This window comes from Amblyomma maculatum, chromosome 1 (genome assembly GCF_055883805.1).
Source record: "Amblyomma maculatum isolate TAMU_Amacu chromosome 1, ASM5588380v1, whole genome shotgun sequence".
NCBI lineage: Eukaryota > Metazoa > Arthropoda > Arachnida > Ixodida > Ixodidae > Amblyomma > Amblyomma maculatum.
In genome coordinates, this window is record NC_139344.1 from 460,802,406 (window position 1) to 460,874,494 (window position 72,089).

At 45.7% G+C, this 72,089-nt stretch overlaps 1 protein-coding gene across 1 annotated transcript; it reads left to right on the forward strand.

Moving 5' to 3' along the window:
• The first annotated feature begins 3,674 nt into the window (after window positions 1–3,674).
• LOC146209783 (uncharacterized) lies at window positions 3,675–45,011 on the forward strand. The gene is made up of 5 exons (XM_084581140.1): window positions 3,675–3,710; window positions 22,826–22,965; window positions 24,658–24,725; window positions 33,692–33,772; window positions 43,434–45,011. The coding sequence occupies exons 1-5, from the start codon at window positions 3,675–3,677 to the stop codon at window positions 43,568–43,570; spliced, it is 462 nt and encodes a 153-aa protein (XP_084437266.1). The 3' UTR covers window positions 43,571–45,011.
• The last annotated feature ends 27,078 nt before the right edge of the window (window positions 45,012–72,089 follow it).

Here is a 72,089-nt window from a genome sequence, read left to right on the forward strand (position 1 = left end):
TCTTCAACGGCTTGTACTTATGGGGGTCGAGTCCCATCTCGGTACTTATTCGCCGAAGTCGCTTTTCGAGCTCGGGGTCCATAATTTCCGCACCGCAGCAACGGTATGAGATGTTAGCGAACGTCTAGAAATTCAGAATCGAGATCGCAGAGAGCGGTCTTCCGGGCGTTGCGGAGGGAAACTCTCTCGTGCACCCTGCTCGAACCTTGAAACCTTCGTGTTTAGGCTCCTCTGGCGTTTGACTTTATGATGCCCCTTCGTGAAAGATAACGATCGATTCCAAAGAAAAAAAAGGAGGGGGATGAGGAGAAGGGGACTGCGTAGTTGTGCGCTGTGGTGTAGTTTGTCAGCCGCGGTTCGGCGTCAGCTGACTGGGGAAACGGCGAACGCGCGCGCTGACAGGAAGTAAAGAAACTGTTCGGTGCCCGATTATTATCGCAGCATGACTCCAGCCCTGTAGCCTTTTTTGTTTACGCCGTGTGGTGTTTGTACAGAAGTGTAAAAGAACATGAGTAACACTGTAATACCTAAACTTCTGGACACCATTAACAAGGTATAGCTAGACGGCTAGACGAGACCTGGAAATCAGCCATTTTGATCCCAATTCCAAAAAAAGGGAAGCCGCCGACGGATCTCGGCAACTTTCGGCCGATTTCTCTAACATTGGCACTGTGCACGTTTACAGAAAAAATATTAGCCGCACAATTGTCCTGGTGGCTGGAGCAACACGGTTCCTACCACCTCGCACAAATTGGCTTCCGTCTATCCGTAGGCACTGAAGATGTGCTGGCTGTTTTGGCCTCGCAAGTTCTGTCGTCAACCCGCAGCCACAATGTGCGCACCATCTCTCAATGGATGTCGAAAAGGCGAATGAAAACATTAGACATGACGTCATTTTTAATTGTATTGACACGCTGCATTTTCCTCTTAGGGTAAGCAGTTTCGTGAAATCCTTACTTGAAAACAGATTTGAAATACACCTTAATGGCGATTCCATGGGATCATTTGTCCCTGTTCGCGGTGTACCGCAGGGCTCGGTACCGTCGCCAACGCTCTTTCACATTGCCTTCATCCCCATTGCATGGCGCTTACATAATATCCCTGAGTCGACGTTTTTATCTATGCTGATGATATTACGGTGTGGAGTACACACCATGACATCTTTACTCTAGCGTAGCCTTGCAGTGAGCCTTGGATATTACTGCCAACTATGTTGAATCATAGCCTCCTTTATACACTCTGTGCCTGGCAACTCCGCGCTCCGCGGCCGTCGCCGCCGCTCCTCCTCTATTGACAAGTTACGTCGCTGGCTGCCGAGAGATGGCGACAGCGACGTAGGGTCACCCTCGCCAGGGGAGTGCCGGTGCGCCGTGTTGCAAAGCGGTCCGGATAGCCGCGCGCTGCCGCTTTATCGCTGTTTAGTGGACTATTTTGCAGTGCGCAAGGTCATGCTTCTACTTTTCTCTGCCTTTGGGTGCTGCAGGAATACAGCATTGCGCCGAGTGTTAAGTGCCAGCTTTGCTTGATCCTTCCGGCGATCGCTGCGTAGTGTTCAGCTGCTTTGAGGTTTTTGTAAAAAATAGTGACAGCACCAAACAATGTGTTTATGAAGCGTCAATACTGCAATAGTAATGTTACATGTGCACCTGTGTTTCTGGACTGCAATGCTATCTGCTTCCCTGCCTAGCTCGTCTGCGTAGTGTGTTAGATGTACTCCTGCGAAGTTTTTTTTTTTCAGTATATGCTAATTAGAAATTTTGTGAAGAAATATAAACACAAGATTTACCTAATGTGAAGATGGCTACTTTAAAGTGAGTTAAACCGAATGGTGCAAGACCTATATTAGTTTTCCTTTTAAACTAAATCGCAGTCCCTCTCTAGCATCGGAAACCGAAAACCGCAGTAAGGCCTGCGAAAAATGATGACAGCACCAAAAGTGTGTTTATTACGCGTCAGTAAGGTAATATTAATATTAAATATGCACGTGTATTTTCTGGGCTGCGATGCTAACTTCCTCCCTGGTTAGCTCGTCTGTGTGGTATGTTACATGTACTCCAGCGCAGTATATTTTCTTTCGCTAACTACGCAATTCTGTGAAAAATAAAAACGCGAGCTTTACCTATTGTGACAATTATTTTGGAGTGATCGAAACAGAAAGATGCAACGCGTATATTTGTCTTTCCTGGTTTCTCAAGTAAAAAAAAAGCGTTTGTACGACGCGCTGAATCATTGAAAGTAACAGCTGATACCAAAATTGTTCTCCTTACAGATTTCAATGGCATAGCGATGCTGTTGTTCCAATCATATGTAAATCAAGCTGGCTTCTGAAGTGCTATAAGTGACAGACGTCACTGTGAATATTTTCCCCTAATTGTGGCAACTATTCATCACACGACTTTTACATGGTACTCTTGTAGTCCAGTTGCTGTTGTGAAATGTGCAAATAAATGCTAGTGTCTTTGTTCTTAAAGTTTGCTTTATTGCAGCGTGGACTAGCATTGTAATTTTTCTATCACAATTGGCGCTAGCGGAGCAGTCATGCAGCTTTTCGAGCCATGCGCAATTTCTTGAAACTGCCTGACATAAAATGTCATATAGCGTTCGTGTTATTGCCTAACAAGTGTATTGATCAGTTGTTATGCTTAGTGGAAGCCGGAATTACAAATTAATATGCCGAATATGCACGATTCAAGCTTAGGAACAGTTACCCCGCTAGCGAATAACAGCGCTCCCGCCCCGAGCCGACGTTCGTACCCGTGCGCCTCGACCCCTACGTCAGTTGCGCCCTCAGCAAGGGGAGCGGCAGCGCCGCAAAACTTTTCCGACGGCGCCTCTCTGTTGTTCACGAGGTGGGTTGACAGGCACAGAGTATAAAGGAGGTTATGGTTGAATCTGTAGGCCTAGAGCAAAACTATGTACACGTCGGTCGCCAACCGCTGGGGTCGCCGTAAACTCGCCTCGACGCTGATCCGTCTCTAGCTATCTAGAATCTCCCTTCACGAATGTGACACATTGAAAAATTTTGGGATTATCGATTCATCAATCGGGAACGGGAACCGTCTGGCTTTCTCAGGCTAAAAAGCAGGCGATGCAGAGCTTGAGCCTAATAAAACGTATTGCTCCTACATCCGGTGACGCTGGCTCCCACGTCACACGGCATTTGGTGATAGTAGTTCTGCAGCCACGCCTCATTTATCAAGCACATTTCCAGCACTTGACAAGAGCTCAATGAGATAATCTAGAGTTGTCTTTCTTTGAAGGAAGTGTGTTAAAGGGGGCCAAGGTAGTCATTCCATAGTCGATGAGGGCGGCAATGCTTCAACGTCTACACGACGGCTATTTGGGCTTTAATAAAAGTAAAGCAAAGGCTGTATCTCCTGCATTATTTTGCAAAATTCATTTCACAATTTGGGCGCCTTTTTACGCAAGTCTATTAAATAATGGAAATCCGGGGCTTGAAGTAACGCTGCTGAACATGTGCTTGGATGCAAGCGCAGCAAGTTGATGAGCGGAGTATTAAGAATCATAGTCGCGCAAACTTCCCCTATAACACCGTAACGAGCAAAGCTAGCACTCAGCTTGTCAATAACACCACGAGCTGTAGTGTCGCTAAGTTGTTTAACTTCTGGGAATTTGGAGAGGGCACCGTACAAGCACAGGTAAGAACTACCGCCATGCTGGAGGATATGAACGCCAACTCTGTGCCAAGGGTACGTTAGCGCGACAATGATTCTTAATTCTACTCTCATCAACTTGCTGCGCTTGCATCCAAGCAAATGTTCAACCGCGTTACTTCAAGCCCCGGATTTGAATAATCTAATAGACTTGCGGGAAAAGGCGCCCAAATTGTAAAATGGATTTTGCAAACAAAATGCAGGAGATACAGCAGGGCCTCTGGATGGGACTGCTTTCCTACCGTTCGACTTCATTGGAGGACAGCAGAAAGCAGGTCAGCTCATGCAAGGCAGAAGACTGCGCACATTAATTCCTGACTTTAGCCGACACCCGAATACAAGCGTTTTAAAGCGCATGCTAGCGCTAAATCTCTAGAATAAGTAGAAGTAGACGTGGTTAGGATTCGTGACAAGCAGTGGACTCGCAAAGCGCGAATAGTGGGGTTTGTTGCACCGTGTTCATAGCGGGTACTTACCGCAGATAGCAAACTGCTCCACCGCAGCAGAAGACACTTAAATGGGATGCTGAAACCCTTTGAGCACAGCGTAGCCGAAAGGGATGAGTCCGACAATGATCGCGAGACCGGCGACGAGCAGATGCCCAGTCCATGACTCATTGAGGCGGAGACGCAAACTACAGATGCCCAGTCAATGCCAAAAGTAAGGCAATCCTTTAAAAACAGTAGCTAAACAAATAATCTCCACAACGACCAGAACGTCAACCAAGTAAATCGCTGACTCTTCAAAGTACTGACAAACCGGGGAAGATTTATAAGATACGCATGCGCATTGCCTACCAGCCACATTCCACGCCGAACGCTTCAGAAGACGCCAAAACGTGCATGTATCGACTAGCCGCTATAAAAGAGCACAGCAGGACCGGGTTAATTGTAATAATGTGGGAGAGGCCTTCGCCCTGCAGTGGGTTTAGTCAAGCTGAGTATTGTTACGACCGTGCATCATCCGCACTTGCGCGCTCTATTGTTCGCCTGTGGGCATGGATAAGTGCTGTGGATATGTGGTGTTGGTACAATGGCTCTAAGTGAGCCTGTTTCCAGGAATCCTGTTTTGTAAGCCTGTTTTGCTTTGTGGACACCCTGCAAATGCCAAATTGACCCTGTCAAGAGAACGTCTAGAAAAACACAAAGAAATGTCCCCCTGCGGGAAATAGCCGGAAGTGCTTTCTTTATTTTGTTCACCCTTCCAGTCGAGAAGCGCCATCGTCCAGTGAGGAATGCGTACTATCTAAAGGAGACGACAGAGTGACATGTCCGCTGACTTGCAGGACAAGAAAGGAGCATGACGCATACGGCCATTAGATGATTTCCCGGGAATGCAGGAAAGATTTGCAATTGCCGGAAAGGGACAATGCTGGAAGCGTATGCGGCGCGCACGTGCACTTGGGTTTCTGAGAAGTAAATCCACTTGCCGGAACCAGCCTATCGATTCTTGGCTGAAGAATAGAAATGTACCTCCTCGCCGTTCCCAAGATTTTCCCGCCAACAAGTGACCATGCTCAACGAAACAATGCCGGGCCAGTCAGTGCTTCAGACCATCAGTGCAGTGATGTGTTCGATTGGATACCGATATCTGAGGGGCGTGCCCTGGATTTGGTTGGTCAGCATCTTCAGAGAGGGGCTGGACATAGGGGGTTTTAGGGACGCTGCAGAGCACGAAATGTCGCTCTGAGCCCTGGGTAAACGGCTCATCCAGTCGCTTCTCGCTATGAACTCTTAACGCTTGTCATTTTGCTGATGTATCCTTCTTTTTCGTGTAAATAATCATGTAAATAAGTTTTCTCAAAGTGCCATTAAACCTGCTTGTATATATTTTACCAACTTCGAAGATTCAGTCCTTCTTCAACCCCGAGTCTCTGCACGCTACCAAGTGAAGGCCGGGTCGACTTAGCCCCAGCGTCACGACAACTGGTGGCAGCGGTGGGATCTGGATCTACAAGCTACAACATCTGGTGATTGGAGGTGGATCAGAATCTACGAGCCACAACATCTGGTGATCGGAGGTGGCATCTCAAGCAACAAGCAGGAGCAACAATCGGCCAACAAGAGGGCAGCTCGGAACATCGATCGCATGTGTGGGTGAGTGCTTGGCTTTTCTTCTGATGTGGACCAGGTTCTAGAACAGGGTTAGATTTTAGAACTGGTAAAGAGAGTGTGGAAACGCCTTTAGGTTTGGTAGTTTGCACTGTTGTTTTGGAAGTAGCCGACACTCGGAGCGATCATGGACCTACAAAAGCTGCAGAAACCGGAACTGTTGCAATTGTGTGAGGAATTGGGAATTGATACAAGTGGTTTGGCACGAAAACCCTTGATTATAAAGGCAATCACTGATCTGGGAACCGATGATGAGAAGCTCAGTGAAGCATGGAACCTCATCGGTCAAAAAAAGGAGCAGCTCAGACAGCAGAAAGAGCGGGAAAAAGAGGAAAAGGAGCGCGAACGTGAGAGGGAAAAAGAGGAAAAGAAGCTAGACATTGAGCTCCGGAAATTAGAACTAGAGTTGAGCAAGAGTTCGGGCGATTGTCCCCAGCTAGCGGTACCTCGTCTCAACAAGGAGGCAGATTTCAAGATGTCAAAGTACATGCAGCCATATGTGATATCAGGGGATATCAGTCTGTATCTGGCTAACTTTGAGCGAACCTGCGAAAAACTGTCCTTCCAGCGAGACACTTGGTCTCAGAGATTATTGACGGTTCTGCCCTGCGAGGCAGCGGAGGTTGTCGCGCGGCTAAGCAAGGAGGACGCGGACAACTACGAGAAGGTCAAAGCTTGCCTTCTGAGAAAGTATAGGCTTAGCGCCGAGGCGTTCAGACAACGTTTTCGGAAAGCTACTAAGTCCAGGGACGAGAGTTACCCTGAATTCCTGTACAATTTAAGAGTCAATTTGGGCGAGTGGCTAAAGAGCACAGATTCCTACAGTGATAGGGACGCTGTAGTCGAGGGAATTCTTTTGGAGCAGTTTTATAACTGCCTCCCAGAAAAAGAAAGAAATTGGTTACAGGACCGAGGCGACATTAAGTCGGCAACTGAAGCTGCCGAACTCATTGAGGAGTATGCTTCGCGCCGACAATTCAGCAACCCAGCAGTGGATAGGCTCCGCAATCCCAAGTTGAGTGGGAATAACCGTCAGAAAAGGCACTTTGCTAGATTTGAAAACGAAGAAAGGAAGGCTTCTTCAGGCAAACGCCCTAGAAAGGACGGCAGTGAGAAAAGTGGGGAAGTGACCAACGCGAAGAACACAAACAACAAGCTTGGGGCTAGGAAGCCGCTCACATGCTTTAGGTGTAATGAGCAGGGTCACATTGCCGTCAACTGCCGGAAAGAAAAGATTGCTTTCTCGTATGTCAGTGACTGCGATGAAAATATGCAGCTTTTGGAACCCTACCTGCATGACCTAGTAGTCAACGGGAAGCCCTGCAAGGTACTGCGCGATTCGGCCGCAACGATGGATGTTGTCCATCCGGCGTATGTGTCGCCTTCCGACTATACAGGACAGTGTGCATGAATCCGCCAGGTAGTGGAGGAACAGAGTGTGTGCTTGCCAATCGCGAACGTGGTCATCGAGGGCCCTTTCGGCGAGTTAACAACCGAGGCTGCCGTTTCAGGAAAGCTTCCTAAAAGCTATCCGTATTTGTTTTCCAACAAATCGGACATGCTACTGCGAAAGAGGGGCATCCTGTTCGGAGACAGAGTTGTGCAAGCCTTAACACGTTCAAAGGCGCGAGAACTAGCTACACTGCTCATACCAGAAAATTCCACAGCGGAGGAAACGGCAGTTAAAACAGTGGTCGATGCGGAAGATAGCGGGTCAGAAAACTTTGAGAGAGAGGCATCTCAGATAAGTCAACTGGAAAGTGAGCTTGATGAGACGCGGAATGAGGACGTTTTTGAGAGTAACCTCTTGCCGCCAGTGTCTAGTAATCTCACGAGACTTTTAAGTGGAACCCGAGAGGACTTAGCTATGGAGCAAGCCGTGGTAAATCTAACGTTAAACCTTCCCGAGGAGATGGGGGACAACTTGATTTGCCTCAGCGGAAAAGGAAGCAACGCTCAGGAGCTTCTCAAAAAGACGGAGCAGAGAGGAGAACTAAAGAAATCTCAGCTGTCCGATCTGGGCGAGATAATAACAGAGTTTGAGGCCTGCTTCGTGGACAGGCCAGGCAGGACTGATTTGACTGAGCACGATATTGAGCTGACTTCAGACGTGCCAGTGCGATCAAGGTGCTACCGATTTTCTCCAAGGCAAAGACAAATTCTGGATAGGGAAGTAACTCGCATGATGGAATTGGGAGTAATAAAACCCTCGGAAAGCGATTATGCTTCGCCTATGATCTTAGTAGAAGCTCCAGGTAAAGACCCTAGGCCTGTGGTAGACTACCGAAAGCTAAATTCTCTCACCAGGGATCAAGTGTCTCCCATTCCGAATATTGAGGAGAGAGTAGAACAGGTCAGTAGAGCGGCATATGTGACTACGCTGGACCTTACTCGAGGATACTGGCAAGTACCGCTCACTGAACGCGCCAGCAGATACGCGGCCTTCGTCACTCCGACGGGCAGCTAGCAGCCAACAATGATGAGTTTCGGGCTCAAAATTGCTCCATTTTGTTTTTCCCGACTCATGGATAGGGTTTTAAAGGGGTGTGAAACATTCGTGGTGCCTTATTTAGATGACATTGCGGTTTTTTCCGACTCATGGGCGGACCATATGGTACATCTAAGAGCTGTACTGAGCCTTTTGCGTCAAGCTGGACTAACCGTAAATATGGTACATCTAAGAGCTGTACTGAGCCTTTTGCGTCAAGCTGGACTAACCGTAAAGGCCGAGAAATGTTGCCTGGCAAGGGCGACCGTGGACTACTTGGGTCACAATGTACGCCAAGGTTTCAGGAATCCCAGCGAGATTAAGATTTCTGCGGTAGCAGACTACCCGCGGCCGAGCACGAAGACGGAAATTCGAGCATTCCTGGGTCTGACTGGGTACTACAATCACTACATCCCTAACTATTCAGCTTTGGCTAGCCCTCTGACCGACGCTCTCCGCAAGACAGAACCGACAAACGTAGTCTGGGACGAACAAAAGGAAGCCTCCTTCGTAAACCTGAAGGCTGTGCTGATTAGCCGTCCGGCATTGCGAGCTCCAGACTATGGCCGAGAATTCACGGTCCAGTGTGATGCCAGTGATCGAGGGCTAGGTGCTGTTCTCTGCCAGAGAGATGACGACGGTAATGAGCACCCCGTGCTCTACCTGAGCAGAAAACTGAGTTCTAGAGAGAGAGCTTATTGCGCGTCTGAGAAAGAGTGCGCTTGCATTGTACGGGCCATTCAAAAATTGCAGTGCTATCTTGGAGGGGCCAAATTCACCGTAGAGACGGACCATTGTCCCCTGGCTTGGCTGCAAACTGCGACATCGAAGAACAGTCGCCTTCTTAGTTGGAGCTTGATTTTACAGCAGTACAATTTTGAAATAAGATACAAAAAAGGGAAGCTAAATGGGAATGCGGACGCGCTTAGCCGCTCTTTCTAAGCGGTCCGAGATGTTCCTCACCATGTATCCAAATTGATAATCAGGTTTTTTTTTTTTTTTTTTCCGTGCGCTTGTATATGTGTGACTATGTAAAGCAGCACGTTTGGTTTTCTAGGAATACGTGGGTCCTGAACGTCTTGAGAGTGGGCTTTTCTCGAACAACAATGGCAGTTTTCTTTTAACCTGGTCTCTTCAGACGGGAGCCGAGTGCTTGCTTCGACATGTGGTTGAGTTTTAGAGACAGCTCAAGCAAATCGGCCTACGACAATCAAGACAACGCGACAAGCAACAGCGAGCTTCAAGCGTTCATGTGCAGGCCATTAAGTCGTCTCTTCATGCAGCAGCTGCGACTGCTGCCCTCCGAGACCCTTCTGGCGGGGGAGGAGGCTGTTATGACCGTGCATCATCCGCACTTGAGCGCTCTATTGTTCGCCTGTGGGCATGGATAAGTGCTGTCGATATGTGGTGTTGGTACAATGGCTCTAAGTGAGCCTATTTCCAGGAATCCTGTTTTGTAAGCCTGTTTTGCTTTGTGGACACCCTGCAAATGCCAAATTGACCCTGTCAAGAGAACGTCTAGAAAAACACAAAGAAATGTCCCCCTGCGGGAAATAGCCGGAAGTGCTTTCTTTATTTTGTTCACCCTTCCAGTCGAGAAGCGCCATCGTCCAGTGAGGAATGCGTACTATCTAAAGGAGACGACAGAGTGACATGTCCGCTGACTTGCAGGACAAGAAAGGAGCATGACGCATACGGCCATTAGATGATTTCCCGAGAATGCAGGAAAGATTTGCAATTGCCGGAAAGGGACAATGCTGGAAGCGTATGCGGCGCGCACGTGCACTTGGGTTTCTGAGAAGTAAATCCACTTGCCGGAACCAGCCTATCGATTCTTGGCTGAAGAATAGAAATGTACCTCCTCGCCGTTCCCAAGCTTTTCCCGCCAACAAGTGACCAGGCTCAACGAAACAATGCCGGGCCAGTCAGTGCTTCAGACCATCAGTGCAGTGATGTGTTCAATTGGATGCCGATATCTGAGGGGCGTGCCCTGGATTTGGTTGGTCAGCATCTTCAGAGAGGGGCTGGACATAGGGGGTTTTAAGGACGCTGCAGAGCACGAAATGTCGCTCTGAGCCCTGGGTAAACGGCTCATCCAGTCGCTTCTCGCTATGAACTCTTAACGCTTGTCATTTTGCTGATGTATCCTTCTTTTTCGTGTAAATAATCATGTAAATAAGTTTTCTCAAAGTGCCATTAAACCTTCTTGTATATATTTTACCAACTTCGAAGATTCAGTCCTTCTTCAACCCCGAGTCTCTGCACGCTACCAAGTGAAGGCCGGGTCGACTTAGCCCCAGCGTCACGACAGTATGATGATGAGCTTTTCTCAATCAACGCTCAATATTTTCTCACCTATCTTTACTGCAACAGAACGCACTGTACTGAATTTGTGGACTGGGTCGCCTGAAAGAGTGTATCATGCGAATTTCCATACTGAGATTATACGCTTAATGCCATCGCCCTTCTAGCAGCAACGCATCAGCCCTAAGGTCCTAAGTCCCAGCATGACAAGAAGTTCCCGTTACACGATATCAGAGGAGATTTCACTTTTTCAACGCACCGGGAAAGGCGCCCCTCGTAGCACAGGTGAAGGCACTACGTAGCGAGAAACCTTAGATGCGGCTTAGAGCTTGGAAAATTCTCTGAATTACACACCCATTACACGGATTCACACAAGATACGGTAGACCTAGACTGTCAGGTTCTTTTAAGGCGTTAGATTAGCACGCATGTGAGGGTGTGCTGCATGTATAATTAAATAAATAATCCCTGGCAGGCGAGGAGGAACATAACTTTTGAAGATGCGCCCGTGCAGAACGACCAGAACGTCAACCAAGTAAATCGCTGACTTTTCAAAGTACTGACAAACCGGGGAAGATTTATAAGATACGCATGCGCATTGCCTACCAGCCACATTCCACACCGAACGCTTCCGAAGACGCCAAAACGTGCATGTATCGACTAGCCGCTATAAAAGAGCACAGCAGGACCGGGTTAATTGTACGAATGCGGGAGAGGCCTTCGCCCTGCAGTGGGTGAAACTGCTGCTGCAATGCCACACACGTCATACAGAAGTATGAATGTGGGAGAGAGTGTGGGAGAGGCCTTCGCCCTGCAGTGGGTGAAACTGCTGCTGCAATGCCACACACGTCATACAGAAGTATTTGTAAATGAATGAATAAATACTTCTCTCGCATGTATAGAAGAACTGCCTGGGGCCATCTAGTGCAAAAAATGTGAAGAAGAAATGTCGCGTAAACCTGGATCTGAATTCTTGCTAGCCATTTCTTGTTTGTCTTCATTTTTTTCTTTTCATCTCCATGTAAAAACCACCGATTCCTATCCTGCTCGCAACAGACTTAGACAGTGCGGTTAATCAATCTCGGTGCATACACCGAGATGACCTACGAAATGTTCTAAACTTCCTTCGATAGTATACGGATAATCGACTCCACTACATGCAGAGTCACTACCCATGAAAGATCATGCATGTTTAGAAATATACGCTTTATTTATATCTGCGTAAGCGTTACAGTGGTCTATGTGAGCAGCGGCGCATGTGGTTCAGGCGCTAAGCCAAGAGCGCTAATCGGCGCCAAAAAACACACACACACACAAAACGATTAGTGTGGGCATCACCGTATGTAAGAGACTGCCGTCGGTCGGCTGATTAAACCATATAACGTCTTTATATCTGACTTCTGGAATTCACTTGTTGCACAGGCAGCCACAGGCGGCATTTGCTTGTTTGCGACGATCTCTCGACCGGTTGTGAATCGGCACTCGAATGGTTCTGATTCGGCGTCCTGAGAACTACAAAGATATACGAGAAAATATGCGCACAAGGAAGGACAGTGATAGAGTCGAACGATGAACTATTTGGTCGCACTTTTGGAAGAAGGCAGCAGAGCAGGTAACAACACACAGCTCAAAAGGCACACACACGCACACAAGGACAACGCTGCACTGGCAACTATATTAACTAGAAACCGCACATCTTCATTCACTTCACGTCTGCAGAAAACTTCTTTCTTGTCGTTAACATCCTGCCGGTTAGCGCAAAATTTCTACTTCCTTCTTCAACAAAACCATCGATGGCATGCTGACACATTGGTCTCTCAAGTCACAGATTAGATATGCTTCATAAATCTATCTGGCTAACTTGCCCTTCATCCTTTTGATAACCTTAACAATGTGAAGATCAGCCGGACATTTTTGGTCTCTACAATCAACGCAGTCTGCAGTGCACAGCCAAATTTTTGCCAGACTTGTCCGATATTGCCTTAGCGTGCTCTCTAATCCTTTCATTGAGGCATCTTCCTGTCTGTCCAATAGATTTCTTTCCACAATGCTAGAGAATCTCATAAACAACCCCCTGAATACACTTAGAGTACCTAGTCCGGTGCGAAGTTTTGCATCCAGATTTGAAGGCCTGGTTGTTAACCTGCACACACATCCATTTAGCTCTGTTTGGTGCCGTCGGAATAATCCGGATGCCATGTCTTTGACCAATCTTCATTAGATTATGTGTGCTACTGACCACTTGTTTCCTTGACTAAGGTTTTCTTTTTAAATCCTCCGCTTTATAGGCAGGACAATGCTTTCTATTATGCTGCACAGCAAATGATCAGGATACCCTGCCTCCAGAAGCCTCTCTATTTTTAACACTATTTTTAACATGGTGGCGGCATGATTCGTTGAGAGCCGACGTCAATGCAGCCTTCGCAACACCTCTTTTTACTGTCTTTGAATATTGGGACATATACGAAAGAAACTGCTTGTTCGCTCCTCGCTGGTAAGTCCTACATAAGTGTTCTGGTAAGAATTCAAGACTCAAATCCAGGAAGCGCAAAACACCTTCCTTTGGAAGTTCTCAGGTGAATCTTCGATCAGGGCAACTTTCTTCAAACACACCAATGGCGATGTCTTTTAGTTGATCAGTCGCCTTTCCTTCCTCTAATTGACACAATACCAAAAAGTCGTCAACGTTACGAACTATCTTTACAATGCCTTTATCTTTAATAGCCGTCAGAATCCTTCTGTCACATGCGGCTAGGTACACGTCGCTCAGAACGGGAGCAACTTTCGAACCTATGCATACACCACTCCTTAGTACATACAATATTCCATGATGGGATGCAACAGTTGACTTGAGATAGGCTGCAATCAACTCCAGGAATGTATCCACAAACACCCCGGCTGAATTCTGGAAAACTATAGCCTGCTTCTCAACCGTTTCTCGTAGTTCTTTCAACAAGCTTTCTTGTGGGATAGAATAGTACATGTCTTCTATATCGAGTGAAAATCCAGAAAGTCCCATCTTATCATATACCTTGATCTCAGATATCTTCTTCTCAGAGGAGATATCCGATCATCCACATGTACTTGGCTGAGATGCTTGACTAAGTATTCCGAGACTAGCATATGCCACGTGTGTGCCTCTGACAATATTGCGCGGAAAGGTATATCAGGTTTGTGTGTTTTTGCTCTGAAGAATACCGACAAGGTATCATGTCTAGCGTCCTTAACCTTGCGGGAAAGCTGCCTCAGTTCAGTTTCCTTGAGAATCCGTACAACGTTCCTCTTAGCAGCCTTTAATTCGTTAGGTTGTACTTTTCGAAAGTTCTTATTCATGGCCGCCAGAGCCTTCGCTCCGTAATTATAGAATCCAATACAACAAAACCAACTTCTTCATCCGAAAGGCACAGCTTGAATTCCTTTCTCTTCAGTTCTTTAATTACTTTTATTTAATTACTCAAAGAAACAAGTGCTCAGTGGCACCATATATGCATGGCTTCACCCATATTCTAATAAAGATTGGTCAAAGACATGGCATCCGGATTATTCCGACGGCACGAAACAGAGCTAAAGGGATGTGTGTGCAGGTGAACAACCAGGACTTCAACTCTGGATGCAAAGCTTTGCACAGGACTAGGTAATCTAAGTGTATTCAGGGGTTGTTTATGAGGTTCCCTTGCATTGTGGAAAGAAATATATTGGACAGACAGGAAGATGCCTATTAAAGAATTAGAGAGCCCGCTAAGGCAATATCGGACAAGTCTGGCACAAATCTTGCTGTGCACTGCAAAGACTGCGTTGATTGTTGTAGAGACCAAAAATGTTTGGCTGAACTTCACAATGTTCAGTTTATGAAAAGGATGTACGACAAGTTAGTCAGAGAGATTTATGAAGCATATGCAATCTGTGACTTGGGAGACCAATGTGTCAGCATGCCATCAGTGGTTTTGTTGAAGAAGGAAGTAGAATTTTTGCGCAAACCGGCAGGATGTTAAGGACAAGAAAGAAGTTGGCTGCAGACGTGAAGTGAAGGAAAATGTGGGGTTTCTAGTTAGTATATTTTGTCAGTGCAGCGTTGTCCTTGTGTGCGTGTGTGTGACTCTTGCGCTTCGTGTTGTTGTTACCTTCTCTGCTTCCTTCTTCCAAAAGCAGGACAGTGCTTGTTTCCTACTTTGAACATCGGCCGCTTGTTGTTTATTTAGTGATGCATTGATGGACATTCTTATTTTGAATGGACGGTATACTTTAAGCTCATTCCTAGTTTTGCGGTGAGTCCACTGAAGGCTTTTAATGACTGCTTGTTCTTTTTGTAACTTCAGGTTTTTGGTGTATATGCGAGCTGCCCTTTATTAGTCAATTGTAATTTTATGCGTATCCTTGCAAGCAAACTAATTTGATCTAACATTGGGATTAGTACGGAGACGGAGACCCGAACAAGTCGCACGCGAACCGTTTGAGGGTTGTCCATCAGTGACCAATCCCTTGGGACACGACTTGCAGTCGTGGAACTCTTCAACTAATCCTCGGAGCTTCCGCCTCCTTCCTATGGCGGAAACATTCAAGAGCGCATGTACGCGTGTGCCCGACGTGCTGCGCAGTTGTTGGGCGCGCATGCAAAGGATAACTATGAAACTGGATCGCATTTACTGGCATTTGTATACGTATTCTCCGTAATGCGCTTGACGCTCGAATATAAGGTGACTACAGGATCAGCTGCTTCGTGACCCCGCTATCAAGGGCGCGCACACCACCGCCGCCTCCGTCTTTGTCAAACTAGAGCACTTTTTGCTATACCGAAGCAGCGGTGAAGATGGGGGTAACCACACGCTAAGCTGCATAGCTGAAATAATTGCTCATATTTATACCTAATATACCACGGGCATGGTTGCGGACGAAATGGGCCAAAAAGGCACAAAAGTCAATTCTACATTCAATTATCGTTCTGCGCTTGTCGATCGGAGCTTGTCGCGCGTTGACGAAACTGTCGCTCTAGCCTTGCGAGTCGCCAGTGTGATTGCAGCTTTAGTGCGAGGGCTCGCTACGCTCGCCTACAACACCAATCTACTGATCCACTACTGATCCTGCAAGATCGCTCGCCGTGTAGAAGTGGCACGTAGAAAAAATGAACCCGAGAGAGCTAGACCAGCGACGGAAACTCCCGAAGAGCGAAAAGGACAGTTTGCAAAGAGGCAATGCAAGGCTGCGGAGAAGGTGTGGCAAGACCAACCGCAGAGAAATGATTCTGCCTCACCCACGACGACTACTGGTTTTGCTTTATTTATCCTGGTCAAGGTGAGTAACTCCACTGCAAAATATTTAACTATATTTTGCTTCCTTCTTTACATTTTAGTGGCTGACGTATAGCTTCAACTTTGGAAAGAGCAACCTCTGTAGGCTTAGGTATAGGTCACAGTAACTCGCATATTATTCGCATTACACACAAACATTGGTGCAGGTGCTCACACTGCTTCATCATACTCAGGTATTTTATTAAAATTTGATTTAGGTTCAGTACAGCGGGCCCAATTTGCAAGCTAGGTTTTTCGCAGTCAGCTGTAAATTTAGTTTCTCTGTGTGCCATCCACGAGCTGTCTTTATTTTTTGTAGTTACAAAAGCTAAAGCTATTCCAAACTCAGCCTGCAAATAAATTTGTCCTCTTTCCTTTTGCTTTCTCTAAAGTGATATTGTTTTGATACTTTAAATGCCATGTGTATATGTTTACCAACCTGTCCTTAATCCATTTTGCTTCCATTATGTTTTATCGCTTTAATACCTTGTTACTGTTAAGTTCAAAAAATGGGAAACCACTATAGATGGCACTTGCGTTTTAAGAATGTTTTTACGACTCATGGATATAGAGGTAATAGTACTTCCAAAACTACCTTAATAACAACAAGTATTTATTTTATATTTTTCTCTTTTATTAATTACAATTCCGTGAAATGCTTGTTGCTGCGATTTAAGATATCGAAAGCGCAGCTATGTATATTTTCTTTATTTTGTTGAGCACCTTTCTTGAAATGCCGTTTCCGTGCGTATTTTTTTTTATATTACCAAAATTTTGTAATTACGACTTACGATGGTCGCAATACGATCGTGCTTATTTCGCATGCTAGCAAGGTGATACTGAAAATCCTCCAAGGTAGGCTGCAGCAGTATGTAGGTCGCGAGCTTTCGGACGTGCAATCTGGGTTTCGCAGGGGCAGAGAACTAGAGACCAGATTGCCAGCCTTCGCTGGATCATGGAAAAAGCAAAAGAGTTCCACAAGCCCATCTACTTCTGATTTATTGATTATGCGAACCGTGTGACTGCGTAGATTACATCAGATTGTGACAAGCTCTCCAAGAGATGGGAGTTACAATTCACCTCATCTGTCTCCTCCGGAACCAGTATGAAGGGCAAGAGGCCACAGTCAGAACTGGGCATGATCTTACTGATTGGTTTCCGATTGAAAAAGAAGTGAGACAAGGCTGCATACTGTCGCCCTGCCTATTTACCCTTTATGCAGAGTGCAGCATGAGGAAGGCCGGTCTGGACGAGTCTTCAGCTGAAGTGAAGATTGCTGGAAAACGTATCAACAACCTCAGATATGCGGACGATACCACTTTATTGGCAGAAAATGAAATGGAACTCAAGAGACTTGTGATGCGCGTACAAGAAGAGAGTGAGAAGTTTGGGCTTAAACTGAACATTAAAACGACAAATATCATGTTGTCTTGCCCTATCAAGTCCTGGAGCATCAAGGGATACGAAGTGGAAGCTGTGACAGATTTTCTCTTCTTGGGCTCCAAGATTAGCCCAGAAGGAGACTGCAGCCATGAAATTAGGAGACGCCTGCTACTGGGAAAGAGAGCTATGGCTGGCATTTACCGCCTAGTAAGGAGAAGAGACATTAGACTGCCAGCCAAGATCCGTATAACTACTGCTATGGGCTTTCCAGTTGTGATATATGAATGCGAGAGTTGGACTGTGAAGAAGGCTGACCGCCGAAGAATTGACGCGTTTGAATTGTGGTGCGGGCGGAGACTCTTGAGAGTTCGTTGAACTGCCAGAAGATCAAATCAGTCGATTTTGTCGACCGTAAACCCCGACTGCTCATTGGAGGGTCAAATTCTAAAATGAAAGCTCGGCTACTTTGGTCATCTGATGAGAAGAGGGGAGTCGCTGGAGAGATTTGATGTTGGGAAAGGTCGAGGGTCACTGGAGAAGGGGTAGGAAGCGAACGCGGTGGTTAGATGGCATCCTCGAGACGCTGCAGATGAAGTTATGGGATCTTAGGAAGATAGTGAGAGACCGGAAAGTGTGGTGTGATATGGTCCATAGGGTCGCGAAGAGTCGAACACGACTGAACGACCGAACTGAACTGATCATAAATGGCCGCAAGCAGTTTTCAACCTCTATTGCGAACGCCAGTTCAACAGCCAAAGCAAGCTTTGTCTGAAAGCGCAACTCTAAGGCAATTTTTTTTAATCCAAGTGGTGGATGGTAACTCATTAAAAGAAGCTTCAAGTCTTGCTTTACCACGTTCCTCTTTAGCGGCCACGAGTATCAAATGAAAGTAGATATTTCATTCAAAAGAAGTGGATGAACACAGGGTTTGAATCAAAGGGAGACCTGAGAGCTGCCGAGAACAACCTAACATTCAAAGTACAAAACAATCATGAAATAACAGGCGATAATGAAAACGAGAATTAAAAACAACTAACAGTTTTATCGCTTCAAATCGATCTAACCTGGAATGATATTGACATTCTTTGTATGCACGAAAATTCTTTTTTTTTTCAAAATACGGCCGTGAACGTTTTCTTTGCAAAAACGCATTTATAGCCTTAGAGACTGGCACAGGCGTGTCCAAGCATAAATCAAGGAATAAGCAAAACGAAACTAATGCCTAGACCGAAAGTTTTGCGCTCAAAACGTCCAGACTGAAAACGCCGGCACAAAAATTTATACCTGCACAACATCTGCTGTCCTCGATGGTGGAAGTCATTCACAGGACGTTCTCATTTCCTGCGTTAAATTGTAAGGGTAATTGCATTGTGTATAGTAGACAGGGCGAAAGGTTATGCTCCCCTCTCTTTGAAGCCGCTACATCAAATTGTATCCCGGCTTTCACGCCGTCAGTACAGGTTTTCACTAAATATCGAAATTCAGAGACGCCACAATGAAGGCCTACTTGGTATACGACATAGCCATCGCTTGTACCGCTACCTTGAATCAAGGAAAGCTGACACGCCCAGGAGGATTGCAAAGAAAGCATTACGACGCTACTGATGTTCTAAAGGTAACCAGGAAAAGCAATTAATATGATCTGATTTGTTTTTCTGCCCATTTGCCTGACAGCTGAGCATCACAATACGCTCCAACGTAAGAACAGGTTACCGGTGTCTATTCGATCATATTACGTCTGCAAACCTTATGTGCACCTATAAAGCAATATCGTATTTTCATTAAATCAATTATTTAAACGCACAGAAGAAAAAAACACCCCCAATTGCTTATTTTGTTATTGAGATCCAATGATTCTATCTAAAGTATGTCAGTTCACAACCCGGAGCGGCGTTGGTAGTCATCTCTGCTTCCTTCCATTTGAAGTGGTATTAAGCGAAACGTAGATTATCGCTTTAAGGCGAGACCGATTTCTTATAATAATGACATGTTCATGCAGAATGACGAGTCAACAGTATTATGGTTAATATGTGCGAAAGATAGAATGCTATGGATCAATGCTGGGGCGCAGAGACAAGCATTGTTTTTTATATCTGCTGTTTCCCTGAGCAGCGACGCAGAGGAGTTCAAAAAGTTGCTGACCACTTTGAGAGGACATGGCAGGCCAAAGAAATGCGGCCAGATGTCTAGTTGTGATTTGCATCTGCACGTGTCTTCAGGGCTGTTCTCTAAGATTGACTTATGCGAATATTCAAGAAGACGCCTATGTTGTGAAATTGAAGTTTTAACATGTTCAAAAGCTGGGATGCTCTGATGGTTCAATTGCGTAATGTAGCAGCTAGGAAAACTGCACTTTGAGCTCCACTGTATACTGCGATCAAGTTGGTGACCCTAGAATACGTTCTGTTGCATCACATTATTATGCGGCAGACATATGGTGTTTGACGGTGCACGTATACACGGCAATACGTCCAGTGTGCCAGGTTTAAAACCAGACATTTACCTAAGAAAAGACCTTAGTTCTGCTAGTGCGCAAAAAATAAGAGGATATCTTAGGGTGTCTATTTATCCCTTCATGAGGTGTAACTTGGCGCAAATCATGATGCGCGTTATAGTAGTGAAGACAGGATCTTTTTTCGTCTTCTTCGTCAAACCCGTGTGGTCCTGAGGTCGGTTCTGCAAACAAGCGACCGGGTCCTTTTACTTTGATAAGGTCTCGGACAGCTTGCCACAGTTGCCGTGAATCGTGTGGGTCAGTGTGCAAAAGTGGATTGATGCACTCCTGCATGGTGTTAGGTCGGTGCCCGCCCAGGGCGTGAATGGCTTTCTCCTGGATCGGATGGTGTCGAATGCAGGACAAGTTGATATTAGGTGTTTCTCCCGGCCAGGCATGAGGGTACGTAAAGCTCGAATATGCGTTACTGGTTTGTAAAGGGGAGCCTTGCTGGCAAGAGAATTTGTCCAAACTGGACTCGGTGTAGGAGAACCGCCTTTATCCTTCGGAACTTGGTGGGTGGACGACGACATAGTCTCTCCTAGCTGGCCACATCGTCGAGAGCATTGCGGATTCTATGCTTCAGTCCTATCCATATGGTCCGACGTTGGAGGTTGAACGTCGGCAGGAGGCGACAATGCGGGCTAAGGAGCGGATAAAAGCAAATGTGCAGAAATGGCAGTTGCGCACACAGCCGGTTGTGTGTTTTCGTTCCGAGTGATTGCTTCAAGGTGCAGGGATTTATTCAATAATTAGAATGTAGCCCTCGTGTCGCAAGCGACGGACGTCTGCTCGAATTGTCTTGAGTGCGGCGTATTCTGTTCCCACTGCGCGGCATGCTGTGTAACCTGCATGTGAGTCAGAAAAGACATAGTAGGTGCAAGCAGCATGATTCTGTATTCTACTGCGGAAGAAATGGCAAGATATATGACTTTGAGCGCCAGATTACTTACAATGTGTGCATAAGGAAGCTATTCGATCAGACTGAAGAGCACGAGGCTCCCTAGGCGAGCTCGGAAAAAATCTTCGTATGGAGTTTGGTGGCAGCTGGGCACCATTGATGATGGCGCAAATCTGCCTTTTAGTAACTGCATTTCAACTAAAAAATCAATAACTTGCCATTGTGGTGAATGCGGTGAGCGTGAGTCAAAATTTTGCGATACTGTGGCCTAATTTCCTCAGATTAGGACGACGAGCTGACTGTGTCGTGAGCCGGAAAGACTGGGCTTACGGTTGCTGCTGTGGCATTTCCTCTAGAACATTTTGCATTTCTAAACGACATGACCACTCTCTCAAAATTAGAGAGTACCATACCAGGACGAACCTCATCGCAAATTCATTTTTTGTTAAAACAGTTCAACAGTAGAACCGGCTTTCCAAAATGCAAGTGTGTTCTGCAAGTGAAGTTGTATTTTTGTCAATCCGTAACCCTCCTGCTATAACTCCTTCGGGCAATGCGGGGTAACTCTTGAATTAAGAATAAAAAAATAATTGATCATCAGACATTGGTAATTGATAACTCGTCATTACTTAGTCGGTAACCAATCATATAGTTAATAAATAATAATCTATTGAATGATATATAATCGGTCGGAACATATAGCCATAATTGATATAATTAGTTATTCATTTGTATTTGATTATTAGTCGTTGATAATTGATCAATAGATTATTATCAACTATTAAATAATCGGTATTACTTATTATGACCTATTAATAATGGGTCATCCATTAGTCAATATTTAAATTCATTACAATTAATTATAAATTGATCATTGATTGCCATATGGCCATATAAGGCACGTATTCGCGCATACTATAGTGGTGCTATTTGGCTGGTCGAGACCAGCATGACGTCATCCCGTCCCCATAACCTCCATGACGTCATGACCAGTCAGAGCCGCCCCAAAAACGGGATACATCTTGTCCACGACAGTATGCGCCCTTAAAGGCTATCGCCCTAATAAGGATATTTACGCGAACGATACATCATCTGCCGTATTACACCTGCTGCAGGACGAATGACTGTCCCATGTTCCTTCACACCGGTCGTGCACTATCTTCATTCACTTGGCTCCTGCAAAGTGTCCAACCTCATTTAAACACCTGATTTTCTGTCGCCCCTGTTACGCTTTCCTTCCCTTGGAATCAAGTTTGTTACCCTGAGCGACCATCGGTTATACTCTCTTAGCACTACTTGTCCCGCCCATGTCCATTTCGTCTTGATTTACACTAGAATGGTATTAACTAGAGTTATTTCTCTGACCCAGTCTGAGGGCTTGCTATCCTTTAACGAAACAGTTTTCATTCTCAATTTCATATTTTCATAACGTGTGGAGAGGGTCAGAAAAATACCTCGAGTTAATTACATTCTAATCAAAATCGTGAATATGAAATGAGCATGAGCAGGACTGAGAAGGTAACCGATGGTCGCAAACGTATAAGATTGGATCGCAAGGGAATAAAAGCGTTGCAGGAGGCGGAAGGGAACTAGGGATTAGGAGGGTGGATGAGCTTAAGATGTTTGCAATGCCAAATTGCTGAAGTTACCACTAGCGCGGATTATTTGAAGAAATATGAAAAAGTCCTTCGCCCTGCAGTGGGTATACTTATACAGTTTGTCTCATTGCTACATTAGGAGCAGAGAAACATCAGAGCTGTGTTTCCGAAATAAAGGTGCACAGTTTTATATTTAAACAATCTGTCAAGCGCGCAAAATATCATGAATATTAAAACCTCAGTGGAAAAGAGTGGGCCTTTGTGAGTAGGAATTGGCATAACCGGCTTGTGAAATTTGTTAAACCTATGTAATGGTAACGGTGAGATGAGAGTCAGAATTTGCGTACATTTCGTTGCTGACATTTCGCTAGCGCCTAAGCTTACCGCAGTTAGAAAGCATTATCTCTACTTGAATTACCACCAAGCCACTACTCGTGTCTTGTTTACTTTGCACACTGCTTTTTGTGTGTTCCGTATCCGAGTCATAGAACTTGGAGCCCGTTTGGCTTTTCTGTAAGTTGCCTTAAAGACTTTGACATCACACGTGCATAGTTATATAATTAAAGTGGAACCTAATTTTACCTCCAGGTATTCGCTACCTTTGAGAACGTCGTTTCGATATCGGATTCGGACAACGACACAATGCTGGAGTGTATGTCTTCAAGAAGGACCGGATACGACCCCGAAGCGAAAACAGTCTCCTATGTCTGGACCTTACCATTGACTGGGTAAGCGCTCCGTATTATAGCGAGTGCATCATTGAAAGTGAGGAAGCTACCTAAAAGTAATTTTTTTAGATACGGCCATTTCTCCAATTGTTTGCAATGCCAGTGTTGCTGACAACAGAGAGTAGGAGAAAATTATTAACTTGTAAACTTCTAAGTTGGTTACTTGCATCTTAATACTGAATTTTTGACGAATTAAAAATTAGTGTGTTTAAGGTAAATGTGTGATTTTATCGAGTAAATTAAAGCAAGCATAATCTATATTAAGGTTTCTACAACACGTCTTCCAGCGGAGCTTTTCGAAAAGCAGGCCCTTTTGGAAGGCAGCGAAGCGTCATTGGTCCCTTCACGCTACTACGTGGCGCTCTGTGGCTGACCTTTCTTCTGTGCTTGTGGAGTAATGAGCCCCGGTCAGGACACGCCCCGGCAGATGACGGTATTTGGCTCCGTTGTTACATGTTATCATTAACATCCTTCGTTTCTGGGCGTTGCTGAAATTGCGCATGATGGACGAAATTTCTTGAATAAAAGCGCTTAAAGAGGGCGCATTTTCGAAACTGAGATGAGTAATATTATAATTATGGCCAGATATAGAGCACCAATATCGCTTCAGCACCTGGGTTCAACACTACATTTAGGGTTTAGCTAACCCCAATTTTTATGTTTCCTGAAGGCTGCAGATAACGTGTATTTAAACATCGATAAATATACTTCGATGGCTCAAACTGCATTTTTAAATATTGCGGTTCAGTTTCACTGACATATCCGAAATAAATACAAGCTGCAAGCCATGTGCATGCATCAGGTGAAGCGGCTAGTTGATTGGTCTAGTGATGCTAGCGTGCACTTCAGAGTATCTTTTAAAGTTTTTTGTAGACCCCGAATTTTTTCGTGGAAATGGTCCTGGTAATCAAAGCATTTCGGAGTTGACGCGCAAATGGTACTTTTCTCGAAGTATTGTCATGAAATTGTCGAGCAAGACACGCTAAAATATAGGCCAAATCCAATTCGAAATCTTGATTATGGGTTCGCAAATTCTGGAATAAACCACTTACTTAGGCTCGGATTACGAAGTTATGGGGATAGGCCAAATGATTTTGCAATTTGATTGGCGGCTGCTGGCTGGAGCTCGTAGTGATGACATCAAAGTCAAGGTTCACTCATCAGAAGTTTCTGGACGCCGTCTTTCGCAAGTGCCGACAGAGCCTCTTCCGGCGACGAGATGTAGGGTTTCGCGCACTGATAGTTTTTCGCGTTGAGTTCTTCGCTCAGTAATAATGCTTATTGAATAATTTATAGCTTTCCTTTTTCTATGCTTACTATTCGGCTAGATGTTTTTAGCGGCCTTTTCTACTCACGCCTTTCGTCGTTCAGAGAGCTTGCCAGTAGCCTGACTGTCACACTGCCCATTTCAATTGCGGGTGCTGCCGTATGGTATTTCAGAACTTGGTCATGACATCAGTGTGGAAGGTAGTGGCCCGTGACCGCGCACACGGTCCAAACTACGAAGAAAACAAACGGATATATACCTGTAGTAGGTGGAAGCGTTCAGTAACAAAAAAAGATCATCTCTATATCTGACGAATGCTGTCAAATTGCAGGATTTGAGATATTTCGCTGAAATATGCTTATTATGCGATATTTATGACAAAATTTGTAAAATGTTTTGAGCAATTGCATGTCTTGATTTTTTAGGAAAGAGGTACCGTTTTATGCCGAGGTCGGGGACACTCCAGGAACTGTTGAATTTACTACACCGGAAGGTATGTTTTGAAAGTACTGCTCTGTAGAGCACGTATTAGAGAATTCAATTTACTTTCCGTTTAGTTGCCTGCCAATGCTTTGTATCTGCTGATAAACAATAGTGGATGCCTCAACTCGTTTTGAAGCAAAATAACTTTGTTAGGGCCTTTATATACTATTATGAAACTCGTGGTGGCTTCTGGAGCATCATTTTAGTTATATGTTGTCATGCTTGGGCTTCGAATTAGGGTTTCACACCCTATAACATTCTACTGTTTGCTACAGTTTGTTCTTCTAGCGTAGCCGTCATATAGTTTATTCATTAGGAGCGCCTGTGCAGACCGTTTAAAGCTCTCAAATGGCCTCCAATCTCCAGCAAGCCTAGAAGATATCATTTCGCTTTCGCGAATATATCAGCGCACAAAAGCTTTTCCGATACCCTGACTTGGCCACTGCTACGAGATGTTCTCATTATCAACCGAAAAGAGATCCATTAAACGCCTATTTGTCTTTACTCGCACTACCGATGGTTTGTCAAACATTTTGCGCACGTGTCTTAGAGGTTAACAGAGATGATCATTCCAGGTGATACCCTTTTTTTTGGTACGCCTAAGAAGAACCTGTCCAGGTGCTCCACCACCCAATACAAGCCAAAGTCGCCCAATACTAGTCAATTTCATGACAATACGGAAACTGACGTCCACGCTAAGGTTCTTAGCGTCGGCTTTGGGATGATCCTCACACAGTTGCAGGGCGAAAACGAGCGAGTTATCACCGAAACGAGATGCACACTTTCGCAGTCGCAAGGGTGCTAATTCACAATCATCAAAGAATGCCCTACCGTCATCATGTCATTTGTAAATTGCTAGAGCGCAATTACAGACAACCATTTCAAGTTGCCACCGACCACAGCATTAAAGACGTTTACGGCCGACTCGCACGATGGAGCCTACCTTTCCAAGATTATGACGTAACGATCGTCAACAATCCAGGCTGGCGACAACAAGATGTAAGCTATCTATCACGAGCACCCGTGGGCCCGGCTGAAAAGATAACAGCAGCGAAAATTATCCTTTTCTTTTTGCCGTTAGCGCATCACGTATTTTGCTGCTGTATTTGTCCGCTATCTTTTGCCAACTAGCTGGAACACACACCTTACCAGTTGTTCATAATTTTTCTTGTCCCTGTCTATAGCGCGTTTATGTTCAATATATGCTTTTGGCAACTCACCCGAATCCACATCTTACTAAGATCGACTTTTAGTTGGCACCGCGGGGTACCTGGGAGACTATAATTCTCGGGTTGCTTGTGCGTTTTTTCATAGACTGCAGCAATCACAGGGAGGTGGATTTCGGTACATGTGTATCTTTGACAGCAACAAGGGGCCGTTTCTCTTTTTTTGTACAATCCCAGTTACGCTGAGAATTCTTGAGCACTTCTCATGATGAATCGTTGGATTGCTACATGGGAGTCAGTCGACCACTGAAAAGGATTCCGCGGAAGCATTATTAGCCAAAATTGCTGGCATCAATGCGCAATTATGTTAAAACGTGTTAGAGCCAAATGTATCATAAGGATTGCCTGATATATCGCGGAGCAGTAACATGCCGGCAGAAGTACGTAGTTTTCGGCAATGGCGCCTCCCGTGAGCGCGCCAGGCTCTGCATCTGCTCCCTGCCTGCCCTACTTGTGATTAGGCCTATCAGCCTTTTCGCCTTTCGTCTCCCAATAAAATAGGTTCAATACCACGTGCTTTTGGCGACCGTCCTCAATCGCGGACAAGAACAGTCGCAGACATGAATCGCCGACAGCGCTTGCAGGCTACTGGAAAATTGCTCAGAGGACCGATTCAAACCGGCGCTTCATGTTGACTGTACGCGCTTCATGCGATGTAAGCAATCGTTGATTGCAGTTTACCGCAGCCAAAACTATACTCTGTGGCCATTTTCATTTGCTGAAAGTGAAGTTTCTCTTCTGAATCACTAGATTCCCATCCACGAAAGCGATGCTCACCCGGTGCACGCAAGCGGTCGTCTCCGTCGTCTGCAGCGAATGGCAGCTTGATACCGAGTGACACCATTGGTATCAAAAATACTTTGAAAGTTCACCAATGGTTGCACCCTATCGGCCCGCTAATTCCAACACGCTGTTTTTAAATATTTTAACAAACCCTACTGTTTATTCCAAGAATTCTTTGGGCAGTTAGCCAAAAGCACGTGGTTTAAATATTTAACAAGTTTATCGGTGGCCTTACACACCCCCTTCTGTGGCCTTTTAACAGACCGTAGTATCCGCAACCTCTGTGAGGTAAGTGGCCGTTTATTAGTTCTCAAACGTGTTCTTTTTCAGAAGATGTAATGCGAAACATGAGCTACTCCCGTCACTGTTTGCACTAGACGACGTTTAATTGCAGCTTAAATCCTTCATTCGCGGGTGCGAGTCGAAAGTTGCGCTTCCTGTCTTTAACCTGCGCCGTTCAGGTCGTTTACGCCACTCTCCGTAGCCGTCCAGATTTTATATTGTACGCTTTACCTGGCGTGTGTTCATTTGGTTCTTGAATCGCGGGCTGGAATCGAAAGCGGCGCATAGCATGCTTGCGCAGTCATACTCCACCGTTCAGGTCACTCGCTGTGCCCCTCAAGATTTGGTGTGCACACTGCAGGTCGCGTATACATTGGTTTGTTGGTCGCGGGCTTTATTTGGAAGTTGCGCATCAGTTGTTTAGGTCGCCTACGCTCCGCTGTTGATGTCATTGATGGCTGGACGGCCTATTGAACGTCCTTGTCTATACTTCGCACAGCACTTTGAAGTTCCAGAGGGTATGTCTTGGACGTAGCTTCAGTCGGGAACCTGGCACAGTCCTAAATGATGTGCCATTGGTCCGCCAGACCCACTTGAAAATCACTGCACATATCACACGTGTAATGTCTGGGTCGAGGACGTGTACTCTGCCTAGGCGAGGAGTGACCCGGTCTGTATTTGGCTTAGAATGACCGCCTTCTCCCGACTAAGTGCCGGGTGAGGTAGCGGAAATGTCCGTCGAGCTAGGCGGTAACACTTATTCACTTCTTCATCACTGGTCATTGGGTCCTTTGTTTTGAACCACTACTCGGAACGGTCATTCTCGGGGGCGCGGAAGGTGAGCGCTCGCGCAGCCGGATGGGCCGCCTCCTTCTGGCTCATTGAGGATCCACAATCTCCCGCGTGCGCCGGGAACCACTTGATGCGGATAGTGTTGCCGCGGTCTTGGAACTGAAGCTTACTGATGATGGCGGCCGCCGGCGCGCACACTCGCGCCTTGGCAGAGTTGCGCACAGCGTTCCTCGAGTCGCTGAGCACGAGGCTACACTCGGCCCCCGAGACCGCCGGAGTGATGGCAACCTTATCGGCGTCTGTGGCGTCACGTAGCGTGCGTGCGGGTCCTGGGCGTGTTGCTCTACGAGGACCTTTGGCCCGCGCCTGCGCCGCTCTTGGTTGTATTCGAGGTGGACGTCTTCTGGATGGTGTTCACGTAGATGTAAGTCCTGCCTCATCGTTGTTTTCGCACGATTGCTGACTGGGAGCTCGGGGATTATAGCCAAGGGATGTCACTATACTGCGGCCTGTTTTGGTGGTAGAGAGGCGTTCTATTTGCGCAGCGAGCTGCGCCTCGGCTGTTTCTTCTAAAGTGTTATCGGCGCCGAGCTGCAGGAACCGAGCCGCACTCGTGGTCCCCATTAATCGTAGCGCCATGTCCTAAACCCGTCTGATCAGCGTGTTTATTTTTGTCCTGTCATTGACCTGCCAGTTGAGGTAGGCCGCAACGTAGGCGGTGTGATCAATCAGGAACGACTGGACGAGGCTGTTATTCACGCATGCCTGCCCATCGTGCCGATACTCGGTGTATAAGCCGGATAGCGTCCATTGCCTTGGTGGTAACCTTGTTGATGGTCTCATCGCTGCGGGTTTTTATTTAGCAGCAGGCCCAAGATCCTATTATTGGGAACTGCGGGAATGCGCTGCCCCGATGCAGTCGCGATCTTTATGTGATCGCACTCGAGTGGGAGCGCGTTTTCGTCCTGGTCGTAATGATATGAGGACAAACAGCTCATATTTTGCGGGTGAGCACACTAGGCCTGTGCCGTCAATGTGTTGCTCGATGGCAGTAACAGCCTCTTGGAGCTGCTGCTCAATGTTGGCGTCGCGGCCGCCTGTCGTCCTCAGGGGAATGTTGCCGCTGTAGATCGTATGCCGGGCGCAGGTCTACTCTACTGCCTTCTCTACCCGTCTACTCCACTGCCTTCTCTACCCCAATCATGACTTGGTTGAAGAGCGATGGTGACATTACTGAACCTTGCGGTGTAGCCGTGCTGCCGAGCTTCTGTTCGGAGAGTTTAAGGTTTTCGGTGTGCAGATCCATTGTGTGGTTGGTCAAGAAGTCTTGGATGTAATTCTAGCCGCTACCCCCATGTTGAGTCTTGACACTTGTGCTAATATGGCTGAGTGTTTCACCGTGCGGTTTGTCAAGAAATCTTGGATGAAGTTCTATCTAGCTGCCACCATGTTGAGTCTTGACACTTGTTCTAATACGGCTGAGTGTTTCCCCGTGCGGTTGGTCAAGAAGTTTTGGATGTAATTCTAGCTCGCTAACCCCATGTTGAGTATTGATCAGTGATCAGTTCAGTTCAGTCGTACAGTCGTGTCCGACTCTTCGTGACCCTATTGACCATGTCACGCCACGCTTTCCGGTCTCGCACTACCTTCCTAACATCAGATAACTTCATCTGCAGTGCCTCGAGTGACAATATTGACTTATTTGATCTTCTGTATTGATACTTGTGCTCATATGGCTGAGTGTTTGACTTCGTCGAATGCCCTTTGTAAATCAAGCCCCAGAATTACTTTTCTGTCTTGTGTCTTGTTCTCGATTATTTCTTTTTTTAGTTGTATCATGGCGGCTTGTGTGCTGAGTCTGCGCCGGAAGCAGATCATCATATCCAGTTATACGCCTTCTTTTTCCAAGTACTCCTGCCATCGTTTGGCAACCACGTGCTCCAGCACCTTGCCCACGCAGGACGTAAGCGAGATGGGACGCAAGTTGCCGACGTCCGATGGCTTGCTCGGTTTCGGGATTCAGATTGTTCTTGCCGTTTTCCGCTGTCGGGGGAGCTTGCCTGAACGAAGGTTGTAGGTTAGGGCATCGATTGATGCATAGTCGAGGTTCCGTAGCATCTTGTGGTTAATAAGATAGGACCGGCTGCTGAGCGGGTGTTGAGCTCGTGCAGCGCTACCCGTACCTCTGACATCGTAATGCCTCGGTCGTGCCACGCGTTGGGCCTCCCCCCGTATGGCGGGTGGGTTTCCCTTGGCATGTGTGGCTGATACTTGTCTTCCAGGCTCTTGATGACGACGTCTTTTCCTTGCTGTGTGGTGGTGTTTATGTAGTAGGCCAGGCGATCGCGCTGGTGTGGCTTGGTCCCGAGACAGATCCAATATGCAACCACGATTTAGTTGCTTGTCAGCTCAGTTGCAGACTTCGTTCCACTACTGATGGCACAGGATCTTGCAGTGATGTTTAATGGCCCTGTTTAGGTCGGGCACCTTCCTTCTCATTTTGCGATTCAGCCGTTGCCGCTTCCAGAATGCCTGTATCGAACGCTTGGCCTCAATCAGATGGTCCAGACAACTGTCCACTGCTACGATGTCTTCGTTCGTTTCAATGGTCTTGGTAGCCAAGTGCACTGCATCGCGGAGCTCAGGCAACCAGGTTTCGATGTCTGTGATGTCTTGTGCTGCGGTTGGTAGTCAATTATGGAAACCGTCCCAGTTCGTCCAATTGTGTGTAATGATGTTGCCCCAGAATTGATTGGGTATCGTAATTTCGAGGCTGTAGTGGTCACTGCCCTGGTCGACGCTGGTGTTGCGCCATGTTACTTTGCCGGTGTGGTCGCTCTTGATGAATGTGAAGTCTGGTGTGGTGTCTTATGCTACGGAATTGCCAATTCGGGTAGGATGATTGGGATCCGTGATCAGGGTACAGTTGTCGTCCAGAGTATTTTGTAATGGGTCCCAACCCTTTGCCGTGTCTTTCACCTAACCCCACGCTTGATGAGAGGAGTTGAAGTCTCCTCCAATCAGTAAAGTCTTGCCTTTGGCTTGGGTGCTGGCTGTGTGTAGTATGGTCTTGAATTTCAGTGTTTGGTGCTTTGGGTTACTCATGTGTTACCGATGAACAGGCTACTTTTCCGTGGTTTGCCTGGGATGATTTCGGTGAAGGTGCATTCCACCCTGCCGCGGCCGTGTCTGAGCAGGTGTTCAACAAACGTGAGCCCTTTGCCGATAAATGTGCAGACGCCGCTTCCTTCCACTGTTCTAACGTGAGCTCAATACTCAGCGACGGTGGGGTTTGCCGTCACCGTTTCATGCAGCTGAATGATGTCGGGCTTCTTCGTTACCGTGGTGATGTTTTCTTGCAGCCCTGCACCCTTGTTGTAACTGTCACAGTTCCAATGACGGACCGTAAGGCCCGGTAGCGATCCTTTTGTGGCTTGGAGCTGGGACATGGTTTTAATACAGTTGGGACTTGTGTCTGGTTTAGGAGATATGGGTGGTTTGCGAATTGCGCAGCAAAGATGGGGCTGCATACTATGGGCTTGTAGGGTCTGTTCAATGAATTCGAAGCGCTCCTGTATGGTTCGGTAATACGTGGAGATTAGCTTTCCAGCAGCGCCAGCCGCCGGTCGGTGACGGCAGGCATGCTGGCATAGGTGTTAGTTACCGATTCAATTTTGGTTTGAGCTGAGTTTCTAATTGAATTAGGTCCTTTCAATATCGTGATGAGGTGCGTGCTCGTTTCTCTGGGGTTGGGTTAGTGGTTTTCTCCTCCTCGGGCTCGTCTTGGGATGTGCCCATTGATTGTGTGCCTTGATGTGACGACATATCGGTGTTCTCGGGTTTAAAGGCGGGTGTAACTGTCTCTGGTGATTGATCTGGGCCAGTGGTTGGCCTGGCTCGCTGTGCTTGTAGTTCCTTGTTGACGTCGGCTTGCTCTTGGGTAGGCCGGCGCGTTGTTTCTAATAGCGTCGCGTTGGCGGCACCGAGTTGTTCGAGTTTCTTGTGGTAGGGGCTGGTAGTCCATTCCTGCGAGATGCTCGGTGTGCGTCGGCCACTAGTGGCGCTGCTGTAGCTAGCGTTGCTGATTTTAACTTCGCCTTTTGCTGCGTCTGCCCAACTGATTCTGTCATGGCCATATCGTGCGCTGCGCGACGGTCTTTGAGATCCGGTACGAGAAGCACTGTGCGAGTGAGAACGTCCAAGGCGTGGAAACGAGCTTGAGTCGAGATCTAGCTTGAGATACTCTTCGGCGCTACGGCGTGTCTGACACCGTCGCCGCACGACGTATAGAGCTTTATATTTGGATTTGCAGACGCGGTCCCCAGTGGGGTGTTCGTCACCTACATTGCTTGCATTTGGGGACACAAGCGTGGCCCTCTCTTGGATTAAAATCAAGATCCTCCGCTGTGTTATATTGGCACGTGCAGTGCAGTGTTCTTCTTTTCGTGACAAACACATTCCAGCGTGTTTTCAGGCAAATGGAAACCGAGGAGATGCGCGTGTGTTCGACGGACTAACTGCTTCTTTCGACGGACTGCTCCTTCGCCTTCTGCTACACGAGGCGCATTTATGGTTATCCGATAGCAGAACGAATTACATGCCCATCGGCGGAACAGGTTTGGTCCACGACCTCTTCCCAAGCATTTCAGGGGAAAACCTTTGCCCATTGAGAAACCGGTTGGTGCTCGGTGGCACCAGGGATTTAGCCTGGTACCTCCAGAATACGAAGCGGATGCTCTATCACAAGGCCATTTCTTCTGTACTTCGTTAGAAAGAATTCTGCTCTTTTACAAAAGGTACTCTACAGCAGCCTTCAGTTAACTGTATGCCGCCTCCTGCAACGACTACGATTCCAGGCTCAAACTTTGTTACTCAGCCAGGTTCAGCAAGTAAAAATCCTCGGGCAACATTGATGGGACAGAGTTGGCGGTGCACGCCTCTATTTGGTTACGGTTAGCTGCCAGAGCAAAGCAGCCGGACTATCGATGGGCAAGGAAGGTTTAGCGTTCACTTGCTGTATAATAATGACTACGTACGGGGCGAAGATATGCCTAAACTATAGCACTAAAGCACTCACGTGGACGCCAGAGCAGAGCAACAATCTTGTCTCTTGCCATGCCTGATCCAGTTTGGCGCACCGGAGTGCGACGTCACACACAACGTGTTGCGCCGTGGGTAATTCAGACAGTGATCTTGCTCGTTGTGATCTCTGTAACCAGGTGATACCTAAACTAGTTTCAGGGCCGAAGCACTGAACCTGCCTTTGGTTAGGTGTAGTTGTGTTATTTGATTTGTCTGAACCCAATCAAGAATGATGTCTGTCACGCCTGGTCGAAGTACAAATAACAGCGTCGTATAAAGCGCACTTACACCCATAAAAGTTTTTTGGTATTAGCGTACAAAACTTTGCTGCCGATTGCGCGTCGTGCGGACCACCACACTCTGTCGTGCTGTCCAATGTGCATCACCCCCTCCAGGAACTTCATCTGATTATGGAAGTCTTTTCTATGTCCTAATCCGTTTAACTACGCATAAATAACGTGACATCTTTTCACAAGTCTATGCCATTTTTCTTTAGAACATTTGGTTTATGCAAAATTCGTTTGAAACATAGTCATATTTACAATATTTTTCTGATAGAGAATATTACTTCCTAAACTGCCTCTGTAAATACTTCTCATCGCCTGTAATATATTTTCCATAGACTTACGAAACTATCATTAATTTCAAATCCTTGCCTAGCTTTCTGCATTTTAATGTGCCCGATGACAATTAAGAAGTATGAGCAAGTGAATAAGAAATAAATGTATATAATCGAGAAAGAGTTCAAAATTGTAAGTAGAAGTGCAATTAGGCAGTTGCAGTTACAATAGAATCCACTATGCTTTTTCAGATCCAGATACGAAGGAAGCGATCATCTACTATACAGACTATAAGGACTGCATTGTCGCCGACGTGGAATACCACGGACATCGTAAGCAGGGTAGCATTGACAAATTGTGGGAGAGTTCGCGAAACAATGTGATTGTTTTCTACATATATGAGCTTGAAAAATGGTGGCCTCATATTTACTAGCGAGTAGGAATACCTATTAGGAAGGTCGCAGCCATATGTGCCCTGTTGTGTACACCCTGCATTGTACATTTGCGACAGCTAAACTTAAAAGTGTACTGGGGATGCAGAAATGTGCCATTAAAAAATGGTTTAAAAAATGCGAACACCGCGAACGCAATGAATTCGGAGCTAAGAAATTAGTACAGGAAATGTAAAGTCCAAAACGTGAGCACAAAGAGAGATTTGGAGGAAAAATATGTATTACTAGATTACCAATTTACGGACAATATTTTGAATGGAATTCCCTATTGAGATCTTTATAACGTGGTAGTAAAGATATCAGGCTATATAGCATACGAATTAGCCCTGCGAATAAAAATGCAGAGGTGCGACTCTACAGACACCACATAAGGCACTATTAAAGATGCATCTTCAGAAGGATTAACTACCCGCTTCTGTTTTCATACTGAAAAGCTCCTTGAGAGGAGAAAAAAAAGACATGAGTTCGCTGAAAACAACCATCAAGTTCCTTCTCTGAGGATGATTACATTTCGAAGCTTCCAAATTGTATTATTCTCTTATTTTTCTTAGTGACGTCTGGGTGGATGTGGCTTGTTAGCCTTCTTTTTCCAGTATTATTTTCATATCTCCCTAGGAATAACAGACAGCTTTCATCATAAGAGTAGATCTGTGAAACGTAAACTCTTCTTCACAGTCACAGAGAATTGAACAGGGAGGCATCATTCAAGCTACTAATATTCAATCATAGAATTACAAACTACACTGCCAAATCTGTAGAGCAATTACAGCAATATTTATTATTGCTTCACTAACTAAACGAATCATAAGTCGCGCAGTTGCGAATCAGCAAAGTACTTTTCTCTAAATGTTTACCTTGTGTAATCAGGTAGAACGAAAGGAAGAAGATGGTTTGCACGGTATGAAAAAGAACTGAACTAGAGTAAATGGGGCACACCTCAGTTCGCAGATGAGCCAACGTTTCGACAAGTGAACTTGTCGAAACGTTGGCTCATCTGCGAACTGAGGCGTGCCCCATTTACTCTTGTTCAGTTCTTTTTCATACCTTGTGTAATGCAACATGACCATTATTAGATCATGCAGCTCAAAACTTCAGTCTGACAGTTGTTGAATATTTTTATTCAGGAAGGTACGGTTCTAGTAATGAGAGAGAGTGAAAAACTTTATATATTGCAAAAAAGAAAAAATTTATCTAGAGCTCCCGTGGTTGGGTCCTCAGTCTGGGACTCCCGCGGATTTACTGCCCTGCTGGCCCGTTCAATCAGCCAAAGCTGGTCTTTCGACTTCAAACTGGACAGCGCAGCCTCCCACTGCTCCGGCGTGGCGTTGTGGATTATCGGCACTGCATCTATTTTCTGGCAGGCCCCATGTGATATGATAAATTGCCGGTTTCTGTCCACACCAGGGACACGTGTCCCTGTTTACGGTCGGATCTCTGTTGCGTTATAAAGACAGACAGGGATAAGAATTTGTTTGTAGCTGCCGCCAAGACACTGACCGCTCCCTGTTTAACAACTTGTGGGGCGGAGGATACCGTCTTCTACTCCACCGGTAGTGCACCAAAATGTCTGCGTAGGTACGAGTCAGTGCCCCGGTCTCTTCGGCCTCTGACCTCCCTCGGTTTGCAAACGCCAGCGGCCGGCGGACGCCTGCCAACGGGTCGGCGGCTGAACCCGTTAGAGCCCAACGAGACTGATGGCTGGGGCAGAAAGAACAAGGTTTATTGTGTGGCTTGGGTTTTTATTCCAAGCCAAAGAAAAAGAAGAACGAAAGGAAAGCTGCAAGCAGAGGCTGCCGTGACGCTTGGTGATAACGACGCGCAGAGCGGAGGCGGGCACACGTGGCGCTGACGAAGCATTTAGCAGTTCGCAGCATCCCCCTTTTCTTGGAATCCATATCTTACTACGGGCCTCCTGACACTGTTGACCACCGCAGCACCGGACCCTCGATGTCGCTGGCTGTGGGAGCCTCCGTTCTCTCCAGCTCCACGTCTGAGTGATCCGCAGGTACTCCAGGGCAAGCAGGGGGAGTTGAACCAGCAATGGGTGCATCGGTGCTTCTGCGGAGCTGGTCCATGTGACGGTGAACAACCCCGTTGTCTGTCTCCACTTTCACGACACGCGAGCCCGTGGTTTCCTTGACCTTGCCCGGCGTCCATTTCTCGCCGCTGCTATAGTTGCGGATGTATACCGGATCTCCTGGGGCAAAGCTCCAGCCGGCGTCTTCCCGTGACTGGGCCTGGTCGACTGTCTTGCACCTGGGCGGGAAGCACATATCTAGTCTCGTGCGCAATCTGTACCCGAGCAACATTTCGGATGGCGAGCGCCCTGAGGGTAGCGGCGTGCTTCTATAGCTGCACAATATTCTTGCCAGGGCCTTCTTTATATCCCCTTCTGAGCACCTTTTAAGTCCATCTTTAATGGTTCGTACAGCGCGTTCAGCCAAACCATTGCTTTGTGGGTGATACGGCGGTGTTCGAATGTGTGTCACGCCGTTCCGCTCCATAAATTGGGCAAATTCTCAACCGATAAAAGGCGTCCCATTGTCAGAGACAACTGTGCGGGGTAGACCAAACTGACTGAAAATTGTCCTGAGGGCCTTGACTGTGGTGCAGGAAGTGGCGTTGGATAGGGGTAAGGCCTCAATCCACTTGCTATGCGAGTCTACGATGACCAGGATCATCTTGGTTTGAATAGGTCCCACAAAATCAATGTGCAACCGCGACCATCTTTCCTGCGTCTCTGGCCAGCTAACAGGTGCGTGGGTAGGCGGCATTGGAAGCGCTTGAACGCAGGTTTGACACCCAGCAGCCACCCGTTTAATATCTGTGTCGAGACTGGGCCACCAGAAAGTAGACCGCGCAACGGTCTTCATGGAAGAAGCCCCTTGGTGTGCTGCGTGTAATAACTTCAAAAATCTTCCTCTGGCTGCTACCGGAATCACAAAAAGGTGGCCCCAGTAGAGCAGGTTCTGACTAACGGACAGCTCGTGTCGCCTTTTCGAGTATTCCGCCATCTCCCTCCCTTTCATAACCAAGTGCCTCGGCCAACCCTCCAAGACACACCTACAGACCTTCGAGAGCACTGCGTCTGCTTGCGTGAGCACTTGCAACTCCTTTAGGGGCACGGCAGGCTGGTCCCAGGCGTCCAAGGTCAACACGTACTCTGCCTCGTCCTCCGAATCCTCGGGAACCTGCTGAGATGGTAGCGGTAGGCGGCTTAAGGCATCCGCGACGAACATGTGCTTACCAGGCTTGTACTGTAACTTATACTTGTATGCGCCAAGCAGAATGGCCCATCTCTGTATTCGAGCAGCTGCCATGACGGACGTTTGCCTGTCATGCTTTAGGAGACCCAACAAGGGCTTATGGTCTGTAATGAGCGTGAACTCCCGCCCGAGTAGATAGTCTCGAAAACGCTGCACACCGAAAACTAAAGCCAGGGCCTCCCGCTCAATGTGAGAATAATTCCTTTCAGCGGCGTTTAACGAGCGCGAGCGAAATCCGATCGGACGATGTTCGCCATCTATGCGATGGGAAAGCGTGGCCCCAACACTATAGGGTGATGCATCGCATTCTAAAAATAGCTCTTGTTTCGGGTCGAAGTGCGTGAGCACCGGGGCCGTGGACAGCGCCTCCTTCGCTAAGGAAAATGCATCTTCTTCCTTAGAACTCCACACCCACTTAACACCCTTTTCGAGCAACCCGTACAGGGGGGCTAGCAACGTAGCCATGTCAGGCAAAAACTTGTTGTAGAATGTTACCATGCCCAGAAACGAGCGCAGCTCGCTCACATTTTTGGGGGAGGGGGCTGATTTGATGGCATCAACAGCTTTTTCAGTCGGATGCAGTCCGTCCGCATCAATACGGTGACCGAGATAAGTGACAGACGTCTCGTGAAATCGACACTTGTCAGCACGCCGCTTGATGCGATGCTCACGAAAGCGCTGAAGAACCGCCCTGAGGTGATTGCTTTCGCCATCGTGGTTTTCAGCAATCAGAACGTCATCGAGGTATGCTTGTACCCCGGGCAAGCCTTGCAGAACAGTTTCGATACGCCTCTGGAATATGGCCGGTGCAGAAGCAATTCCAAAAGGCAAGCGATTGAAACAAAACAACCCTTTGTGGGTGTTGATTACGGCCAACTGGCGGGATTCTTCGTCTAGCTCAATCTGATTGCAGGCATCCCTCAAGTCCAATACGCTGAATCGCTGCCCTCCTCCCAACTGAGCAAAAATATCATCTATAACTGGCAGCGGGTACTGTTCCATTTCACACACTAAGTTCAGCGTAACCTTAAAATCTCCACATATGCGCACTCGCCCATCTTTCTTGAGAACTGGTACAATAGGTGTGGCCCATTCTGCGTGAGTGACCGGTGATATAATGCCAGCTGCCACAAGCCTGTCCAATTCCTCTGAAACTTTATCGCGTAGAGCGTAAGGTACTTTTCTTGCCTTGCAGAACTTCGGCTGTGCTTGTGGCTTGACCTGCAGGTGCACTGGTGGACCTGTTATGCTTCCCAGGGCCTCCGTGAATAAGTCTGCGTAGTCCTCCAGAACGGCAGTCTGTACAGCAGGGGTCAAGCTGCGGTCCTGTGGCGAACGCAGAACATGTAGCACAGCTGCTTCTTTGGTTTCGAGTTTCTGCAGCAAATCCCGGCCACAAAGTAGGGGTCCTTCGCAATCTAAGACGATGAGGTTGCAATCGACAGCTGCAGTCTTATAGAGCACCCGCATAGGCAACACTCCGAGTACCGGTAGTCTCCCCAGATAGCAAGACAATTTAAGCGTCGGTTTCTGCAACTCTGGCCATTGATTACTGTGTGCTTCGTAGGTTGTCCTAGGAATGACACACACTGGCGATCCGGTATCTACATCCATTAACAGCTTGATGCCATTCCAGCTTAAAGTTTTTCTAATTGGTGGCACCAACAGTTCGTTTGTAGTCACTGACCATAGCTGGGCTGCACTAGTTTCGCTATCGCTCTCTGTATGCGCTGTGACGTTCGCCGAATGGTTTCTTTCCTTTCGGCACATTCGAGCCAAGTGGCCTTGTGTGCCACAACTGTAACAGCGTCTGTGACGCATCGAGCAGGCGGCATTGTCATGACCGCTGCTTCCACAACGCTCGCACTGCTTGTCACTCGCGTTCCGCTTCGCGCGCCAACGCCGCGGCATCTTTAATGCTAGCAAGTCAGAGGAGGCTTCTTCGTGGCTTATCTTCTGCGAATCAAGCTCTGCATGCTCGGATGCTATCGCAAGTGCTGTCGCTTCAGCTAAGGTAAGATCTTTTTTTTTTGCTACCAATTCTTTTTGCAAGTTCTTCGAACGGACGCCACATACGATGCGGTCTCTCAACATCCTGTCGAGCATTGTTGCAAAGTTGCAGTTCTGAGCAGTTCGTCGTATTTCGACAATAAAATCTTATACTGACTCCCCTTCGTGCTGTTGCCGGTGAAAGAACTTGAAGCTTTCGGAAATCTCGTTCGGCGTAGGGTCGTAGTACTTGCTTAACTCGTCTACTACTGACTGATAGCTCAAAGAGTTTGGCTTCTGTGGGGCGACTTGTCCGCAAAGAATATCAATGGTTCTTGACCCAAGCGCGGCGACTAGCAAGGCTCTTTTCTTGGCATCGTCAGTTATTTGGTTAGCTTCGAAATAGGCTTCAACTTTGACGAGGTACGATTGCCACTTATCTTTCACGTCGTCGAACTCAGGCAGGTGGTGGCCCATGGCTGCAGGAAGGTCCGAGGCCTGGATACTATCGACAGACCCTTGTGTTATGGGAATCCTCGTCGCCACTGTTGCAAACGCTAGCGGCCGGCGGACGCCTGCCAACGGGACGGCGGCGGAACCCGTTAGAGCCCAACGAGACTGATGGCTGGGGCAGAAAGAACAAGGTTTATTGTGTGGCTTGTATTTTTATACCAAGCCAAAGAAAAAGAAGAACGAAAGGAAAGCTGCAAGCAGAGGCTGCCGTGACGCTTGGTGATAACGACGAGCAGAGCGGAGGCGGGCACACGTACCGCTGACGAAGCATTTAGCAGTTCGCAGCACATACCCTCCGGGCATCCTGAAGAGTGAAGTTGAATGGGCCATAGCCAGCCTTGCTAGGAACAAAGCTAGTGGAATCGATGGCATTCCAGCTGAGTTGCTTCAAAACCTCCCCCATGACGCTGTTAACATTCTGCATACATTATGTCAGAAGATTTGGACAACCCTGCAGTGACCACAGGATTGGAGGAGGTCAGTTTACATCCTCATTTCAAAGAAAGGCAGTGCCAAAGATTGTTCCAATTACCGCACGATCGCGCTTATTTCGCATGCTAGCAAGGTGACGTTCAAAATCCTCTAAGGTAGGCTGCAGCAGTATGTGGATCGGGAGCTTCCGGACGTACAAGCTCAGTTTTGCAAGAGCAGAGGAACTAGAGACCAAATTGCCAACCTTCGCTGGATCATGGAAAAAGCAAGAGAGTTCCAGAAACCCAGCTACTTCTGCATTATTGATTATGCGAAAGCGTTTGACTGTGTAGATCACAGCAGATTGTGGCAAGCTCTCCAAGAGATGGGAGTTCAATTCACCTAATCTGTCTCCTCAGGTACCTGTATGATGGGCAAGAGACCACGGTCAGAACTGGACATGGTTTTACTGATTATTTTCCGATTGAGAAAGGAGTGAGGCGAGGCTGCATACTGTCGCCCTGCCTATTTAACCTATATGCAGAGTGCATCATGAGGAAGGCCGGTCTGGACGAGTCTTCAGCTGGAGTGATGATTGCTGGAAAACATATCAACAACCTTAGATATGCGGATGATACCACTTTAATGGCAGAAAGTGAAGTGAAACTCAAGAGACTTCTGATGCGCGTACAAGAAGAGAGTGAGAAGCTTGGGCTTAAACTGAACTCTAAAAAGACAAAGATCATGGCATCTTGCTCTATCAAGTCCTGGAGCATCAATGAACAAGTAGTGGAGGCTGTGACAGATTTTCTCTTCTTGGGCTCCAAGATTACCTCGGAAGGAGACTGCAGCCATGAAATTAGGACACTTCTGCTTCTGGGAAAGAGAGCAATGGTCAGCCTTGACCGCCTAGTAAAGAGCAGATACATTAGTCTGCTAACCAAGATCCGTATAACTCGTACTATGGTCTTTCCAGTTGTGATGTATGGATGCGAGAGTTGGACTGTGAAAAAGGGTGACCGCCGAAGAATTGACGCGTTCGAATTCTGGTGCTGGCGAAGGCTCTTGAGAGTTCCTTGGACTGCCAGAATATCTAATCAGTCGATATTGTCGACCATAAACCCTGACTGCTCATCGGAAGGTCAAATGCTAAAGTTAAAGCTCAGCTACTTTGGTCATCTGATGAGAAGAGAGGGTCGCTGGAGAAAGATTTTATGTTGGGAAAGGTTGAGGGTCGCCGGAGAAGGGGTAGGCAGCGAACGCGATGGTTAGATGGCATCCTCGAGGCACTGCAGATGAAGTTATGTGATGTTAGGAAGATAGTGAGAGACCGGAAAGCATGGCGTGACATGGTCCATAGGGTGATGAAGAGTCGCACACGACTGAACTCAACTGAGCTATGAGCACGGCCTGGATGTTCCCGGCAATGTCGCCGTGCCCCGGAGAGTACCAAGCGCGACACATTGCATACTATAAAAGAACCTTTTTTTTATGTGCATAAGCTGCGGAATCTCAGAAGCCTCCCATTTGCTGAACTATTATTTAAGGCTTTATCAATATTAGTGTGTGACATGCAAGTACTTTGGAAACCTCTCTTGCATTATACAAGCAGGAAACTAGTGCTACACAGCCAATCTTGAAGGACGAATCAATACCTTTTAATCCAGCATATCGTGCAATAACGCAATAGCATTTAAAGCTCAGTTCTCCAGAAGTTGTCACGAGTGATGTTTTAAAGCAAAAAATCACGCACTCAGGCATGTGGTATTTGGATGGTGATCTAGCTGCGCACTGACTCGCAAACTGTTTGTGCGATACAATGAGACCAAATGGCATGGTCCATTTATCAAAAGCTGCCATGTACGGAGGGCGAGATCACAGTTTATCCTTCCGAGACCCTTGGAGTTAGGAACGCTGCTGTTATTCTACGCAGGGACGTACGCACGACTTGTTTGAAGCGGATATTTACGGATGTGTAGGGTGGCATTTCACATATTGCGATGTCTTACCACTTTATATTAAACGTATCCGTTGGATAATAAGACAAAACGTGGAGTTTATTGAAGGAGCGAGTATCGAAGTACACACAGGCGATTCAGGATTTATGAGAGGATCCGGTACACAAGCGCCATTAACGTTGTCACATTATAACCCTCAAGGAGAAGCTTTTGGGCCCTTATTCTTTTAACTATTCTAATATCTTTTTTTTTCGGAATATATTGCTTCAGAAACAGTGCTTGTTTTTAAATGCCTAATTCGGCGACATCGTTTTGTGACCTATGCCAAGTGTATGTTGAGCCGAGCTATTGAGTTGAACATGCCGCGAAACGACACAGTTTGGCCTGGTGAAGTTGCTTCGTCCTGTCCCGTTCAGCTCAAGACAGAAATGACAGCTGAAATGAGCGGGGAAGATTTTGTTATATACTAATATTATGCAATTGCAGAAAATATGAAAGGTACAAAATGTTTGATAATAACAGTAATAATCGGGAAATGTTTTCCACTCGAAAATGTCTTTGTAGGAAACAAAAGGAAGCATTAATATTTTATACACCTATGCGTCCATTTTGGTCAGGAGTAGTTGCATTTTGCAGTAATTTCATCAGAGGATAAGACTCGCAGCCCTTGTTAACAGTAGCCAAATGCCCTCAAGGCCTACGAGGCATTGTTTTGTTGCCTGTTTTCAATTGGACTTAGTGACAAATTGTAAAGTTTTCATTGTGTCTTTCCTATTTTTATTTTTAATCCCTTCCTTCCTTTTTCCTAGTGCTGGTGAGCCAACCGAAACACTTTCGACGAATAACTTTGTTTCGCTTTTTATTTTCAAATTTATTTGCCTTCTGCAGAAATGCTGAAAAGGTATTTCGGATGTCAACTTTCCAAATTAAGATGATTAGAAATAAACAATAAGCACGCCATTATATTTCAAAACCCACGTGTTACGTGACTCTCATTTTTATGTTCGCTTAAAAAGTTCTAGAGCCTCAGGATCCAGAATATTAGTACTGATTCAATTCACCCAATTCACCCGCTTCAGCTTGTTTGTTGTCCGCTGCTTGTAAAGGTTTTCAGCGATGCCAAGACAGCCAAGCACCCGGAACCATGATTTAGAACGTTCTAGAATTCACTCCCGTGACAGAATGCAAAACTGCCGGATAATGTACTTGCACGTCTGCAACTTTCATTCGAAACACGATGGACATGTTGATATAGTAAAGAGTAGATGATTGTTTATAGAATGACATCCATGTTACTCGTGCATTTTAAAAACAACTTGCTTTTCTTCGAGAAACCAAAATCGATATCTATGCTGTTTAGCACATAAGTAAGCTTTTGTTCTCTTTCCTTTTTATCCAACACAGAGTGCTCCCTTTGGACCCAGAGAAGTCTAAAGGACGCAGTTCCGCAGCACTGCATTGATCCTTTTGTGGACACATGCGGCGTCCAGGTGCCCCCTCACAGCAGAGACCTTTGCCCGGATGGTGAAGGCGACTATTAGCGTCGCAAATGGTGCCATATCAATTACAGTTCCTCTCCGGATGCGAAACGACGTCTGGTCTGTGTATTCTACACTAAACACCGCCTGCAATTCCATTTCAGAAATAAGCTCTTCGACATTTTCATTTATGAATTATTCATATCGAGCGCCGAGTGGTGTATATCTTTATAGAAAGTTTTAATTGCAGGTACAAACCAGCACCTCATCTCAAAACAATTGCGTTCTTAGGCCTGTAGGCGGCAAACTTGCATTTTAACGACCATACAAAATATTTTGCCGATAATGTAGGAGAATTCATTGGTGTTCAAAGGTCGGGGTTTCCCGAAAGAGAAGTACATGAACCTAAGTCTGAGGCACAATCACAGACCGAAGCTTTGCCGTAGCCCAAGCATGGCAGAAGCTTGCCGAGATGCCCGAACAAGCTAAGTTATCCCTCTACTGTGCCCGTAGTGGCATGGCCCTTAGCGCTCGAAGTGAAGGTCAGTTGCGCCTGAGCCGAGGACGCTTTGACGTCAACTCAATACGGTGAAAAATTGCTCACTGTAAGCAAGTAGACTCCTGTTACATAAATGTAGAACAGGCCAACAAAGAAGCTAAAATCGCGGAAAAGCTGGAAGACATTTTTTCTGAAACGGAAGTGATAATGAGGCATGTACACACGGTCGGCTTTGAAAAGTGATTGCCTAGGTAGGTAGCGATAGCAGAGGAACTCGAGGTTCCTAGAGCAAAATAAAGTCGTTTTATATGCGCCTGATAACGCACCTCTATTTCCCTAAATATATTTTTTCAGCCATACTTATTGGGTTTCATATCGAGACATTTACTCACCCTCGGAGAGAGTAAAATTACTGTTTAAAGGCCTGAAGCTATGTATTTTGAAGCAATGTATGTTTGAAGCTATGTATTTAGGCATTCAAGATTTGAAGGCCTATAATACATAGCTGAACTGGAGGTATGTTAGGGGAGACGAAAAGCAAATGGACTTGCGCACAAGCCAGAGGAACACAGGCATCCAGAGACGCCCTAGTGGAGAGCTTTGGGTGTTGTCCACGCCCTCCGATTTTTTTAAATTGTTATGACATCGCACAGTGCACACCTGATATATTTTCACATCAAGAAAAAGACGCCAGATGCAGCAAGGCTCATGTTCACCCACTTTCGCTCAGTAGAATGCTTACCGACAGCATTAATACGTCAGGATAATATAAATAAGTGTATATAAACCTTTTTGCACTACGCACTATGTCATTATTTCATCCATGTCACTGCATCAGGAGCAATTCATTCTAAACTAGCGAATTAAAAGCTTTGCATTGGTTCTTTATGTGCGGGACCGACCGAAACTCGAGCCTGGCCTGGGCCCTGCGACACCCTTATGTCAAAAGGTGGCCTGGCCGCGCTCGCGACCTGAGGTCATGCATTGCACTGCACTACTTTCTATCAGCGCTTCTCTTTCCAAGTATATTGTCATACATGCGGACATGTCGCCAACGAAAGAACTGAACTGAAGGAGATGCACCGATGAAGCAGGAAATATGATATATAGGTAAAATATGACCTTCAAGCTTGTTTAGTTAAAACACGAAAGTAAAGACGTAGTGCGACCTTGCCCTGTATGCTGCATGAATGATTTTTCTAGAGTCGGCTACGGTACGTGCTTTGCGTTTCTTCGCGTCATCTCTTTCCGTTTGAATTGTACCTTCTTCAGAATAAATATTTTTGACGCTCCTACGCGGAGTATTTGGAAAGCTGAGCTTTGAGTACAGATACGCAAATGTATTTGTATGCCGTTTATTTGCTCATAAAATAGATCATGGGTGTCGCTGTCGGCATCCTTATTTGTCGTACTGAGCACATTCGTGTTCTTGTACAGCCCTCACACTGGCATTCAAGACTACAGGGAAATGCTATATCCTTCGAAATCTAAGAGCAGTTTTTGTTTCTAAACCTCTGCCCGTGAAACAATCAATGCGCGTACTTATCCGCCTGTACACAGAAGTTTGGGCGTTACGGCTCGGTCGGCAAGAGGTTATTACAAGTTAGCATGGGGAAGAGGGGGAAGGGAAGGAGGAGAGGGTAGCTTTGGAGTGAGGACGCTTTGTAGATAACGTAAACGATTCATAGCTTGGTGGCTTGTCTTCAGAGTTTCAGAATAGTGCAAATATGTGTACACATTAATTTGAAATATTTTGCTGAGCGAAAAACTCTTTCGCACACTCGCACAATTGCTTCAAAGTGCCTCAAACCATTGAAATCTTGATTTCCTGATCGTGCTGCCTTATCACTATGATTGCATCCCATGGAACGATTCTGTTCGCTTGTTAATGATTGCTGTCGCGAGACGAGGCTAATGATTCCAGCCATTCGAGTTCTTTTTCACAATGTTACAGGTTGCTATGGTCACATTTTGCGTCTTTAGCTTTTAGCTCCTTTGAAGATTTCAATTTGAGCGCTAACGAGTGCAACGGGTACTCGTACTTCGACAACCGACGAACTCGCTCTTGCTGATAGCCGCAAACGGGTTGCTTAGTTCTTTTGGGTGTGTAATTAGGAGTTCATTTGATTGCAATATCAGTCACTTTGTTTTGTGACTTCGGCGCTATCAAAACTGCGTGGCAATATGTAATAGGAGTGCAGCGATAGCGTCCTCCTAGTGGCGTTATCTGGTTTATACGACAAAGACAATTTTCTATAATGAACAGTCTAATGACAAACACCGACACAGAGAAGAAAGCCGGCGCTTAACAATCTTGCCATTAGATTGTAAAAGCTGTTTACAATAGTGTGGGATAATGATTTTGAAATTGCAGATCCTAAGGATGTGACTGCATTACCTCCTTTCACAAATTTCGAGTGAGCGCACCTGTACTTGAGCAAAGGCTTTGCTGTACGATCATTGCAAGACCAGCACACACGGTCCCTTAGAAGACTCAACATTAGGCCTAAAAAGCACAGTTCATTGCCCTCTGGCAGTTCGGACATAAAGAAAAGACCCATTGCGTAATCCTCGAAAACTTTCCATACATCATCATGTCTACGAGACGCCGCATTTCCTTCGAATATGACGAGATAATCATCCACAAAACGAAACACGCGCGCAGTTATCCCTTTGATTTGGGCTTGTACACGGCGGCCAACTTGTCCGAGAAAACTGTCCCTCAAACAGGGCGCCAAACATGATCCGATGCAAACACAAGTTTTCTGTACAAACGTGCCATCACGCACAAAGGTCGAATTCAGGTAGGAGGCCACTAACACAAGAAAGGACTCAACTGATATGCCCACTGGCTTCTAAACACACTATCACTGTTGTCATCGATGATGCACTCTTTTACATATGGAAGCAAAGCGGCCTGCGCAAGCGTGTAATAAACATAATCACATGGATATTAAATTTACTATACCTGGTTTGGCTTTCGCCTGCCAAAAAGCTGCCGTATTTTTTCTGAATTCTTGGCTGTGAACGGGTGTTGAACGCGTAACGTGCACCGACGGTACAAATACAAGGAAATTTCAGGCTGTCAGTTCCTCTCTCTGAGTCTATTGTACGAAAGTGCCTGCGTTGTTTGAAATTTGACGGTAAATATACATCAAGCTCGAGTAACTCTGCTTTAATTATTCATGCGGAAAATTGTTAAAAATTCAAGACCTGGACCAGGACCCTCGCCTTCAGTTTTCTAGCGAAAGGTACGCTGCGGTAGGATTTCAAGACCTCGGGTGGCCGCAGCTACGTAGGGAACAGGCGTAGCTGCGGTCTCCTCATAAAAAAAAAATCAGCCTGCCATAACATTTGAGTTCACGTTACCGCTATACCACGGGCAGGACCTTGCCAAATCTGGGCGCTCTTTTCATGTGGGAGGAAGATATCAGAATCAGCTTGCCTGAACGGTTTGCATTACCGTTCCCCCTACGACACACAGGCAAATCCATACGGCTTGATTGAAGCGTGACTTTATATTTGGGCTAATAACTTACGCTCTCGCGTCATACCCTTAAAGGATGAGCTTAAGGTCGTGATAGGGGAGTAATGTAGCAGGCAAGCGAAGCTTTCGCCGTGCCTTTCAAAATTCAACTAAGGTTAACCAGAGCTAAACCACAACTAATTTTCTTTCTTTTGACGGCCTGACTGAAAGAGGCACAAAAGTCATCTGGATGGCTTCTCAGATTCTTCTCCGAGAGATGCCCATCTCTGAAATCGTAAAAAAAGCCCTCCTTCTCAAGAACAACCTGTCTCAAGCCTCTCAGTTGAAATGATGAAAGGAAGATCACAGCTTGCATACAGGCTTAATTATTGCCTTTGGAACAGCCAGCGAATCTACACACTCTGAGAGGCATTGTGGACGTTCGTCCTCTTTTGCCTTGCTTCCCACACCATTCCAGTTAAATAGCAGGTTCATTTCTTCTTCTTGTTTTCTTTTAATTTCCCTCCTCTCCCGATTACATGGACCAATCAGTCTAATTGCAGAATACAGAATTTATTTACACTATATACAAATTGCAGCACAACTTCACTTCAGTCACGGTGCGGCCTCTCGTCACGGCACCCGAAACGAGTCCCCCGTTTTTCTGCGTCGCTCGGACGCTTCAAAGTCGTTCTCTCCTCGAATTTCTCTTTGGCAGGTTCCTGGAGAATCCTCACTTCCCCCGTCGTTTCGCCGCGGCTGTGGCTGGTGAAGACGCCTTCTACCCCCGTTACAAATGTTGACCGCCAGCGCCCGTCGAATTCTCAGAAGCCCACTCGCTGGCTCGGCGGGGATGGTTGCAGGCAGGTCGGATGTCTTTGGGAGCGACGCTTTTCTTTCTTCTCCTGGGCGTCCGTGCGGCGCCAGCTCGCAGGCCGCCTCACAAGTTGGGACAGTACAGAGGTAGGAGGCGTCTGCCACGGCCGCTCCGTTTGCTTACAAACACACACAAACACCAGCAAAATACACACATATACGGCAGTCTTTTCAAGAGTTCTATGCCCGCGACCAGGGCGCTTCAAACGCGCACTTAACAATTCCCACTTCGAGTTATAGATCAATTTGCCCTCGCCCTACCGTATGATCAGCTGACCGTCCTGGTTAGCTCCGTCGGTAGAGCGACTGCCCCGGAAAGGCGGTGGTGCCAGGTTCGATTCCCGGATCAGGACGATTTTTTTTTTACTACGAAGTTTCTGAGAAAACTGTATAGCTTTCCTTTGTAGCCGTATGGCTGCGCTTAAGTGGATGCAATGAGTAATTACTCCCTTATTACAAATCTACTCCACCTTGGGGGATTCCCCTAAATATTTGACCAACATCCTCAACTTTTCAAAAATTTTATAGATGGTTCGACACTGAATTTGGGCCCCAATTGCGGAGCCTATTACAACCGTTCTGAAAGGGGGTTCTCAGACAGGTTGATGAGCTTACCGGCCGAAGCAGGCAGTCTTATTCGGGTAGGTAGAGTCGGTCTTAGGACGCTCCGAGAAACTGCTGTAGTGTCTCTTTTCCCTCACCACTGCTGTTAGATACGTGACAGCTGTTTTTCTTTAAAAAAAAAAAAAAAAAAAAACATGCAGTGGTTTCATACGTCCTTAAAATGGCGTATAGATTGAAGAAGGTGGGATTGAGGTACGGTGTACAGGTTGTGTATTCGGCTCCAAAGACGCTTGGCCACATTTAAGCATCGGCCAATAGAAGGGCTGAGTCACACACCAATGCAGGCTGTGGCATTCGTCACAAATGCTAGTCTATCAAATGTGTCTCAGGCGTTGTTTACAGCATTCCGCTGGTGTGCAGAAGAACATGAATAGACCAAACGGGCAGGTGCCTCAATAAGAGATTCCGGGAGCCTTTTGTTCCCTGTCACGTTGGCCCCTCAGAAGCACCGCCGATCATTATAATTCATGTTGAGATTGTTCGCCTTCTCTTGATATGACAGTGCTACTAATCAGACACTTGAGTGCTGGCAGAGGCGTACCGGATACAAAAAGTGAGGGACTCAGCAGCACCCGATTGCCTTTGAATGAAAACGAATTCCTGTTTATTGACCGGTTTTGGTCAATGTTTTTTGACCAGAGTCCCATATTGTTTAATTGCGTTACGGGTAGCAAAGCTACACTTTTAGAAAGGGATTTATTTTTAATAAAATTAGCTTGATCGTATCAGCGCTTTGTTTGTCCGTTCTCGTCCGTCTTCAGTGTGCGCTTCTCCGTAGCAATGAATCCATACCAACTAGCCGAATTAGCCATCCTAGCGAGCATAATCGTCTCACCTTACCACTGCCAAAGCACATACAGGTTCCAGAGCCAACAGCAGGAGTAAATGACAAGTGGAGACAAAGGTTAACCTATCGAAACCTCTGCTAATTATTTTACGTAATGTCTATGATACCGGGGATCTTGTTCACGCTGCTTTCAGTCCATGCCGAGTGAAATAGCCACTGTTACTACTTTATATCTTGCAAAATTATTTCCTCTCTTTTCTTCCTTACCTGGGTATCAGTTAAGATTTACATCACCATTCGAGAACCGCTACTGAAAAAATAGATAGGGTAAATAAAGTTGAGATAAATTCTAAATAATTTGGAAATACTTATTGAAGAAACAGAAAAAAACATGAACATTAACTGAAAATGAATTCCCTGGAACGCATAGAGACGTGCTTGATAGAGACATCGTCATTATATGGCGTGCTTTGAACGCCGTGCCTTTTATTTATCAGCGGCGTTGAGATAAAAAGCAGCAAAACAAAATAGCCCTGAGGCTTATCTTTCTCCTCTTGCTTTACGAATATGAGATGGCTGCAGAACGCGGGTTTTTAGTGTTGTTGCGGACAGGATGTGGCCGAAAACAATGCAATAGGTTTGCTTGGCTGGCCGCTACTGAGTATGAATTTACAATTCTGCACACTAACTCCCACGCATTGTAGCCGCTGGCCGTACTTGGCAGATGTGCATGCACCCTCTCATACCATTTGGTAACTATTACATACAAACTATCCAATCTTAGGAATAATAATGCTTTTGAATGAAGATTGCCTCAAAACTTCTTGCATTGACGTCCTGGTTAATGGAGCTGGTTGGTCTCATATAAATTTGCCTTTGTTTTGGTAGACTACATATTTATTTGATGTTGCTTCATCCCGACCGCGTTAAAGCCCTCCTCTGAAGAAATCAAGGTATCGTCGTTGTGGGCGGAAAGCAGCGGGAGTGCTGCTTGCCCGAAGTCGATCGCTAGTGTAACGGCTGGGCAATCACTAGTCGGCGGATTGTGTGACGTCAGGAGAAGAGATGACAATGACCGGTGTGCAGGACTTTTTAAATTGAACGAAGACAACGACTGAGGGATGAGCAAGGTTCATATATGCGATTTGAGTCGAACACTCCGGGATTTCCGGATGCTGACTCCGACAGGGCAGCCACAGCCGACATAGGCACGTTTGTGTGGAGATGTTATAAGGAGTTCATTATGTCAGGTAGTGTTGGACATAAAACTGTACCATAGGACAATACTTTAATGACTATGTATGAGAGAGTAAAGGTTGTTTTTATTAACAGGGATGAAGCAATTACTAAGCGATTTGTAGAGTTCCAGAGAAATGTATACAAAAGCTGTCTCTTACCAACGTTCTTCACGAGGACAGAACGGTGAAGCGCAATAAAAAATTCCGAGAGCACGGCAGAATCCTGAGTAAAGAAATTAGAAAGTTTGTCCTATTACAAAAACACTTTCCGCTGGTCCCCACCTGCTTATAGCCCAGTATGGCGCTGGAGACTTGGCATGATGGTATGTGGCATCCTGGCACGCTCCTGGCAGCACTGGTGGCACTGCTTGCCCAGTGAAGAAACGCCTCGAATGTACATTTTAAGAAGAAAAAGTGATGACGAATAGAAATAGAGCAGCGATAGAGGGATTCGAACTCGGTACTTCGCTTTGCTTAGCTGTCCACTAAGCCACACCGGGAGCTGGCAGTTGCATCAATACTTTGCCATAATTTTTTTTTCTTTTTAGCATTAAGCTATAGGATACAATATACCAAACACTCCAATACAATGCTATATAATGAATCATGCAATACACTATAACACAAAGAACTACAGTACAGCATAATAAGATACGTATATGATTCTCTGCAATAACTACATGTGATGTTTTCGCACACTTATATAGCTCCTAACTGGCAGTGTGTAATGTACCTTTGTTTTATTTGCATAGGCTTTTCAAGCAGGACGGCAGTTTCTTCGATGAAGTCTCTTTCGATCAAGACTTCAAGGGTTTCGCAATGCTGTACACAAAATATTCTTTTGCAGATCGGGTCCCAGGGTCGAAGTGTCAGAGACAATTACACCGCACCACACTGCATGCAAATCTAACAGAAAAATTGAGTCGTGTGGTCTTTTTCTGTCAATCACATTCATAAACTTCACATTCTCCACAAATGGTTAGCACCGCACCGCCCACGATCGCAACGGCCGGTTTCTCAAGACCGCAGCTTGCTGAAATGCCCGTACTGTCACCTTAATCGCAAGTCAGACCTATTTCATTTAATATGGCACAGCCACTTTTTGATCGAGGCAGGGTCGCTTTTGGTTAACAAAACATGGCACATCCGCAGATGCTATCGTCTTTAATCAGCTTCTTTCTCTCGGCCTTTACAGTCTTAAGGAGGACCTTGCTGCCTGTGGTAGACGAAGTGGCCTTTTACGAGTAGTGTGAAGCCGGGCTTCTCCCCTGCTTGGTGGATGTCTTTGAACTTGACTTCGGCTTGTACCGTTATATCTTCGAGTTAAACTATTACATCGCAGACTTTTTCGGCTCATCTTCTCACTACGGCCTCAGGCTTACCCCCGCTAATAAAATTTATTGCATTAATCACTGTAGGAATACATGAGGCACCATTCTAATGCAGTGGTTGTTTCCAGTTTGGGGATCACGATGTGACGTGTTCTTTCACATATTTAGATAGCTTGCAACTTAATGCTAAAAATTGTTACAAGCAACAAATGCTGATATTAAGACATCATGGATTTGTTTGAGTAAAAAGGTAAATATAAGAGCTCAGATATCAGACAAGAAGGTATGATTCGGAGCAATTAAAGGATAGCTCCGTTGGTTTACCCTTAAAGCCGAAGTTTAAATATCCTCTTTTAAGATTTATGTTCCATAAGTAGTGCTGAATACTCAACTTGCTGTATGAAATCAAGGTTATCTGTCACTCAAAAGCTAAGAAAATATTTCTCGAAAATAAAGGTGTGCCTTTGAGAGGCACGTACAGGAATACTAAACCTTATTTTGAATTATTGAAATGGACAGTGTCACATATCTCACACCTTAATGAACGCCTCAAGCGCAACGTAAGGGAAGGACTGGAATAAAGCTTGAAATTACAACAAGATAAAGTGGTGCGGCTGTGGAAGGTTCCGGAATTATCTCGACCACGTGGGACTCCTTAATGCTCCTGCAAGTGGCGCAGCGCACAGACGGAGTATTCGTCTGTCGTCCATCAAAACGGGCCGCAGGAATATACATTTACTAGCTGCTAAGTATACCGTGGCAGATTTAGTTTATTTAAACAGTTTTCTTTCCCCCAGAAAAAGCCGATCACTCCAGCCCCCGGCACGCCGGCCACGGGGATGTGAGCCGCCGCGTTAAATACAGACTGGCAAGCCTTGGCCCATGGCAGCCTCCTCCACAAGGTGGACGTCGTTCCACTAGAACTCAGGGTCCGAGCTTTGCCGCAGGGTCTGCACGTTCTCTTTACTATGTTTTCTCCAACCCGAGGAAAGCGCGGGCATTCCCATATTATACGCTAGAGGGTCAATCTCGCCCCACAATGACTACATCGATCACATTCTCTCGTCTCGGGGTACATATGGTACTCCAAGAACGGATTCATGTACGTATTGCTTTACATGCGCCTCTATGTAAGAGCTCATTTTTATTCAATTGTGGGTCTTTCGAGGGTAGCAGTCTACGTGCCAGTCGATATTTGTTGATTATTGCCTCATATTTAGCAAGAGTTCCTTGTTAACCCAGTCATTGAGGGTCCAGTGGCTGCCCAGAAGTCGAGTACTCGAGCTAACTCATAGGCCGCCTCGTTGCCAGAGACGGCAGCTTGCGTAAGTATTCACATTACCTGAACTTTCCTGTTTAGTGGTTGTTGGCCAGTCCTCTTTGTCGCCTCAGGTGAGATCCTTCCTTGGCAAAATACTGCATCGCAGTATTACTGTCGCTTATGATGAATTTTCATTTTGTTCCATCGGAAGCTAAAGCGATTGCCACTTGCTCCTCAGCCTCTATATTGCTTCTCCAGACATCCAGAGCGGAGACTGGCATTCTTCGGCTATTTACGATCGAAACTATTGCCGTCCTGATTGGGCATTCGGCCGCATCAACGCAGGCTATCACACTGTTATTCATGATTTAGAACCTTAGCTTTGTGACCTGAGCGCGCTTCCCCCTTCATTCTTTATTAGATTCCGGACGCATATGTTTAGGGATTGAGCGGATTACCACGATGTTTCTTATGTCCCTCCATATGTACACTTTCTTTCTCAATCCTTTCTCGGAGTTTATTACTACTTTCTCAATAATACACAGGAATACACAGAACTGTACAAGAAGGACCCGGATGTGCAAGCCCAACAATAGACGGTTGTGATTACTGATCTCGAGCCGGGCATTCTAAAGAGTGAAGTTGAATGGGCCTTAGCCAGCCTTGCTAAGAACAAAGCTAGTGGAATTGATGGCATTCCAGCTCAGTTGCTTCAAAAGCTCAACCATGACGCTGTTAACCGTCTGTATACATTATGTCAGCAATATTTGGACAACCCTGCAGTGGCCACAGGATTGGAGGAGGTCAGTTTACATCCCCATTCCATAGAAAGGCAGTGCCAAAGATTGATCCAACTACCGCACCATCGCGCTTATTTCGCATGCTAGCAAAGTGATGTTGAAAATCCTCCAAGGTAGGCTGCAGCAGTATGTGGATCGGGAGCTTCCGGACGTGCAAGCTGGGTTTCGCAAAGACAGAGGAACTAGAGACCAGATTGCCAACCTTCGCTGGATCAGGGAAAAACCGAGAGTTCCAGAAACCCATCTACTTATGCTTTATTGATTATGCGACAGCGCTTGACTGCATAGATCACAGCACATTGTGGCAAGCTCTCCAAGAAATTGGAGTTCCAATTCACCTCATCTGTCTCCTCAAGAACCTTTATGATGGGCAAGAGGCCACAGTCAGAAATAGGCATGGTCTTATTGATTAGTTTCCGATTGAGAAAGGAGTGAGGCAAGGCTGCATACTGTCGCCCTGCCTATTTAACCTATATGATGAATGCATCATGAGCAATGCCGGTCTCGACGAATCTTCAGCTTGAGTGAAGATTGCTGGAAAACGTATCAACAACCTTAGATATGTGGATGATACCACTGTAATTTCAGAAAATGAAGTGGGACTCAAGAGACGTCTGATGCGCGTACAAGAAGAGAGTGAGAAGTTTGGGCTTAAACTGAACATTAAAAAGACAAAGATCATGGCGTCTTGCCCTATAAAGTCCTGGAGCATAAAGGGACAAGAAGTGGAAGCTGTGACAGATTTTCTCTTCTTGGGCTCCAAGATTATCACGGAAGGGGACTGCAGCCATGAAATTAGGAGACGCCTGCTTCTGGGAAAGAGAGCCATGGCTAGCCTTGACCGCCTAGTAAAGAGCAGAGACATTAGTCTGCAAACCAAGATCCGTATAATTCGTACTAAGGTCTTTTCACTTGTGATGTATGGATGCAAGAGTTGGAATGTGAAGTAGGCTGACCGCCGAAGAATTGACGCGTTTGAATTCTGGTGCTGACGGAGACCCTTGAGAGTTCCTTGGACTGCCAGAAGGTCGCTGGAGAAAGATTTGATGTTGGGAAAGGTTGAGGGTCACCTAAGAAAGGATAGGCAGCGAATGCAATGGTTAGATGTGATGTTAGGAAGATAATGAGAGACCGGAAAGCGTGGCGTGATATAGTCCATACGGTCACGAAAAGTCGGACACGACTGAACGACTGAACTGAACTGCCTACAAAACAGGACGTTGGAACACAATATTCAGGACACAGAATCCTCCATGGTGCACCTGGGAAGTAAAGGCACGCCGCACGACTTGACGCTTTCCCCGCCCCCCCCCCCTTATTTTTTTAACGTGGTTATGTCGGGTCACTGTTATTCCTTTAAAGGTCTCAAATTCTGAATGTACGCACACGACGTTAGTCTCTGAATGAACAATAGCAGCGATGGTGGCATAGAGGAACTCCTACAGGCGGCAGACACCTTTGTGTCCTACGGGGCAGAAAGGGTTTTCGCTTGTTCCCCGCAAAAATGCAAATATTTCTTATATAACCCCAAATAACTAAGGTGGAAGCGTCATTTTTATATTCAAATTAAGGTCTACGACAAACTCGCACCAAGAGTCCAGCAAAAGGAATCCTCGGGCTTTTTGTTCGAAAAGATGGATATAATGACTGAAGCATAAAAGAATCACTAAACACGCGGCGGAAGTAGGAAGGATATTCAAGAGGGTTGCACTCAAAGGCAGAGGCCTGAAAGAGAAAAGCTCCCTGAGACTGATACAGGCGTACATAATAAGCCGATATGGTACAACACGCCGTTCCTCAACAGCAGTCAGGGTCAATGAAAATGATGATAGACGCGCTCACCGGACGTGGTATAGTGGACGCTGGGTGGAGCGATGTGGATCGCTCAACATATTTAAGTAGGACAAGCACGGGCCGAACCATCATAGAATGGGTGGACCGAAACACAAATAGGGGCACAGCCGACAAAGCCTTCCTACCGCCACTATGCCGCGAAAATATCAGTCTCTCCTCTCTCCCGCAACATGCACCCAGAATACTACGAGGAGAGAAAGGAAAAGAAAGCGGAAGCGCTTGTGAAAAGAAGAATCCTAAGCACGGGTGGTCGCGTATGTAGACGCTGCAAGCAGCCAATCGGGGGCGGCGACTAGTCGATGGTCTCGGCGCACTGGTCATCTCCGCCGCCATCCGAACCAGAAACAGACATAGCTGAAGGTGTCGAAATAACACTTGCGGGCGTCGGAACGAAGGATAGCTCGATGATTATCGACAGTAAACCTTTTACCTGGAACATTCAACTGAGGCGGCATACAAAGGATCATACGAATCGTCTAGAATCCCAATATTTATTTTCGCTGCTGAATTCTGACACGTAGTGCCACTACTCGTGAACAGGAAAGTGAAGGGTTCGTCTATAAATAAGGCGGGTAGTCGGAGGCAAAAGCCGCACTTCCCGTCTTAGCATCTGCACATAGCATTGCCGCACGCACTGTGTGGGGCGCGAAATGACGATGCACATCTGGCGCCGTGATCAGTACAAGCACGCAGAAAATTAGTTTTAAAAACGTGGAAGTGGAATCCGCTTAGATGCCTAATAGGAAATAATTACTTGACTCTTGAGTGACGTCACCAGGCTGCGGCGGCAGAGTCTGTGGACAGAGTCTGTCATCAGAGCCTATCCGCACGAACTGTCAATAATACATTGCATGGGTAATTATTAGTACAGTATAAAATTTTGTATCCAGTTTAAGTGTGTTTTCAACTCGATGATGGCCTCCAAATGTAGATGGGTCGCCCAAACATTTGGCACCCTGGACCACCAAAACTGAACCGCCTCAGAATTTCACCACAATGGATCTCCAACGTTAATCAAAAATGAACAATTCAGTTCTTGCCTTCAAATCGATAAGGGCCATACCCAAACATCGGTCCTCTGGACCCCAAAAACCTGACCTTCAGATTTCACCAGAATTGACTTCGACTGATCCTAATGCGAGTACGGCCAATTCAGTGGTAACCTCCGAACTTAAGGAAGCCACCCCATAACTGGACTTCCGTGGACCTCTTAAAATTGCTCACTCCGAATTTGACCAAAATGGTGGACAATCTAACTCGAGCATTGCTAAAACAATTGTGACCTCCAAATACAGGTAACCCATGCCTGAAAGTACATTTGTTCGAATTCGAAGAACAGGAATGGCAAAAAGGAAACGGTACCATGAAACCAATCACAGAACTCGTAATAGAATTATGCATACAGCTCAGTGTTATCGAATGTCTGAATGTAAGTATACCTATGTTCACCGCTGTAATTGTTGAACCCCACTAGACAGGGTATATATTTATGGGTAAATTTATTTAAAATTCCGGTTTCTTCCTGATGAATGAAAAAGCATTAAAAAAAGAAACATCGGGCGCCACTGCGCTTCAAACTTGCGGTTGTGTCTGGTGACACTGAAACGTCAAGCATAGAACAGAACGTGGGCCAATGCTTTACCGCGGCAAGGCAAAACAGATTGTGAATACGGCGATTGACACGGGTAAACCGCTCACGGCTGTAGAAGAAACAATGCTCCTCGCGTTACAGCCACTCGCACAAATACGCCTAAGCCATTCCTGCAGACAGAGCTTTCGTCTTCATTCAGACAAGTCTCCGTTTCATCGTCCGTGCACATACCACCTATCGTTGACGCTTGCCGGCCACCCGAAACCCCTTACCAGCCTCCAGCTGGTCAAAATCCGCGAGCCTTGCTTCCGTCCAACACCTTTCCGACGCGCTTATCTGCCCTCGTTTCTGCGCCGGTAACATGCCGCCCCCATGATTAACAGCTCGCTCATGCGCACTCTTGTTGCCCGGGCAACACCACCACAGATATTACAATACGTTCGGGGTTCAAATTACTAAATGTGGCTGTGGGGTCCTACAGGTTGAAAGCCACTTGAGGCTTTCAACCTGTAGGGCCCCACAGTGTTCTCATAATGGCTGCTCTGCATGATTTAGTGGTGAGCACTAAGAATTACGTTTAGTGCGGTTATGAACTGATATGCCACGAGGAAACTGTAGGGCTGCGACGCGGGAGAATTCTAGTGGAATTGTAAAACTGCTGATAAAAGGTTTAAACCTATGCAATGTGTGATTAAAGTATGATGAACAGAGAAGTGCACTAATGACGCCATTCTTAGCGGCACCGGCACGTTTACCGCTCTTACAAATAATTAATGAAACAAATGAGAATTCGGCAAACTTGTTTGTAACCGTGACAGACAAATTTGTAGCATTCAGGAAATAAAATCCACCAAGAAAGAACTTTATTCGAAATCTCTTTTGACGCATGTGATGCACAAGCGTCGATACATCTGTTCTAGTTTAGAGGTTTCTGGGCATAGATAACAATCATCGTGCGGTCCACGATCTCTCCTCCATTTTTGGCAGCCCAGATTTGCTCAGTAAATTGTGCTGCAAGCTTGCGAATCTCTTCTTTCCCGGCATCATTTAGCAAAGGCTTCAGGTGGTGTACTCGATAAAGGTCCTCTGAAAAATAAACGCAGATGTGAAATATCCAAATTGGGCCTTTTAAATGTCTATTGCGGATAGCTGTATTGTTTTCCGCGTGTTCCCTTCAAAAAATCTCAAATGTTTTCTTTTTTTTAAAAAAAGCAGCGAAAACTACTTCCATTTACTCTACACAGGGCGTACTTAAAATACCCTTGTAGACAATATATTTGCTGCAGTCACCAGAGCTATATATTTATTTCTATATGTTCCTCAAAGTGCCGGTGTAACATTCATTTTTATATTTGTGAAAAAGTAGACTCAGATTATCCAGGCCCTTCACATGGACATTATTTCTGAATGAGGCTTACCCTCATTGAATATGAAATGTACTTAAGAATAGGGTTAGATGTGTCCAAGGCAATACGATGACGCGAGAGAATAGCATGTTCGGAATTAAGTATTTAGACTCCAAATTTAGCCAGGATAATGCCTTTAAATTGTGCCAAGAAATGTTTGTACTGCATAAGGATGTTCGGAGTTAGTACGAGCATCTAATGCGGGGTAAGCAATTCGTAGCGTTTGTTTTAGGTCTGGTCATAGATGGTGACGGGGGCACAAGGCCGGATGTTTTGACGGCTTGTGGTTGCTTCATCTTTGTCCTGAATGTTCATGGAACTTGGCTACAATCGTAACTTGGAGTTGTCGACATCAGTCGGCTTTCGTCTAGCTGCTCAGTACAGTATTAGTCGCTGTTGTTTCCTTGCTTAATAGAAGCTGCGGTCCCTTGGATCCAATCAGGGCAGATAATTTAACAACGAGCAATAAAATATCAGGTCTTCATAAACAGTTTCACAAAGAAGGTAAGCGGCAGCGTTTGGGCATAAATGAGTGACGTCTTTCTACAATATCCCAGAAATTTTCATTGCATAAAAAGTCACCCAGAAACGTAATCTACCCACTAATTTATCTTACTGACCCAATGTCTGTGTTGTCCAAATATTGTGATGCCTGAAATTTGAAATTTTCTCAATAGTCCACCGTTTTTGAAGAGCGAGCCAAATGGCAAATTTAGGTGAGCGCCCACTCTTTCCAAAGTCTCACTCCAGATTTAGTGCCATGGCCTGATTACTTCCTTCTTGTTTCGCGGCCATTATGGCACCAGAAATCTGTCGACAAATCCAGGAATTTTCTCACACAAACGGGCTGCGACTGTGCCAATGTGCTCGGCTTTTTTCCTCTTATGTCTCTTTGATGTTTACGAGACTATTTATAGCAAAGTTTGTTTGCACTCAGAAGAATAAAATCGAATCAGAAAGATTGTGAAGATGCACACGAACGCTTCCGAAGGTGAGAGGAAAGTTGTGTATGATGTGGCGGCCGCAAGGCACCCGCCCAGCTTCTCCTCCTCCACCGTGAAAGATCCGAAAACAGGGGAAGAGTTTACGCGGAGTTCAGTAAAGACTCCTTGTCAGCTGGCCATGCTACGATCCCGCAGTATTCGAGGCATTTTATACGTGTTCTTCCCCTTCGTGTGGTGGCATGAACCAAATTTTCGCGATTCACTTGCTGCGCGACGAACACACGCGGTCGCCTATAGAAGTGGACTGTGCCAATTATGTATCATACGCTTAAACTAACGCTCCATGTGCGCGTGATAGACCCCCCACCACCGTATGGTTGTTTTATTGTGAAAACAGTACTACGACATCCAAAGCGAGACCTCGGGTGGCCGCCGCTACGCCGTGAAAAGGCGTATAGCTACGGTCTCCTCATAAAAAAAATTAGCCTGCTATGGTATATAAATTCACGTTACCCTTATGCCGCCTCCAATTCGGGTCGCTCCTATTATATCGGAGGGTGATATCAGAATGAGCTTGAAAGAACCGTTTGCATTTTCGTTACCCCTACGACATGCAGGCACCTCCATACGGCTTGGTTGAAGCGTGACTTTTTAGAAGGCTGGTAGCTTACGCTCTCGTGCCATACCCTTGAAGGACGAGCTGAAGTGTCCGCAATATGGTAGCACCTTACAGGCCTGGTAGGAAATAATTGTAGCAGGCAAAAGAAGCTTCCATCGTTGATTTCGAAAATTCAACTAGGGTTAACCAGAGCTAAACGACAATAATGTTTTTTTTTTCCTTCGGTTGTATTCGGTCGGTGATTCAGATATATATTGCTAAGCTTGTGCTCCTTGAGAAGATTAACGTTCGCTTAACTACATAATTGCAAAGGGCAAAAGCGTAGTCTGCTTTTTATCACGAACACGTGGCATATGGCATTATTATCAAGATCGCAGGTGACTCTAAGCGCACTGCAATATTTAGGAGCCGCTCAGGTAAATCGCGTTTCTTAACCCTACTTTTTGGCACGTGATAGCGCTCTCGGCGTATCTTTTTGCTTGCGGCTACTTACGTGAAAAGAGGACGGTAATAGCACTTACTATTCCGCTGTGGCCGCGCGAAGGAGGCTGGGTGCCATATTTTCGTATTTAGAGACGAGGGACAACCGGAAATTAATTTCATTAACACGCGTCATGGTGCGTGCCCTCTTTCTATATATGTTACAAGGAATGCGAATTGACACCGGCCTCACGTCGTCTTATATACGTTGAGCATCTCTGAGATGATGTGCAGGGTGTTTGAGGGAAGATAATAAACAATCTAAGAATGTTGAGATCAAAACAAAAAATTCTGTTTTCAATTTCGAATTCTGAGCAGCAAGAGTAATTTACGGTAAACCTATTACAATATTATAGGTAATCAAATGAGTCTCATGTATTACCTTACAACGACAGGTCTGTGGGTAGTTCTAATGACAGGTTTGAAGGCGTGGACAAGAAGATGCCATGTAAGTGCTCGAAATGTAGAAAGAGATGTCTAACATTCAACAAAGCACCCTCTAATCGCGGTAAAGCATTATTAACTTGAGAAGGTTGAGTTAGTGAGAAAGCCGAAAAAATGAAAATTATGTTTTAGGTGCCGACGCAATCTTCATATGTTGAGAAAGAGCTAGTAGGTTTCCAAAACAAGGCAGTACGAGCAAATATGCCCCTTTTTGCCCCACCAAACGAAAACTCAAAGCATGAGGAGATCGCTTAGACTAGTGAAAACGCAGCGACCACTGGTGATGTGTAGCAGTGATCATGGAGCCCAGTTCGTAAGGTCTGTCGTAATCCTTCAAATTAGGGAGCATGCACACGTGGCATCGTCCCATAGACGCGGCAGACGTTACCTTTTGCTTTGTGGTTAGTACAGAAAAATTGTACTTATCGCCAACAACGCTACTATAGGCATAGGTAAACATCATGCCACTGGAGACAAAAATTGCTCCGCCGAATTTATAAGAGAGAGAAGAGTTAGAAAGGTGATGAATGGCTTATTGAATTTTGCGGCGGGGGATAAGAAAAAGGCAATTGGAATGCGACTGGGACGGGAAGAAACCAGAGGAATGTTACATGTATAAGAAGGGTGTGAAGAAGTATGAAGAATGCCAACCAGATAGCGATGCTATACGAGAAGCCGTTGAGTGACTACCGTGAAAGCAGACTCTTATGGTGAGAGCTCATGAATTTATTCAACGGAAGGGGGACAGTGAAAGACTGAGGAGGGGGATGCACAAAGACGAAGAAGAGCAGCGACGAAAAAGGGAAAGGTAAGAACGCATGTAAGAAGTGTTAAAGCCGCGGCGCATTTCTGAAATGGTTTGTATAGCGCACTAAAGGTTACCAAGAAAGTGGTTATCTGATCGTTCATGTGAGCGATCAGAGACTGGCCAACGGCATGGTCGTCGTGTGCCGATTCATAGCGCCGTTTGTTCGTGTTAGGAGCACTATATTAGTTGATGTTCAGAAAAGGAAGCGATTTTGGCTGCAGTGCACCATAGCTTCACATGTAATAACTGAACTGCTTCTGCAGGTAAGAAGCCTTTTTAATAGTGCATTTTATCTTCTGTCAGCTGCACACTGCTGCCGAACGAATCCAATTATTGCTCTCTTTCTGTGCTATTTCGATCTACAATACTTGCTCTACCGTTACACGTTACCGGGTGAAGCAACCAAAGCAATTGAAGACCCGTTGCGTGAACTCAAGGCAGAACTCAGAAGCGTAAAGGATGGACTCAATAATATGACGTTGCTCAAAAATAACATTGAACGGCTTATAACAGAGAATCGTGAGCTCAAGACTGAAAATGCAAGACTCGCGCAAGCTGGAGGCAACAAAAAAATAGCGCTCGAACAATCTGAAAATTAAAGGCGTGCCTTTTGATGGCGAACCGATTAGTGCGGTTAAGAAAATTGCGGAGCTAGTCCATTTAGAGATCACAGAGTGATATCGACACCTCTCACAGAGTTCCAACCGCTCGATACACCGAAACCAGCATCATTGTCCGGTTTTTCCGTAGGGCCGAAAGGAATGCCGAACTCAGCAAAGCAGGAAGGTTAGAATGAACGCTAAAGAGCTAGGTTTTGAGGAATCTGAAGATATCTACATAACGAACACCTGACTAGATATGTGAAAGAGCTTCTTAGCGCAACAAAAGCAAAGCAAAAGGAAGCGCGCAGGAAGTTTGTATGGACGGCGTTAAGGTCTTCGAAAGGAAGACGAGGAGTCAACTGCCTTCAGGATCACTTGGAAAGATGTTCTAAACAAAATCACTTCCGAAGGAGCATAATAGGCTCTTGAAACAACTATCTGAAATCTAGGAAACAGTAAGCTGAATATGTTCGCTGAAAATGCATGTGAATACCTTGATAACTGCAGTATTAATACATTAGATAAATATGCACACAAGCAATTAACTGTTTTTGATCTTAACACTCGAAGTATACGAAAAAAACAGGATGAGTTACGTGACCTTTTTAAATTATTGATAGTTAGCTTCGACTTTTTATTATTCACAGAAACATGGGTGACATTAGATGCCGATGATCCTTATTTTGATAATTATGCTTACAATGGGCTGTTGCTGTCTAGCGGCAGAGGAGGCGGTGTTGCTGTCCGTGTTGGGCGGCCGGCAAAGCACGAAGTGAATAATTATTTTCAGCAATAAATAGTCACCAAGAATGCATAATGGTGCGCCTAGATGCAGCTTTCATCATGGTAATTTACAGGCCTCCAACAGAGAATAATCTTCTTTGAATTCTTGTACAAATAGTTTTCCTACCTGAGCAGGTTAGGTTTGTCTTTTGAAATAATGGATGACATAAATATCAAGGTGTTATATGAAGACGCCCCATTCAGGCAGCCTAATGAAATTGCATCTTCGTTTGCATGTGGAAATGTGATTACGAAAGCAATGCGCTTAACCGCACGAACTGCAAAGTTGCTTGATATATGTGTCACGAACATACCTGACCGTGTCACTGGACTGATATCACTAGAGATTAGCGATCGTCTTTCGAGCTTCTGCTTTACACCGCGCCTACACAAAAAATATAAAATAATATCAAGAACCTCTTATTGTGCCATCAGTGACAAAGCATTACGGAATTTTTGTTTCCTTCTTGAATTGACAGATTGGAGTCCGGTGCTGTACGAATGCAACCCTAACACGTGCGTACACCCTCCCACTTTTTTAACCTGAACGCACGAGTGTAGACCACCGAGTCGATAAGCGCCGTACGACGGAACACGGCGGCGAAATGTGCGAGAATTCGTGCGTGCGCGCACTGAGCACTCCAGTGCAGCTGTCCTTTGCCAGACTGTTACGGGAACCGGATCCAACCCCACCTTCTTTGTGCGTTATCGCATTGCCTTTTGTGTTCTTCATGCCGCTGGGAAAAAATTAGAAAAGGCCACGTGGTACCGACTGCTCTTCTGTATCAGAGCAAGGTGGGAATTCAGAAGCGAAGTAATCTCATAGCAAAGAGACATAAAATGCTGATACTCTTGTCGTATAATTAGCGGGCGTAATCGCATTCCATCCAGTGCTAGCGCTGCCACCTGAGCGCTTATTTATACCTTGATGGAAGAGTTCAGAAAAGGAAAATGATGATGATGATGATAACGGTGCTCAAAAGACGCAGGGGTGAGGTCCCGTTCCCAGAACAGCCTGGCAGAGGACAGCTGCACCGGAGTGCTCATTGCGCGCACGTGCGTTTTCTCGCTCATTTTGCCGCTGTGCTCAGTCATACGGCGCTTATCGACTCGACAGTCGCAGGCTTGTGCGTTCAGGTTAAAAAAGTGGGAGGGTGTACATGTTTTTTGACAAGGCAGTCCTCTGTTACAAAGAAGCGTTTCCATTACAGCAGGATAGGCGGAGAAAGAAAAAAAAAATGTAAACCATGGATTAACCTGAATGCACTCCACCATCTTTACTAAAAAGGTAACCAAGAAAAGTAGTACGCATCACTCTTTTGTAAAATCTCTGGACATAAGCAGGCTTACTGCCTCATGAAATACAGAAATGAAGTGAGCAACGCGATTAAAAAAGCAATGCTCACGTATTATGAACAATTGTTCGCAATAATTAAATGTGACCCTAGAAAGATTTGGACTGAGGTTAAGAATATGACCTGTGAATGCACGAGTCCTGTTGCAAGCATTGAAACACCGTCGGCTCTGGCAAGCGGGAGAGAAGCCGCCTCACACTGAACGCTTATTTTTGGACACTGGCGAAAACATCAGCAGTAATTACAGGTCACATTTCCAGCGCTATTGCCGAACATACGGATCACCTTTTGCTGCAAGGGCCTGGTGACATAAACTCTATACACAAAACTCCAGTTACTCCCTATGAAGCAACTCTCTTTATATCCAAGTAAAAGAACATTGTGGCAGCTGGTTTTGAAGACATAAAACCTGTTCAAATATATATGTCCCGGACATAATATCCCCTGTTATAGCACATATTATTAACAGAATGTTTGAAACTGCAGTTTCTCTGATCGATTAAATAAAGGATGCGTTTGTCCAGTATTTAAAGGTGGTGATGCATAGGCAATTCACAATTTCTGAAGTGTTTAAATGTCTCGTGTGTAACAGACTCAAAATTTTTGAATAAATATAACGTAATAAATGACGTCTATGGGTTTAAAAAAACAAAGATCGACGGAACTAGCATTACTAGATATGAAACATGACATAATTGATAATTTTGACAGAAGACTTTGCACTCTTGGTCTATTTCTTCAATTGAAGAAGGCGTTTGACTCTGTGGCCCACACCACCCTCATATGTAAAATAAATAACTTCAATAACTTTAAACTAAGTAAACTTTATTACCCAGTTACTTATCTGATTGGTATCAGTATGCTAATGTAAACGCGGAAATGTCTTTACACGCAAAATTAACGAAACATGTCCCCCAGGGTTCTATTCTTAGTCCGCTATTGTTCATAATTTTTGTAGAATACCTAACGCTCCTAAAATGGTCTTGTACGCAGACAACTTTCATGATTTTTTTTTTTTTAAGTGGATCTGTTACAGCTTCAAAGTGACGTTAATTATTGCTTGGAACTTCGTTCCAGTTGGCTTAATACAAATAATTCGCTACTGAACACCCTTAAGACTAAGTGCATGATAATTTCCTCAATCAATAAGCCGATAGTTTCCCATATTTACCTTTAGTTCCACGGTGTACGTCTGGAGAGTGTTAAAGTTCAGATATTCTTAGGTTTTTGGTTTCAGGACAACTTGTTGTGCAATGTTCATGTGTCGAAACTGGTAGCAGACCTAAATTGCGCGGTAAGTTGTCTTTTTAAACTAAGTACATTACTATCACTATGGCTGAAACCTTTGTTGTACTATATACCCTATGTTATACCAAATTATCCTATTGCCCGCTAGTTTGGGTAACCACCACGTAAACAATTTTTCAAAAGTTGATTACAGAAGCGAGTCCTGCATATACAGGAGGACTATCACGGCAACCCTCGATATTTACCGACCAGTCCATTCTTCAAAAATATTCACTCATATAGGGTGACCAAATATACTTATATAGGCTCTTCAAACGCCTGCAAAAAGCATAACTTTACAGTACTGCTGCCTCATCGGGGCAGTATTGCTTTCCAAAACATCGCAGGGAGATACATATAGTCAGGACAAATTATGAGGGTGCAACACAGACATTACCAAATTTCTTGTTTGCTTAAGCGCACTGACCACCTGCTAGATTTTAGGAAGTCAGTTCCCAAAACGCTGCACTAGTGTATAATATAACGAGAAAATATTGAGTTCATGTGATTTGTTTTCCAGTGCTTTGTTCACCTATCTGGTATGTTAGTGTCGTTTGTTCGACCCTTTGTTTCCACAAAAATGGGATGACATATTTATACGGTTGTAATATATCTTTATTGTGTCAATATGTACTGTATTTACTCTATTGCTAACCGATATCCATATTCTCTAATGCGTTTTGCAAGGTTTATTGTTTTCTGTATGCATTTTTGTCCGAGAAAATTTTCTGACACATATTCTCATGATTTTTCTTTATGTCCAAATATCCAATATTAGACAGACATTTACACTGTATATTTGAATGAAAGTAATTTGTACTTGCAATTGTAGTAATACGCCAGTGTGATCCCTGTATGCCACTCTGCATACGGAGCAAAGGCGTTTATTAGGGTTCTAGCCTTCTGCCTTTGCTTGGATTTCTGTAACCAGAATAAACCAAATAAATTCAATTCAATGCAAATAAATCAGCCAGTGCCCTTGATGATTTTGATGCCCTGGCGTACGTCGTTTTCCGGCTAGATTCAGCGGCAGGTAAATTGCCAGACTACGCAGCATAAGTACTTAGTCGTACACCTGACGCCAAATTTTCATTGGATTGAACATATAGCCAACATCTTCGCGAAGGCGTCCACGTTATTAGGATTTATTCGCCGCAAACTGAAAAGCACTATCCCTCAGGTGCGTAAACAAGCTGATATGACATTTCTCAGACTGCAGCTAGAGTGTGCTACATCCACCTGGTCACCACGTCAGATATATTTTACTGACAAGCTGGAAGCTATCCAGAACAGGGCTTGACGTTCATTTCTAGAATTCGAATTTCCACTCCATCCGTTGAAAACTCCTCGAGACATCGCTCTTTTATCTCTATTTCAGGAATACGATTATGCCACAGATTCAGCACTACAAAATTTACGTCCTCCTACTTTTCGCATAGATTACATAATAACTACAGCTGCACCCACATTTATGGCAGTACACATGCATTCAACTTATCTTCGCTCCCGCGCACAATCCGCCTTTGGAACGACTTTTCGGACGGCTGTGCCTTGCAACAAAATCATGACACCTTTCACGAATATCTACTCAAACACTTTATTCATACAATTAACACGCCTATTCTATAGTAACGATTCATATCATTTTGATTTTGGGCACTTGAAACTATTACCTTGTTGATTTTGTTTTTATGCGCAGCTTCCTCTTGTATGCATGAGATTTTACATATATATATATATAGATATATATATTGTCACACTCTTGTCTCTATATAACACAACCTTTCTGAGCCCAAGATTTGGTGCACACGAAACAGGAGGCACTTACAATCCCACTCCCTTCTTTTTCGTCCAACAACCCCCGAGTTCCTAATCTTCGTTTATCATATGGACTGTTACATTTGCCCCCTTTTGCAAACGAAGCTTCCGGGCGAGTCAGGTGGTGTCACAAGAGTGGAATTTCTTCGAACGGGCGGCATGTGAACCCTCAGGTTTTGCCGAACATCGTCCACTGGCCTTAAGGTGAGCAATTCGGTAGTTAAGTTCGCCGAGTCGTTCTAAGATCACGTATGTTCCAGTGTAGCGGGCCAGCATTTTCTAGTGTAAGCCGCGCTTTCTCATTAGTTTTCAAAGTCAGATTCGGTCACCGGGAAAGTAGATGATCTGGTGACGGTGGTCGTCATAGCGAGCTTTCGATCGCTGTTGTGTTGCCACAGTCCTCAGTCGGGCTATTCGCAGCGCTCCTTCGGTCAAGCAAAGAATTTCGGCTAAGCACGGCTTCAGTGGAAAATGGGAGGATGGTGTCGAGGGGAGCGGGCGTACAGGAGGAAGAATGAACTGTATCCTGTGGTCTATTGTCTGGCAGTGTTGAAAACGTTTGTGACGAACGGAAGAACAGTCCCAATTTTTATTGTCCGATACGATGTACATTGAAAGCATATTCGTGACAGTTCTGTTGGTGCTTTCAGTTAAACCATTTGTTTGAGGGTGTTAGAGGTCGAATGTATGACATCGGATGCACATAAACGGAGAAGTTCTTCAATTACATCGGCAGTAAACGGGCGACCTCTGCCGCTAATTACAACTATCGGGGGACCATGTCGCAAGATGTCTGAATGCAGCATAAACAGGGAACTTGGTATGCTGTAGCGGCGGGAAGAGCGGCTGTCTCACAGTAACGAGTAAGATGGTCCACACATACAACAATCCAACGACTGCCCTCATGCACCTTTGGAAAGGGACCCAAGAGATCGATTCCGACTTTCCCGAAAGGAGCCTTGGGTGGCGCTACAGGGTGAAGCATTCCGTGTGCACCATCAGTAGGACTTAAAAACAAAACAGCGCAAAACACACAGACGAAAGAATAGAAACAGACACCACAAGCGCTGATACTCTCAGCTGATGTTTAATCATCGGAGACCCTATATATAGGGGAACACAACAAATACAAAGAAGAGCACGTGTGGCTACGTGTTGCCAAGATACGCCACTTCTCTATCGCGCAGTAACAGCGAAGGTTTGCTGACGCACAACCTGGTTCTTTTCCTCATCTCAAAGGCTTCAACGATTTCACGTGTCAGCTGCACCGGGTGTTTGCACAAAATGTCGCTATAATGGAATAAAGGTGAACATGATTGGTATTCATGGCAATGGTCTATTAAGTTCGAGGAACGGGCAGATGCCAGGCAGCGGTTATGTTCACAGGGACGTGTGTTGAGCAAACGTCCCGTTTGGCCAACATACACTTGACCACAGGCAAAGGGAATTTTATAGACCACCCCCTGATAACAAGGAACATACTCCCAGTCATATTTTATCCTGCACACCTGTTTTGGATTTAAAGCGTTACTGGTCTTGTTATCAACGATAGAACAAATCTTTCCAAGCTTATTTGGGGCCGAAAAAACAACTCGAACACCGAATCTGCGGGCCACATTCTTAAGGTTATGCGACAATCGGTGTATATAGGGAATAACCACTATCTTCTGCCTCTCACAATCTTTCTGAGTAGACGGCAAGCACTTGAGCCTTTTGATTAATTTATTGCATCCAAGAGTGATCACCTCATCAGGATAACCTGCCTCTTTAGGCCTCCGTACTTGATCATGGAAGCTCTGATCCATCCTGTGTGTGCAGGATCTACATAACGCCGATGACAAAGAAGATACAACAATCCCGCCTTTAACGGTTTTTGAATGCTTAGATACATAGTTAAGTAAAGGTTTGTCAGTCCGCGGCGAATATTTCCAGCATAAATGATCTTTCTCTATATACAGATATAAATCTAAAAATTTTGTTTGATCATCAACCGGAACTTCATTGGTGAACTGTAAGCCATAATCGTTCGCTTTGAACACATCCATCACTTCTACCATACGCCTCGGAAAATGCATTTTATCAACAAATACTAAGAAATCATCCACGTATCTGAAAATGCGTGATGCTGTCTCACCTAAGTCATTTTGAATGGCTCTATCGATAAAGGAAAGAAAAATATTGCTAAGTACAGGTGCCACTCTCGAACCTATACAGACACTTGCTTTTTGAACGTATAGAAGGCCTTCCCATTCAATGACTGTAGACTGCATATAAAAAGACAGCAGTTCTAAAAACCCCCCTACAGAAATGCCACATGACCGTATGAATACTTCTTCATCATTGTCAGATGTGATACAGTTCGACACAGCTGTCATGAAATCCTTGTGGGGAAGAGAGTAGTATAAATCCACCACATCTATGCTGAAAGCCGTGCACAAACCTGGGTTATTCTGTTGTAAAACTTTAACGGAATCGCAATTGCAGGCCTTGAAAGGATCATTGATAACCAAAGAAGACAAAGAGGGCCAGTAGAATCGTTCCTGAGTGAGGTGCAAAGTTCTCGAAGATCTCAGGTGTCCCGAAGCTCCATCATCATTCATGAACCAACTCGCCCGCTTTGCCATTCTGTTGAATCAGTAGGACATTTGTGACTCTGGCACTAAGGACAGCTGACAACATACTGGTTATTCATTTGGCGCATCCGCGGCCAGTAGAATCGTTCCTGATTGAGGTGCAAAGATCTTGAAGATCTCAGGTGTCCCGAAGCTCGATCATCATTCATGACGCGTAAAATAGAAAGATGGAGGCTTTCAGGTACTACCAGAAGGAACTGATGGCCAGTGTCTAAGTAACCTTTCTTGTATAGCAGCCCATCACGGACAAAACCTGGCTGTTCGAGGCTGGGTACTCAGCAGCATTCAAGAACTCCTCCAGGTGCTGATAGTTGTGTTGCTCTGTTCGAAAGGTGTGAGTATCGGGAAATTTTGGGCATAAAGCAGCGACGTAGTGGTCCGCGTAGCATTCCGTCGTGGCAAGTGGCAACCAGGAGAGGCAGTCCGCAACTGCATGCCGTCTGGCACTTTTGTATGAAATGTTTGTCTCGTTTGGTTCCTTGCCGGACGCCGAGCGCGGCCCTGTAGCGTTTGGTTCCTTGCCGGACGCCGAGAGCGGCCGTGTAGCCTTTGGTCCCTTGCCGGACGCCGAGCCTTGCCGGACGCCGAGCGCGGCCCTGTAGCGTTTGGTTCCTTGCCGGACGCCGAGAGCGGCCGTGTAGCCTTTGGTCCCTTGCCGGACGCCGAGAGCGGCCGGGCAGCGGGCAGGAAGGAACTGAGACTGGCCCCGATCCCGGCACGATAACAACAACCCTTTATTTCACGCAAACAGCATCTTTATATAGCAAGCCCTCATGTGACCAGTGACGTCACGGACAGACAATGTTTCAGACGTGGCAAAGGCGCTATCAGCACATCTCCCTTTTTCTCTGAAAAGATACACTGGCCATTTGCAACAAACTTAGCACTGCCGCCAAAAAAGGATGAACACTTTTTAATGGATGCAACCAATGCTCAAAACAAAATAACAGTCAGTTACTGAACCCATATCGGTCTGGCGGTCGGACATGACGGCCAAATCGTGTTCTATATCCAGGAGGGCTAGTTGTGGCAAGGGGGTATTAGATGGATCGGCAGTTGCCTTCGGTTTAGATGGA

Bases quoted from the DNA above. Each gene is read 5' to 3' on its own strand.
- LOC146209783 (XM_084581140.1), top strand. From the start codon at position 3,675: ATGCTGGAGGATATGAACGCCAACTCTGTGCCAAGG. The intron at 22,966-24,657 runs GTAAGCGCTCCG...TTGATTTTTTAG, and splicing joins TGGACCTTACCATTGACTGG to GAAAGAGGTACCGTTTTATG. The intron at 24,726-33,691 runs GTATGTTTTGAA...ATGCTTTTTCAG, and splicing joins TGAATTTACTACACCGGAAG to ATCCAGATACGAAGGAAGCG.